This window comes from Sorex fumeus, unplaced genomic scaffold (genome assembly GCF_029834395.1).
Source record: "Sorex fumeus unplaced genomic scaffold, SorFum_2.1 ptg000101l, whole genome shotgun sequence".
Taxonomy (NCBI): Eukaryota; Metazoa; Chordata; class Mammalia; order Eulipotyphla; family Soricidae; genus Sorex; species Sorex fumeus.
This window is the reverse complement of record NW_026606158.1, coordinates 1132206-1203446: the sequence shown is the minus strand read 5'-3', so window position 1 is coordinate 1203446 and position 71241 is coordinate 1132206. Positions and strand designations below refer to the sequence as shown.

Here is a 71241-nt window from a genome sequence, read left to right as displayed (position 1 = left end):
GGCCGACACAGGTTCAATTCCCAGCATCCCATATGGTCCCCCGAGCACTGCGAGGAGCAATTCCTGAGTGCATGAGCCAGGAGTAATCCCTGAGCATCGCGGGGTGTGACCCAAAAAGTAAAAAAAAATTGTACACCATGGAGTAAATTGCAGTCCTGCTACTTATCTCGGCTATTCTTGGGTATTAATCTCCTATTTTGTTACTTTATGTTCCCCAGATAAATGCAATCTTTCTATGTTTAACTAACATTTTCTTCATGTCAGTTAAAATGCTTTTATTGTTGTCATTATTTATTTATTTTTGCATTTTGGGTCACGCCCAGCAATGCTCAGGGATTACTCCTGGTTTTGCATTTAGGAATTACTCCTGGTGTTGCTCAGGGGACAATATAGGATGTCAGAAATTACTCCTGGTGTTTCTCAGGGGACAATATGGGATGCCAGGAATTGAACCCAGGTCAGTGCGTGCAAGGCAAATGCCCTTCCTGTTGTCCTATTGCTCCAGCCCCTCCAGCCTGCCCTCTCCATGGGCACCTTTCTAAGTTCGGATGTTAAAGATTGGGTGTGTTTATTTTTTTATACCCTTTCCTCTTCCCCTTGTCTCCTGGCTGCTGTGGATATAGATGCAATACCTAGGGCCTTTACTTTACTTACCTAGGGCTCACACACTTGCCCAGCTATGGAACTCACAGGGACCACAACAGGCCATGCTTAGCGCCCATGACTGATGGGGGGTGTCACACTCTTCTCTAAGGTGGCAGCAGGGTTCACACAGCTGTTGGCCACGAGGCCCAAGTCCAATACGTTCTTCGTTGCTGAGGTGTTTGCTCCTGTGCTCACAGGTCATTCCTGGTGCGGTTCAGGGAACTATATAAGGCAAGCACCTTCTCTGCTGTACTCTCTGGCCCCCAAGAGCTGATACTCTGATTTTTTTCTTTCTTTTGCTTTTTGGGTCACACCCGGCAATGCACAGGGGTTACTCCTGGCTCTGCACTCAGGAATTACCCCTGACGGTGCTCAGGGGACAATATGGGATGTGGGGAATCGAACCCGGGTCGGCCGCATGCAAAGCAAACACCCTACCCACTGTGCTATTGCTTCAGCCCAGATAATCTGATGTTTAAAAAAAGTTTAGTTCACACCTGGCGATACTCCGGTCAGTTTGGAGGTTGGAATGATAGCACGGCAGGTAGGGTATTTGCCTTGCACACGGCCAACCCAGGTTCGATTCCCAGCATCCCATATGGTCCCCCGAGCACTGCCTGGAGTGATTCCTGAGTAACCCCTGTGCATCACGGGGTGTGACCCAAAAAGCAAAAAAATTAAAAAAATAAAACTCTGGTCAACTCCTGGCTCTGCACTCATCCTGGCAGTGCTCAGGGAGTGATATGGGATGATGGGGATTGAATTCGGGTCAAGCATGTGCAAGGCAAACACCTTCCCCACTATACTATCGCTCTAGCCCTGCATAAACTGATTTTTGCTCTCACTTCTCCAGCTCAATTATTGCCCCAGGACAAGCAGGTTTGAGGAGAGAAGGGAGAGCAGCTGAAGGGACCCACAGGGGCAGGCAGTTAACAGAGCAGTGAACGGGCTGATCCATCACACTCAACCAGACTCACCTGTGAGGCTGATGGGCGCCTCAAGTCCCAGGTTGGTGGGTGTTCCGGCCCAATAGATGCTTAAGGACTATGACAACTGGTCATTAGAATAGTGCTGGGACTTTGATTAATGTTTAGGGCTCTCTCTCTCTCTCTCTCTCTCTCTCTCTCTCTCTCTCTCTCTCTCCTGCTCGCTCGCTCGCTCCCTCTCCCTCTCCTCTCTCCTTTCTCTCTCTCTCTCTCTCTCTCTGCCTTTTTTGGGGTCACACCAGGCAATGCCCAAGGGCTACTTCTGGTTCTGCACTCAGGAATTACTCCTGGCAGTGCTTGGGGGGGACCCAAAGGGATGCTGAGGATCGAACCCGGGCTGATCATGTGCAAGGCAAACGCCCTGCCCCCAGTATCCCTCTCTCTTCTTCTGTTTTCTTTTTTAGTTTTCAGGTCACACTCAGCAATGCTCAGGGGTTACTCCTGGCTCTGGTGACCATATGGGATGCTGGTGATCAAACCAAGGTCAGCCACAAACAAGGAAAGGGCCCTATCAGCTCAGCTGGACAATCGCCCCACATGCTCTCCTCTGTCTAATGTTGATTATCCTTCAGATTTTATTTTCTGTTTATTAAAAACAAGATTGCCAGTGGGCTGGAGTGATAGTCCAGTGGGCAAAGGCTCTTGCCCAGCACAAGGCCAACTTAACTTAGACTGACCCCCCCCCCGCCCCAACCACCCACAGAAGTGATTCCTGAGTGCAGAACCAGGAGTAACCCCTAAGCCCTGAGCAGTGTGGTCTCCCCACCAAAAAATTAAAAAAAAAATTAGTTCTTGGTTACAAATCTCAAATGCAATTAAATAAATGGTCTATAACCAAACTAAGATGACAAGTGTTGAACATACTTATGCGAAATAACCTATGAAGCTTTTTTTTTCTTTTTCTTTTTTTTTCTATGAAGCTTTTTATAATGCTTTTTGCTTTCTTTGCTTCCGCTCTCTCTTCTTAGTTTTATTTATTTATCTATTTATTTATTTAGAGTCACACCTGGCGACACACAGGGGTTACTCCTGGCTATGCGCTCAGGAATTACTCCTGGCAGTGCTCAGGGGACCATATGGGATGCTGGGAATCGAACCCGGATTGGCCACGTGCAAGGCAAACGTCCTACCCACTGTACTAATGCTCCAGCCCCTCACTCTTTCTTTGTGATTGCTTTCTTCCCAACTTCCTCTCAAGTTGGCGGCAATGGTAGAAACAGAATCCTCTTCCATTATTCCTAGGGGACTTAACCCCAGCCCGCAAACCAGCAGCCAGGTCCAGAACTTGAAAACCGCAAACAAAATCTCATCCACTTACTTTTATGGCAACCTCTGGGGACTGGGGCCCGGGACAATGGATTGATCCAATACCTTTCACAGGAAACCCAGAACTTAGTGATTTTGTTTTTTTGTTTGTTTTATTTTTAAACTTTTTTTTTCTTTTTTGGGGTCACACCTGGCAATGCACAGGGGTTACTCCTGGCGGTGCTCAGGGGACCATATAGGATGCTGGGAATCGAACCCGGGTTGGCCCCGTGCAAGGCAAGTGCCCTACCCGCTGTGCTATCTCTCCACCCCGATTTTGTTTTGTTTTGAGGGGCCTTGACCCTCAGTGCTCAGGACTTATGGGATGCCCCCAGAACCCTATGGGATGCCCCCAGAACCTGGGTCCAGGCATGTTTTTTTTTTTCCCTTTGTTTTTTTGCTTGTTTTGTTTATTTTTTTTTTTCTTTTTGGGTCACACCCAGCGATGCTCAGGGGTTCCTCCGGGTTCCTCCAGGCTCTGTGCTTAGGAATAATTATTCCTGGCGGTGCTTGGGGGAAACATATGAGATTGGGGATGGGGTTAGTGGAATTGAACCCGGGTGGGCCGCGGGCAAGGCCAACACCCTTCTCCCCGGTACTATCGCTCCGCCCCGCCAGCCAGGCTTTCAAGGCAAGTGCCCTACCTGCTCACTATCTCTCTGCCCCAGGCCTGAAGGATTTTAATGCAGAGCAGGTGAAGTTAGATTCGGACGGGGACGGGGGCGGGCCCACCTGGGCCCCGTAATCTTCGCCTATTCACTCGTGTTGCGTATTTACATGAAAACAGACGGTGGGTTACAGAGGGTGCGTCTAAACCTCCTTTCCGGGTCTTTTTCTCGGAGCACGCAGGCTGGGTTTGTTCAGTCTGTTCGCTCCTTCTCCGCCACCGGCTTCTTCTGTAGCTGCTGGGGACCCTTTTCTGGTGCTGCACCCCATGGAGACCTCCACTCGGGGCCCGGCTGAGGGAAATTCCCGGACAAGTCCAGGTAAGACACCCCCACCCCCTTCTTAACTTCCAAGGGGCTCAGGAGGTGCAGGGGACACCTTCTTCCCAGGTTCACAAGCGTTTGGGGGCTTTCTGGGGCCCTGATTTACAGTCTGTTATTATTTTGCTGTAATCAGAGCGATAGCACAGCGGGTAGGGCGTTTGCCTTGCACGCGGCCGACCTGGTTTGGATGCAGGTTCGATTCCTCTGCCCCTCTCGGAGAGCCTGGCAAGCTACCCGTGCGGTATTCGATATGCCAAATACAGTAACTAACAAAGTCTCACAATGGAGACGTTACTGGGCCCACTCGAGCAAATCGATGAATAACGGGAGGACAGTGCTACAGTGCTATTATTTTGCTATCGTTTAGGGGCTTGGCCCGACTTCCAAAGCAGGTAGAGGGCACGGTGGGAGTAAGTGGGCAAAGAGAGAGATGAAAGAGAGAGAAGGGGCCCCGAGAAGCACGTTCTTGGTTCTTGGTTCAGGGATTCTTCTGGTTCAGTTTGGCAGGGGGGAGATGCAGAGCGGTACTCAGACACCAAATGTTCGGGCCAGAGCGATAGTCCAGCGGGTAAGGCGTTTGCCATATGGCAGTGCAGAGCCAGGAGGATCCCTTGAGCATTGCTGGGCGTGACCCAAAAAGAGAAAGAAAAGAAAGAAAGAAAAAGAGAAAGAGAGAGAGAGAGAGAAAGAGAGAAAAAGAGAAAGAAAGAAAGAAAGAAAGGAAAAGAGAAAGAAAGAGAAAGAAAGGAAGGGAGAGAGGAAGAAAGAAAGAGGGAAGGAAGGAAAGGGAAGGAAAGAAAGAAAAACCTTCGCTTCTGATTAAGAGTATTTATTGCTTAATCAGCACACCTGGGTAAGGCGTTTGCCTTACACAGGGCCGAACCCCAGCTTCCCATATGGTTCCCTGAGCACCACCAGGAGTAATTCCTGAGTGCAAAGCCAGGAGGAACCCCGTGAGCATCAACGGGTGTGATCCAAGAAGAAAAGAAAAATAAATAAATCTTCCCCCAGGTAGAATAGTCCTCTGGGTAGGGCAATGGTCGGGTCTTGCACACAGCCTGCCATAGTTCCATCCTTGGTTTTCTATATGGTCCCCTAAGCCCCATCAGTAGCCCAGGAGTAACCCCTGGGCATTGCCGAACCAAACCTACTCATAATGATGAGAATTTACTCTGCAAGTTTGGGTTTGCTGTTTTTGGGGTTTTTTTTTTGGGGGGGGGGTCACATCCTGCAATGCACAGGGGTTACTCCTGGCTCCGCACTCAGAAATCATTCCTGCTGGTGCTCAGGAATCATATGGGATGCTGGGAATCAAACCTGGGTCCGGCTGCGTGCAAGGCAAACGCTCTACCCGCTGTGCTATCTCTCCAGCCCTGGGTTTGCTGTTTGTTGGAGAGGGTTTGGGTCACACCCGGAGATGCTCTGGGGTTCCTTCTTCCTGCCTCTGCACTCAGGAATGAAGTTTGATGCTTGCTGCTCCGGGGACTGTATGGAACGCGAGGGATGGAACCCTGGCACCCTGGCAGGCAGGCAAGAGCATCCAAATTGCTGTTCTGTCTGTCTGCCTCCTGCCTTACCGGGAAAACTCTCCTGTAGAAATGTTAATAACCAGGGGCTGGAGTGATAGCAGAGAGGGTAGGGCGTTTGCCTGGCACATGGCCGACCCGGGTTCAATTCCCAGCATCCCATAGGGTCCCCTGAGCACCGCCAGGAGTCATTCCTGAGTGCAGAGCCAGGAGGAACCCCTGAGCATCGCTGGGTGTGACCCAAAAAGCAACAATAAAATAAATAATTTAAAAAGAAAAGAGAAATGTTAATAACCAAAGAAATGGCTATTTTGAGGAAATTGAAGAATAGGTCTGGGGAGTTCTGGGTGAATTTCTATACTATGAAAATCCTTGGCCCCCTTTGGAAACTTTGCTCTAGGAAAATTGCTAATTGCAAAGTCCCCACCTTTCTAAATTCTTCTCCTATCCTGGACCTTGCTACTTTGCAATCACACCCAGTCCCACCCAGCTCGGAGACCTTATCAGTTTAAAACCTTGTTGCCCTCAGGCCTCCTACTAGATTTTCTGACTAGCCCTAGAGGCATTGGTTTGATCCCTTTGGAAAATAATAATAATAAAGAACAAACTCAGGGGTGGAGAGATTTTTCAAAAGATAAAATACTCTCTTGGGAGTGTTGGGGGGGAAGGGACAAATTAAACACTTCAGGGTGGGGAGATAATATGAGCTCCTTCCTGGAATGATTCCTGGGCTGAGCCAGGCTTGAAAGAGAAGGGGCACCCCACGTTCTTGATTCTTGGTTCAGGGATTCTTCTGGTTCAGTTTGGAAGGGAGGAGACCCCAAATCAAAAATAACAAGAAGCTTGAATTGCTGACTTTGACTTCCACTGCAATAATTTAGCATGCTAATTTTATTTATTTATTTTTTGGGGGTCACACCCGGCGATGCACAGGGGTTACTCCTGGCTTTGCACTCAGTCACTCCTGGCAGTGCTCAGGGGACCATATGGGATGCTGGGAATCGAACCCGGGTTGGCCACGTGCAATTCAAACGTCCTACCTGCTTTGCTATCCATACTCCAGCCCCCACGCCAAATATTCTTACCATATCTTATCGACAGAATTTGGGGGTCATTTTTGAAAACAAATGGCTTGTCATCATAATGGATTCCTCTTTGTGTGATGCTGGAGATCAAAACCAAGTCCCAGGGGCTGGAGTGATGTCACAGTGGGTAGGGCATTTGCCTTGCACACAGCCCAGGTTCGATTCCCAGCATCCCATATGTCCCCTGAGTACCAGGGATAATCCTGAGTGCAGAGCCAGGAGTGACCCCTGTGCATTGCCGGGTGTGACCCAAAAAGCAAAAAAAAAAAAACCCCAAGTCCCAGACATGCCAGATCACTGAGCCACATGACCTAAGTGGATTCTTTGGTGGTTTGTTGGGTTTGGGGGGCATCCTCACCTGGCAGTGCTCACAGCTTACTCCTGGCTCTGCTCAGGGATCACAACTAGTGAAGCTCAGGGGACCATACTGGGTGTCGGGAATTGAACTCAGGTCAGCAGTGTGCAAGGCAAGAGCCCTACCCACTGTACTATAGCCTCGGCCCCCTGAGTGGATTCTTAACAGCACATTTCTAATAGGCTGCAGAGTGGATCATGTAAGTGAGATTTGTATCACCCCTGCACTCCCCTAAGGAACTGATATAATCAGGGTTCACAAGCTAGACAGCAGACCTAGTAGATGATTTGATTTTTATTTTGGGGGAAGGGTTACACCCGGCGATGCCCAGGGGTTCCTCCTGGCTCTGCACTCGGGAATCACTCATGGTGGTGCTCGGGGGACCCTATGGGATGCCAGAGATTGAACCCAGGTCTGTTGCATGTACTATCTCTCTGGAGATGATTTGGGATAACGGCATTCACACTCGTGATTCTTGATTTTTTTTTTTTTCACTTTTCAGATGCCTCTGCGGTTTTCGCAGAGAACTTGATCAGAAACCTTCGAAATTTGACTCTGGACTCTACCATCAAGCCCTCCTCACTTCCGTTGGATTATACTCCTCCACAGCAGCACCAAGACTGGAAAACGGGCGTGATCCGTAGGAAGAGGGGCATACGGACTTTGCTGAGTGTCCAGAAAAACCTGCAGGAACGGATGTTACGGTTCAGAAAACAATACATGCGCCAGTTTTACCTGGTACGTGTGTGCGGTGGGGTCAGCGGCCCTGGTGTAGGGACAGTGACCACAGAGCTCTGTGTTGGTCCATGGTTCCCAGGATTTCAATATTCTCAAGAGTTAGAAAATATCAATAGTTTAGGGGCCAGAAAGATGGTGTAGCGGGTAGGGCTCATACCTCGCACGGATCCTACCCCGATTGGATCCCTGCCATCCCATAAGGTCCCCTGAGCACCACCAGGAGTGATTCCCGGGTACAGAGCCAGGAGTAAGCTCTGAGCATCCCCTGGTGTGGTCCCGAAACAAAACTAAGAAGATATAAAAGTTAATTGGAAAGTAGCAGAGATAACTTCCTTATTGGGGAAGAACTTAGTTTAGAGACTGTTAAGGATGGCTCATTTTGGGGAGTTTATAGGAAAACTGGGTTCTTTGTGTTACTTGTTAAGTGACAAGGATGTAGAGAATGTGAGGGAATTTTTTTTTGCTTCTTTTTGGGTCACATCCAGCAATGCTCAGGAATTACTTCAGTGCTTGGGAGACCATATGGGATGCTGGGGATCAAACCTGGGTTGGCCACATACATGCAAGGCAAATGCTCTCACCGATGTACCATCACTCCGGCCCCCAAGAATGTGAGGATTTACAGAGTAGTCTAGGTAGTTAGAAGCTTTCAGGTTCTCTTTGGCCATTTCCCCAGGAATTTTTATCTTCTGGTTTCCTGTGAGCCTAAGATCTTCAGCAGAATCTATGATCTGGGGAAATCGTTAAATTCCCATTCTCAGAAACAGCCCAGGTGGGGCTGGAATAATAGTACAGTGGAGAGGGCATTTACCTTGCATGCAGTGTCCCATATGGTCCCCTGAGCACTACCAGGAGTAATTCCTGAGTGCAGAGCCAGGAGTAATCCCTGAGCATTGTCGGAGTGACCCAAAAAGCCAAAAAAAGAAGAAAAAGAAAGAGCCCAGGAATTTGCAGGGTTATTTAAAATGTGGAATGGAGGGGCTGGAGCAATAGCACAGTGGGTAGGGCGTTTGCCTTGCATGCGGCCGACCTGAGTTCGATTCCCAGCATCCCATATGGTCCCCTGAGCGCTGCCAGGAGTAATTCCCGAGTGCAGAGCCAGAAATAACCCCTGTGCATTGCCGGGTGTGACCCAAAAAGCAAAAGAAAAAAATGTGGAATGGAGACAGTGAAAATTGGAACTGCTAGCTGCAGCTGACCAGGCGAAATGCTTTCCCTTACTGCCTGCTCATGTGGGTTAAGAAGTAAACAGTGGACGGGGCTGGAGCAGCACAGCGGGTAGGGTGTTTGTTTGCCTTGCACGTGGTGGACCGGAGTTCGATTCCCAGCATCCCATATGGTCCCCCGAGCACTGCCAGGAGGAATTCCTGAGTGCAGAGCCTGGAGTAACCCCTGAGCATCGCTGGGTGTGACCCCAAAAGCACTGTAGCACTGTCCTCCCATTGTTCATCGATTAGCTCAAGCAGGCACCAGTAATATCTCCATTGTGAGACTTGTTACTGTTTTTGGCATATTGAATACGTCATGGGGAGCTTGCCAGGCTTTGCTGTGTGGACGTGACACTCTGAGTAGCTTGCCGGGCTCTCTGAGAGGGGTGGAAGAACCGAACCAGGGTTGGCCTGGGCTGGCTGTGTGCAAGGCAAGCCTCCCTATCGCTCCCGCCCCCAAAAGCAAAATAAATAAATGCTTCAATAATTTCTTTTTTTTTTTTTAAAGAAGCAAACAGTGATGAGTAGCTATCCCGAATAGCGAATGGGGGTGGGACTAATTCTCCAGTTTCTTAGGGGAGATGTGTGACCTTAAGTTACCTAACTTTGTTTTCAATATCTGTGTTTTTTTCCCCATGAAGCTTCAAGAAATGCGGAAGGAAGAAGCAGAGGTAAAAATATAATTTTTTTACGGTATTTGTGGGTTTGCATTTTGTGAAGATGATACTTGGGGGCCTGAACCTGCCAGGAGTGATCCCTGAGTATTGAGCCAGAGTATGCTCTGAGTACTGCCAGGTGTGTACCAGATGTCACATTCATCTGTGCTCAGAGTGTCAGGAGGTTCCTGGCTTTGAGTTCCTTGGGACTAAATGTGGTGCCAGGCAATGGGATTGACTTTTTTTTTATTAAAAAAATTTTTAATAGTGAGACATCATGAGGTACAGTTGCAGACTTAAACATTTTTGTGCTTGGGTTTCAATTATACAATGATCAAATACCCATCCCTTCACCAGTGCCCATTTCCCACCACCACGGGTCCCAGTATCCCTCCCACCCACCCCCATCCCCCCCATCCCACCCTGCCTCTGTGGCAGGACATTCCCTTTTGTTCTCTCTCTCCTATTGAGTGTTGTGGTTTGCAAAAGAGGCAATGGGTGACAATCATGTTTGGTCTATAGTCTACTTTCAGCATGCTTCTCCCATCCTGGGAGGATCCTCCCAACACCTTTATTTGGTGTTCCCTTCTTTATCTGAGCTCCCATTTCCCCTAGCATGTGTGGTTGGCCTCCAAGCCATGGAGTAAAATTCCTGGTACTAATCTCAGCCATTCTTGGGTGTTGGTCTCCTATTTTGTTACTTTATGTTCCCCAGATGAATGCAATCTTTCTATGTCTATCCCTTTCTTAGTCATTTTGCTTAACATGATACTTTCCATGTAGCACCACTTGTATGTAAATTTTTTGACTTCGTCAATGGGATTGATTTTTGCTGCATACAAGACAAACTCCTCACCTATTTCGCTATCTTTCCAGCCCTCGTTTTTTGTTTTTGTTTTGTTTGGGGCCCCTCCTGGCTGGACCAGAGGCTATGCCACTGCATGCAAGGCCAGTATCCAAACTCCTGTACTATGCTCCCGCCCCATCTTTTTTCCAGCTTTTTGGGTCACACCTGGTGATACACAGGGGTTACTTCTGGCTCATGCACTCAGGAATTCCTGTGTGCTCGGGGGACCATATGGGATGCTGGGAATTGAACCTGGGTTGGCCATGTGCAAGGTAAACGCCCTACCTGCTGTGCTATTACTCCAGCCCTCCATATTTCATTTTGTTGTCTTGGTCTTTGTTGTTTTGTAGGGAAGGAAAGAAATTGACTTCATTATTCTGAATGTAGGAGTTCTAGGGGGGAGAAAAAAACACCTTAGATTTGTACGATTTGTATGATTTGTTGTCTGTCTTGGTTTTTGGGGTACACTGCCAGCTGAGGTCAGGGCTTACTTTCTGATCTATGCCAGGAATTGAACGGGGCTTGGGCGTGCCCCCTTAACCCCATACTATCTCTGGATATATTTGTTCTATTTTTTTTTTCTGGGTCACACCCGTCAATGGCACAGGGGTTACTCCTGGCTCGATCCCCTGAACATAGTCACATGTGGCCCGCTACCACCAAAAAAGAAAATAACCCAACAGCCGAAAATAAGCCTCCCCCTCTCCAATCTATCTCTCACCCCAAATGCACTTTTTATTTTATTTTTTTTTTTTAGCAGCCTGCAACAAGAACAAGAGGCTTTCAGTGTACCTGTGATTACTGCAAGAACCGTGGGCAGCTTCCTGAGACATCCAGCATGGAAAATACTAATGACATGGAATCCAATTAGGCATAATCTGATTCCTGCTGTCCTTTCTTGATCGTTATTTTAGCATCATTAGACAAGAGCTGCGGAAATGACTCCACGAGACAGCTGATTGTGATTGACAATATTTGTGGTAAACCCCTAAGTTCTTCTATCATGTCTTTTGTTTGGTGACTCTTAAGTTCTCTGATGTCTTTTGTTTGGGGCCAAGTCCAGCATCGCTCAGGAGAAAGTGCTAGAATGTGCTAGGAAGAATGCCTGATGGGGCTCTGTGGACCATCCGCAGGTGGGGATGGAACCCTGGTCTCTCCCATATGGCCAGTGAGTTGTCTCCCTGGCCCCTTTTTCTTGTATCTCTTGCCTGTTTTTTGTTTGGGGCCGCATGTGCAGTGCTTAGGGCTCACTCCTGGCAGGGCTTAGAGTACCATATGAGGTGCTCTAGATAGTCACAGTTCTTTATTTCTATTTTTCTTTTTGGGTCACCAGCCGATGCTCCGGGGTCACTCCTGGCTCTGCACTCAGGAATTATTCCTGGCAGTGCTTAGGGGGACCCTATGGGATGCCAGGGATCAAACCCGGGTCAGCCACTTGCACGGTAGATGCCCTACCTGCTGTGCTATCACTCCATCCCCTTTGATTTTTTTTTTTTTTAAACAACGTGCTTTTATTATTAAGACTAGAGATGGTACTGACTGCACGGGAGCTGTTTGCACAGCATCACCTCCATGGTCTGGCATTGAAAGGCAAAACACAGCCCCTTAGCAGACAGACAGCGCCCTGGATGGGTGAGTGAAGCGGAGTGCTGCGTGTGCTGGTGTGAACTGCAGCGTGATCAGAGACAGCTCAGGAGAAGAGAGCGAGTTTATTATGCTCAGTGCTGAGGACCCCAAGTTGAACGAGAAAGAGGCTTGGAGCCCCTTTTGCTGAGAGGGTCTCTTTCATCCTCTAAGAGGGGGCTACAGTCTACAGAGATGGTTATCAGTGAAGCAGGGATGGGATACAGAGGTAATAAAGCAAAAGAAAAGCCATCACTGCATCCTGACCACATGATGCGGCCTTCCGAGGCCACAAGGAAAACCAGTATCCTGCCCGTTGCTGCCGCCTTCACGAGACCCCTCCCGGCCACTCCCATCAACCTGGCGGGTCCTTACTTACCTCAGTTGTTTGGAGTCCTAAAGGAGAGCTTCTTCCTCCCTTGTTTAACCGAGGGGTCAGTTTCAGTTTCCCAGTCCCCATGAACATTTTCTTGGTTCTCATTGCAGTTCCATAATTCTGTTTACATGCAGTTTCTTATTTGGAATTTCTTATTTGCCATTACCCAAGGGAGCATGACCTGGCAGAGTCCTTAGGCCTCCTTCCCCATCCTTCCGGGCAGCCCACCGTTACCCTGCCTGTCACTCTGGCCCCTTGAATTTCTTTTCTAACTTATAAATTAGAAAAAAAAATCTGTATAGCTTGAATAACTTCAATATACTTTAAAAATACTGCTTTTGTGAGTTTGGTTTTTGTGGCTATTTAAGGGACATGACTGGCAATGTTTGGGGGCTATGCTCAGCTTGGAGTTTAGGGGTTGCTTGTAGCAGCTCAGGATTTTTGTTTTTTTGGGGGGGGGGTCATACCCCGCGATGCTCAGGGGTTTCTCCTTGCTCTGCACTCAGGAATGATTACTGGCGGTGCTCAGGGGACCCTAGTGGATGCTGGGGGTTGAACCTGGATCAATTGAATGCCAGGTAGATGCACTGTACTAGAGTCCGGGCCCCAGCCTGTTAAGCTCACTTCCGCCCACACTATACTTCAGTTCCAGTTTTTGTTGTAATCCTCAGTAGCACACACCAGTCTGGAGAATGCCCTGGATGCTTGCAAAGGTGAAGTGAATGTAGATAGAACATGGGTGATTGGGTGAGCCATCAATAATCCATCAGAAGCAGCATGCATTTATGTGATGTTCTGGCTTCCAAAACTTTCAATGTTTGCATCTTCAGTAGCAGATGACTTGTGTAAAGGATGTTATTAAAGTTTGGATGCTTTGGAACCCCTCTAAGACTTGTTCTTTGTCATTCGTTCTTGTACGACAGCTTTTGCTAGCTTTGTGTTCAATGAACAGGAATTGGCCCCCTCAGACTCTGAGGGTACAAATTGTTGGCATTCTTGTCTTTATCTGCTTTTGGGGTGGGTTTGGGTCACACCTGGCAATACTCAGGGGTTACTCCTGGCTCTGCACTCAGAAATTATTCCTGGCAGTGCTTGTGGGACCATACGGGAGACCCAGGGCTAGAACTGGTGGCGTGCAAGGCGAGTGCCCTCCCCACTGTGCTTTCTCTAGCCTTGGTATTCTCTTCTGTGAGAAGTGACTTCCTATGTTTGGGTCAGATTTTAAAAAAAAAAAAGCACACGGGGTGGGGTGTTTGCCTTGCACGCAGCCAACCCGAGTTCGATTCCCAGCATCCCATCAGCATCCCATATGGTCCCCCGAGCACTGCCAGGAGTAATTCCTGAGTGCATGAGCCAGGAATAACCCCTGTGCATCGCCGGGTGTGACCCAGAAAGCAAAAAAGAAAAAAAAAACACAGTGGGCTGGAGCAATAGCACAGCGGGTGGGGTGTTTGCCTTGCACACGGTCAATCCCTGTTCCATCCCCAGCATGCCCATATGATCCCCTGAGCACCGCCAGGAATAATTCCTCAGTGCAATCACCAGCAGGAACCCCTGAGCATCGCCAGGTGTGACCCAAAAGACCAAAGAGAAAGAGAGAGAACATGGGCTTCTCGAGTGAAATGGGAGTCCCACAACACATCCTAACATTAGGTAATTAAGTATACACATCTGAAGAAGGGAGATGTGTATGATACACATGTTCAGGCACTGCATGTGCTAAGAATGATTTTTTTATCCCTCCTCACTCAGATAATGACAGGTTAGTCGACTAGTAAGCTGTTAACCAACTAATGAACTAACCAATTAGTAATAAAAAGAAAACCCTTGGGGCTGGAGCAATAGCACAGGGGGTAGGGCATTTGCCTTGCATGCGGCCAACCCGGGTTCGATTCCCAGCATCCCATATGGTCCCCTGAGCACTGCCGGGAGTGATTCCTGAATGCAGAGCCAGGAGTAACCCCCACCCCCCCACAGCATCGCTGGGTGTGACCCAAAAGGCAAAAAATAAATAATAAAAAAGATGTAACTTGAATATTATTTCCAGAGCTACATCTCAAGTTCAAGGATATTTGTTTTGGGGGCATCCCCGGCAACGCCCAGGAGCTTCTCCTGATGATACTTGGAGATGCTGGGATCGAACCCTGGTTGGCCACATGTAAGGCAAACACCTTCCCTGCTGTACTATCTCTGACCCCCAAAGCACTAGGATTTATTAAATATATAATTCAAACATAGCAACACTAATATAAGAGCCACCAACTTGGTGTTTGGCTTTTGTTTTGTTTTTTTGGGAGGGTCACACCTGGCAATGCTCACTCCTGGCTCTGCTTGGGAATTATTCCTGGCAGTGCTCTGGAGACCCAATAGAACCCAGCTTGGCTGTGTGCAAGGCAAATGTCCTACCTGCTGTACTATCATCCTGGATATAAACAAACCCTGTGTCACAGACTCTTAGTCATTGACCCTGGGGGCGGTTCTGGTTGGGCAGCAGTAAGGGGAGAAGACGGAGTGCCCAGTCACCCCAACTTGTGTCCATCTTTTAAAATTTATGGGAGGAAGTGATGTTCCTTTTCCAGGCAGCAGATGGAGCCACTGGGACACGTACAACTTGCTGGAGAATAAACTAAATGCTTTAGTGATTCCTCCAGTATGCTGATGGGAATCAGCAAAATTCCTAACAAGTAATGCCTCTTTTTTTTTTCTTTTGGGCCACACCCGGCAATGCACGGGGGTTACTCCTGGCTTTGCATTCAGGAATTACTCCTGGCGGTGCTTGGGGGACCATATGGGATGCTGGGAATCGAACCCGGGTCTGCCGCATGCAAGGCAGATGCCCTCCCCAGCTGTGCTATTGCTCCAGCCCCCAAATAATGACTCTTTCCTGGTCAGCTCTTGGGCATCCTAGAGTAAGTTGTTCCTGCTGAGAAGTAGCAAGGAATTTTTATTTGAGGGGCCACACCCAGCAGTGCTCAAAAGCTGCTCCTGGCTCTGTGCTCAGAGGTCACTCCTTGAGATGCTTGAAGGGACCATGTGCAGTGCTGAGAATTGGACCAGCGTCATCTGGACTGGAAACATGTTACAGCAGGTAGGATGTTTCCTTTGCATGTGACACACCTGGGTCCCCTCTGGGAGTGATCCTTAAACACAACTAGGTGTGGCCCCAAAACAATAAACAGGAGTCATGAGCATGCAAACTTACACCCCAAGTAAATATAAAATGACTCATTAAAATGTCCTCGCCTCAGGGCCAGAGCAATGGTACAGTGGGTAATGAACTTGCCTTGCATGCAGCTGACCCAGGTTCGATCCCCAGCATCCCAAAAGGTCATCCCACACTGCCAGGGGTGATTATTCCTGAGTGCAGAGCCAGGAGGAAACCCTGAACATCATCAGTGTGGCTTCAAAACAAAACATTCCCACCTCAGGGACCAGAATAATAGTTACCTGCAGTTGTCAGGTGCTCGCCTTCCACGTGGCAACTCCAGTTCATTCCCAACATCACTTCTGCACCCCTGACACCTGGCGTAAACCCTGAGCACTGCTGCATGAGGCAAAAAAAAAAATTGGGGAGGACTTAATCACTTCCCATTAGTCGTCGATTTGCTCGAGTGGGCGCCAGTAACGTCTCCATTTGTCCCTGTCGCGTGCTAGTGTAGCCCAATGGCATCTGTTCGCTCCGGGAACATGAAGGGCCTCAAACCGATCGTTCATGATCTTGACAAAGAAGTCTGACCATCTGGTAGGTGGGCGGCCACGCGGTCTCTTGACATCCCGTGGAATCCAGTCGGTAACAGCTCTAGTCCAGCCGTCGTCTTTAAATCTCATTACGTGACCAGCCCATCTGATTTTCGACACCTTGGCAAATGAGACAGCGTCCCTGATTCTTGATCGTCGACGGATGTCGGAACTCCGGATTTTTTCTCTCATTTGAGTGAAACGTGATATTCCAAGCATAGCTCTTTCTATTCTTCTTTGGGAGACCTGAATAGCATTATCATCCTGTTTGCGTAGGGCCCAGGTCTCTGAGGCATATGTTAATGCAGGAAGAACAGTGGGGAGGACATTTGCCTCAAATGTGGTTAACCTGGGTTTGATCTGCAGCATCCCATATGGTCCCCTGAGCACCCACCAGGAGTAACTCCTGAGTGCAGAGCCAGGAAAAAACCCTGAGCACCTCCAGGTGTGGCCCACAAAGCAAAATAAATAATTTCCTGGTGCCAAAGCAATAGTACACCAGCAGGGCATTTGCCTTGCACACAGTGAACTAGGTTCAATCTCCAGCATCCCAAATGGTCCTCTGAGAACTGTCAGGAATAACCGCTGAGCATCACAGGGTGTGGCCCGAACACATCCTCCCCCCCAAAAAATAAGGAAAAATGATTCTCTTTGGAGAGACACATTCATCACCTGAATACCGGAAACATTAAGAGGAGCCTGTTCACGTTCCCGGCAGCTGAGGTTGTCAGGGCAATAAGTAGACACTGGCCCTGTAATCTGATAAATAGACAAAGCCAATGTCCCAGGAAGTGCCCTGTGTCCATGGAAAAGCTAATTAACTCCCCAGCTGCTTACTGTGAGGGCCAAGCCTTTTAATTACTGTTACTTTCTGTCTTAGTGGAATTTTCTCAGCCTCCCTCTTTTCCTGCTGAGGAGCCGGTGGGCTGGGCCTGCTTGCAATGCGGTCTGGAAAGCCACTGTTGGTGGGGGGTGGGGGTGGGGGTTAGGCCAGGTCACACCTGGAGCTACTCCCAGCTTTGTGCTTGGGGGGTGTCACTTCTGGCCGTCCTTGGGAGCTCTATACAGTGCCTGTGATGGACCGTGTAAGGGAAGCGTCTTCATGGGGACTCTTATCTTTTTAAGATTTATTATTTAGTTATTATTTTTATTATTGGGCTGGAGCGATGGCACAGCGGGTAGGGTGTTTACCTTGCAAGCAGCCAACTTGGCTGACCTGAGTTCTATTCCTCCACCCTTCTCGAGAGCCCAGCAAGCTACCGAGGGTATCCCGCCCGCATGGCAGAGCCCGGCAAGCTCCCCATGGCGTATTTGATATGCCAAGCACAGTAACAACAAGTCTCACAGTGGAGATGTTACTGGGCCCGCTCGAGCAAATCGATGAACAGCGGGAGGACAGTGACAGTGATTATTATTATTATTATTATTATTTGCTTTTGGGGTCACACCTAGCGATGCACAGGGGTTACTCCTGGCTCTGCACTCAGGAATCACTCCTGACGGTGCTCAGGAGACCATATGGGATGCTGGGAATCAAACCCTGGTCAGCCGTGTGCAAGGCAAGCGCCCTACCTGCTGTGCTATCACTCCAGCCCCTTAAGATTTATTATTTTGCTTTCTTTCAGGAGGGCAGGGGGAGGAGGTGGTGAGGGTCACACCTGGCGATGCTCAGGGGTTACTCCTCTCTCTTGCAAGGCAAATGCCCTACCCATTGGATATTGCTCCAGCCCCTATTATTTTACTTTTTTGGGGGGGGGGGCGGGGATTCCACACCCAGCTGTGTTCTGGCTTACTCATGGCTCTAACCTCACGGATCACTCCTGGCCATCTGGGCAGTCAAGGGAGGGACTATATACAGTATCAGGGATCAATTGAGCCTGGTTAGCTGTGTGCCCGGGTTTAAGCGCTCTGCCTTCTGTACTATCCTTTCAGCCCCCTTTATTTTACTTATTTTTGTCTTTTGGACCACATCTTGCAGTGCTCAGGGCTTACTCCTGGTTCTGTGCTCAGGGATCACTCTTGACAGTGCTTTATTTGGCTTTTTGTGTCACACCCAGCGATGCTCAGGGGTTCCTCCTGGCTCTGCGCTCAGGAATCACTTCTGGTGGTGCTAGGAGGACCATATGGGATGCCGGGGATCGAACCTGGATCGGCCGTGTACAAGGCAAATGCACTCTACTCTCTCTGGCCCCTCCATTCCATATTTCAACACCAATCCCACCATCATTACACCTTCCCTCCACCATTATTTCAAAGTGTCCCACCTCCACTCAAGGCAGAAGCTAGATCATTTATTCTGTATTGTTTGTTATGAATAGTGTAAGATGTCTGTAAGTGTCTATCTCACAGCAATTCAACAAAAAAGAAAAAAAAATAAGATATCCCGCGACCGCAAAAGCAGCCGTACAATCCTGGTATTCTAAAAATTAATAGGAGTACCAGGAGTGATCCCTGAGCATCACCGGGTGTGACCCAAAAAGCAAAAATCAAATAAATAAATAAAAATTAATATAATTGGGGTCCAGAGTCATCTCTGCAGTCAGCTGCTTGGATCATTTGTAAGTCTTTGGATCATGGTCATCATTGCTCTTAAATGGCACCCAGAGGGAGTTCATGGGTGTGACAGCCAGGACCCTGGAGGGGCGGGGAGATGGGAAGATACAGCCCAGTCCCGACCCCTTAAAGCCCGGCATTTTCAGTCACTAGTTCCCTTTATTTTATTTTTTAAATGTTTTTCGGGCCACATCTGGCACTGTGCTCAGGGATCACTCCTGGAAGGATTCGGCTGTCATATGGAGTGCCAAGGATTGAACCTGTGTCGGCCACATGCAGGACAAGCACCTTATTGCCTGTAGTATCTCTCCCCGCACCCCTGCTTTTTTTCTTCTTTTAACCTTCTCTACTTCTTCCTCATCAGCCTCTGTTCAACTCACCTGGGCCTCTTTCCCATCAGCCTTGAGAGAGCCCCCTCTTTTCAGGATGAAAGATCTGAACAGAAAGATCTGATTCTGGAAGAGAAGATTCCCATAGAAGTGTTTTTTTTTTTTTTACTACTCTCACATTTTTGGGGATGCACAGGGGTTCCTCCAGGCTCTGCACTCAAGAAATACTCCTGGTGGTGCTCAGGGAACCATATGGGATGCTGGGAATCGAACCCGGGTCGGCCGCATGCAAGGCAAATCCCCTACCCGCTGTGCTATTACTCCAGCCCTCCCTGGAAGTCTTAGATCAGTGTCTTGTCCAGAAATAACAGTCAGACTTTGGATTCTAAGGTTTCTCTCTCTGGCCCAGCAAAGCTAGCTTTCTCTTTAGGCCTTCATCAGAGCCAGGAGAAACCCCTGAGCATCGCCAGGTCACCACCCATCCTCACGCCAAAAAAATAGGAGACCTCCCAGGGATAAATTCTGCTCCTTGGGGCCACATAGCCAGCATCACTGGGTATGACCCCCCAACTCCCACCCTCCCCCCAAAAAAATCATAGTAAGGAGGGGAAAACAGGAGCAGAACTTTTGTTTGTTTGAGGGTCATACCCAGCGATGCTCAGGACTTACTCCTGGCTCTGCACTCAGGTATTTTTCTTTTTGGTACTCAAAGGGCTGGAGCGATAGCACAGTGGTAGGGCATTCGCCTTACAAGCAGCCGACATGGCTGACCCGAGTTCGATTCCTCCGCCCCTCTTGGAGAGCCCGGCAAGCTACTGAGAGTATTCGATATGCCAAACACAGTAACAACAAAGTCTCCAATGGAGACGTTACTGGGCCCGCTCGAGCAAAGGACCCTATAGGAAGCTGGGGATCGAACCCAGGTCAGCTGAGTGCAAGGCAAGTACCCTTCCCATTGTATTGTGTCTCTAGCCCCTACTTCCAGTCCTGAGAATACACAGGAAGCCGGGAGCCGTGAAGGGACATAGATTGAACCCTGGCATCCCATAGGGTGTCCCAAGCTCCGCCAGGAGTACTTTCTGAGTGCAGAGCCTGATGCTGGGGTGAGCCCAAAACAAGAGGAATGAGCTCCCAGTGCATAGAGAGGCATTGGGGCAGCTCCGATGCCTGGTGGCTCTGGGCCCTTGCTGGGGACAGTGGTCCGGGGCTGCCGAGCCTGGCAGGGTGAGGGACAGTGGGCTGAGGATGGCATCTGGGCATCTAGCTCCTCAGTCTCTGTCTCCTTCCGCCCCAGCCTCCCAAAGAGGCCCCAGAGGAAACATAGTCTTAGATCCAATATTGAAATTCATCAAACGGGGACAGGAGACAATGGGTGGACCCAGGTTTGCTTCCCAGCCCCCCAGATCCCCACACCCACTCACCCCTGCACAATCAGAAATAATCTCTGGCAGGGGCCAGGGATGGATGGGGGTATGGGGGAGTGGGGAGTGGTGGGGGGGTGGCATGGTCCAACCCCCCACCCCCAGTAAATAAGTAGCACTGTAGCACTGTCCTCCCGTTTTTCATCGATTTCCTCGAGCGGACCCAGTAATGTCTCCTTTGTGAGACTTGTTGTTACTGTGTTTGGCATATCGAGTTCATCACGGGGAGCTTGCCAGGCTTTGCCGTGCAGGCGAGATACTCTCGGTAGCTTGCCGGGCTCTCCGAGAGGGGTGGAGGAATCGAACTCAGGTCGGCCAAGTTGGCCACGTGCAAGGCAAACGCCCTACCACTGTGCTATTAAGTAAATTTATCAAAATCAAAGAGTGTATTTGGGGCTGGAGCGATAGTACAGCGAGTAGGGTGTTTGCCTTGCACGCGGCCAACCTGGGTTCGATCCCCAGCGTCCCATAGAGTCCCCTGAGCATTGCCAGGAGTAATTCCTGAGTGTAGAGCCAGGAGTAACCCCTGAACATCGGTGGGTGTGACCCAAAAACAAAGAGAGTATTTGTTTATGTTTGGGGGTTGGTTTTGGTTTTTTGGTCATTTGGGTCACACCCAGGGCTTACTCATGGCTCTGCGCCCAGGGATCACTTTTGGGATCAGGGGATCCTAAGGGGTCTCTGGGATGGAAGCCGGGTGCACCCTCTAAAGCTGTAAGTTACAGCTGGAATGGGGCATGTCCTGATCACTGAAGTGGTGCTGTGTGGAGCATGGAAATGTTCACACCACACAGAACCCCAAAGAGGAGGAAGAGTGCAGACGGGCGTGGAGGTGGGGGAGGGGGCAACAGGACCCTGAGTCCTTGTTTAGCAGCTGCAGAAAGATGGGGGAGGGGTCAGTCTGAGCCTCCTGCCTATCACTCCCTTCTCCACTGAGCGGGGTTGGGGGGTGCTCTCTAGACTATTTCAGGTCCCCAAGGAGAGGGGACTCTAGGGGTTGGTTGGGGCGGGGAGTGGAGGGCCACACTTCTCACTAATACAGTCCAGTTATAGGAGGGAAGGATGGACTGAATTCAGGAGCCATGAGCACAGAGAAAGGAGCACGCAGGGGGCAGGAGCGATAGCACAGCGAGTAGGGTGTTTGCCTTGCACACAGCCAAACCCGATGCTGGGTTAAATTCCCAGCATCCCATATGGTCCCCCCGAGCACTGCCAGGAATAATTCCTGAGTGCAGAACCAAGAGGAACCCCTGAGCATCGTGGGTGTGACCCAAAAAGCAAAAAAAAAAAAAAAAAAAAATCACGCAGGTGGTGATAGTGCAGAGGCGGAGGGGCACCGAAGTTGGGGGAGTCTGGGCAGGAAAGGATGGTGGGGTGTGACCGTTCCCCTGCAGGGCACGTGAACCCCAGAGGCTGGACACCAGCGGAGGCGCAGGTCCTGTCCAGGGTGCTGAACCGGAGCCCTAAGGCTGAGCGCGGAGCTGGGGCAGGGCCCCTGATGGGGCCAGGGTGCGGGAAGGGCACCCCCTAGCAAGATCCGAACCAAGTGCACCCCCACTTCCCACCCCCCAGCCCAGGCTTCTTTTTTTTAAATATTTTTTTCATTTTGGGTCACACCTGGCGGTGCACAGGGGTTACTCCTGGCTCTGCACTCAGGAGTTACTCCTGGCGGTGCTCAGGGGACCATATGGGATGCTGGGAATCGAACCCGGGTCGTCGGCGTGCAAGGCAAACGCCCTACCCGCTGTGCTATCTCTCCATCCCAGCCCGGGCTTCTTAGGATTTGTTGGGCGCCAGGAGAAATTGTCCGCCCGCCCGCCCCGCCCCCCACCCTCCGTCTCCCCCAGCCCATCACTGGCCCATCTGCCCGGCAGAGTTCTCATCTGCTCTGGGTGGCTCTGCGGAGCTGTGGCTGGTCACCAGCGGGTGTGCAGCTTCCGCAGAGTCTCAGAGACCTCCGTGCAGCAGAGGCCACAGCCTAGTGGCTCGAAGGGCGAGAATAGCGGGGCAGAGGGGTCTGAGGGCGGAAAGATGCTGCCCTCCTTAAGCCTTAACCCTCGCCTGCCAGCCCCCTGAGGAAGGTACTCACACAAGGCTCGTCTTTGTCCTGCCTTCCCCAGGCAGGGGAAGGGGCGCGCAGATGAGAGTCCTGGGCATGGGGGAGGCGGTGGTTCAAGGGCAGAACAGTGGAGGGGTTAAGAGGTGGTCTCTTGGGCTGGAACAATAGTACAGCAGGTAGGGTGTTTGCGTTGCACACAACCAACCAGGGTTCAATCCCCAGCATCCCTTGTAGTCCCCCAAGCACCGTCAGGAGTAATTCCTGAGTACAAAGCCAGGAGTAACCCCTGAGCATCACTGAGTGTGACCCAAAAAGCAAAAAAAAAAAAAAAAGGTGGTCTCTGGAAGTGGAGAGTACAGTGGGTAGGGCATTTGTCTTGCACACAGTCCTCCCAGGTTCGGTCTCCGTCATCCTAAATTACACAACCCCCTTTCCCCAAGCACCTCCAGGAGTGATTCCTGAGCCCAGAAACAGAAGTAAACCCTGAGTACAGCCAGGTATGGCCAAAACAATAAGTAATTTTTTAAAAAAGAATTGAAATAGTGCCAGAGTGATGGTACAGCAGGCAGGATGTTTGCCTTGCACGTGGCCGACCCGGGTTTGATCCCTGGCATCCCAAATGGTCCCGCAAGCACTGCCAGGAGTAACCCCTGAGCATCGCTGAGTGTGATGCAAAAAGAAAAAAAAATAGGACTCATAGAATCGCACGATGACCTGACACTCAAGGGGAAACTGAGGGCCAGAGGAAAAAATATACATTAAAGGGCTTTGAAACACGGTCCAGGAGTATAAAACCTGGTGGGAGTTGAAGAGATGGTACAGAACGGCAGGTGCTAGCCTGGCATGCAGCTGGCCTCAGTTTGAGGTTTTGTTTTTTTGTTTTTGGTTTTTTTTTTTTTTTTTTTTTTTTTTTTTGCATCCGGTGATGCTCGGCTCTACACTCAGGATTTACCCCTGGCGGTAAATCCTGTGTAGAGCTGAGGGGGACCATATGGGATCCTGGGAATCGAACCCAGGTTGGCCATGCGCAAGGCAAACGTCCTACCTGCTGTGCTATCACTCCAGCCCCCCTCAGTTTGAGTTTTGATCCCAGCACTGAGAAGGGTCCCTCGAGTCTGGCCGGGAGTGATCCCTGAGCCCAGAGCCAGGAGCAGTCCCTGAGCATCTCTGGGTATGGCCAAAACCAACCAAACCAACCTCTAATTTTTGTGTTTGGGTTTTTTTGGGGGGTTTTTTGTTTGTTTTTGAGCGGGCAGTCAGACCTCCTCAAGCTGTCTGGGGTTTCCAGAATTATATCCAATGGTGCTCCAGAGACCACTTAATGCCAGGGCCCTGGGTATGTCGCACGTGTGCCCCAGCCCTTTGGTCTGTTTTCCTAGCCTGAAACAATAATTGGCAGCCCTGGGGCTGGAGTGATAGCACAGCGGGGAGGGCATTTGCCTTGCATGCGGCCGACCCAGGTTCGATTCCCAGCATTCCATATGGTCCCCTGAGCACCACCAGGAGGAATTCCTGAGTACAGAGCCAGGAGTAACCCCTGTGCATCACCAGGTGTGACCCCCCAAAATTAAAAAAAAATAATTGGCAGCCCTGGGGGTTGGGGGTAGAGGGGAGCAGGGTGAATGGAGGGTGTTTGTACCATTCCCTCCATTCTCAGGGCTTACTCCTGTTTCTGTTCTCAGGAATCATTCCTGACAGGGTTCGGGGATGAAACCCAGATCAGCCATGTGCAGTTAAAGCACCTTTCTCTCCAACCCCTATCCCCCCACCTCTCTTTTTTTCTTTTCTTTTTGGATCACATCCAGCAATGCTCTGGGGTTCCTCTTGGCTCTACACTCAGGAATTACTCCTGGTAGTGCTTGGGGGACCTGATGGGATGTGGGGGTTTGAACCCAGGTCGGTCACATGCAAGGCAAACACCCTACCCGCTGTACTATCATTCTGGCCCCACTTTTTATTTTCTTTTTGGGTCACACTCGGTGATGGTCAGGGGTTAGTCCTGGCTCTGCACTCAGGAATTACTCCTGGCAATGCTTGGGAGACCATATGGGATACTGGGAATCGAACCCATATTGGCTGCGTGCAAGGCAAACGCCCTACCCACTGTGTTATCGCTCCAACCCCCTCTCCCACATATTTTTAAGTATGTGTTTATGAGGCCAGAGAGATAGTTTTAACAGGTAGGGCGCATGCCTTGCACACATCTGACCTGAGTTTTATCCCTGGCACCCAGTATTATCCCAGGGACCCCAACAGGAGTGATCCCTGAGTACAGAAGTACAGAAATGGGAGTAAGTCCTGAACACAGAGGGAATAGCCCACGAACAAAAGGAAAAATGAAGTGTTTATTACCCAGCACAAACTCTTCTTATGTGGAATAATAAGTATCTAATTAGAGGTCTTTGCCCTCATCCCTTATGCTTATTGAAAAGCTTTTAGTGATCAGTTGAGACCATCTCTGTTATGGTACATGGTGGCTATTTCCCAGAAGTGGGGAGGGGATGGCCGGGCTATTATGATCCCCAACTGGGCCGGGATATGGCAGAGTGAGAAAGCACAAGCCTTTGCCTTCCATCCCAGGGATGCAAACAAGATCAAATAGACCCTAAAATTAAAAATATATATATATATCACTGACTGACTATTAGAAAAAAAATTTTTTTAATGTTTTTTGGGTGGCCACATCTCACAGTGCTCCAGAGTATCTCTGGCTCTGAGCTCCAGGGGCGACACCTGGTGGTGCTTGGATGTGGATTAGGGGAGCAACAGCATGTTCAACTGGGGTTCTAGGGGCCAGAGTGATGGGACAGCAGGAAGGGTGTTTGCTTTGCACATGGCGGACCCAGGTTCAATCCCTGGCATCTCATAGGGTCTCCCGAGCATCACCAGGAGTAATACCCGAGTGCAGAGCCAGGAGGAACCCCTGAGCATCGCCAGGTGTGACCCGAAAAAGAAAAACAAAACCAAGAAACCCCCAAGTGCCTTAACCTTTGCACTGTTTCTTCAGTCATGGGGTTATTCAAGTCCTTGGTTGAGGATTTCCTGAGTGTCTGTTGCTGGCCATGAGTGAGCTCAGTGGGCTTCTAAACTTTTTTTTTTTTCTTTTTGGGTCACACCTGGCAGATGCTCAGGGGTTCCTCCTGGTTCTACACTCAGGAATTACTGCTGGCGGTGCTCGGGGGACCATATGGGATGCAGGGAATTGCACCCAGTTCAGCCGCGTGCAAGGCAAATGCCCTATCTGCTCTGCTATCACTCCAGTTCCACTTCTAAACTTTCATGACTAATTTGCTGTGCTCCTACGGGGCTGTGGGTAGTGCGGAATTTGGAGGAAGCACACAGCTGCATTATGTGTGTGTAGAACTGGGGCTGTTCTCAACCCACCGCCATCCTGGGTAGGTCCCAGAGTATTCAACCCGAAGATGTATTTCTGTAATTCAGTAGTATGGCATCTCTTCTGAGATTAGTCCTGGACAGTGAGGCTGGGTCCTTGGTATAGCAGTGGGTGTGGGAAAGTGGGTGTGACCAGCAGGGTTTAGACTTGGCCCACGCCCCACCTCCTAAGGGTGCCCAGAACTTTCAGCCCCCAAGGCTGGTGCACCCGTAAATTTCATCATCTTGGCATCTTTTCCAGGATTAGTCATAGGGCTGTGAAGCTTGACTGTTTATATGGTGGGGGTTCAGGATGTGGATGTGGATCCCAGGGGTCACTCTTTTTTTTTTTTTAGCACCAGTTTCTCTCTCTCTTTCTCTCTCTCTCTCTCTCTCTTTCTCTCTTTCTTTCTTTCTTTCTTTCTTTCTTTCTTTCTTTCTTTTTTGCTTTTGGGTCACACCTGACAATGCACAAGGTTACTCCTGGCTTTGCACTCAGGAATTACTCCTGGCGGTGCTCAGGGGACCCTATGGGATGCTGGGAATCGAACCTGGGTCAGCCGCGTGCAAGGCAAATGCCCTACCCGCTGTACTATCACTCCAGCCCCGGTCACTCTTTTTTGGGCAGGGGGAGGCTACATCCTGGCTCTGTGCTCAGGAATCACTCCTGGCAGGGCTCAGGGAGCCATACGCGATGCGGGGATCGAACCTGGGTTGACCACATGCAAAGCAAGTGCCCTACCTGCTGTTCTTTTTCTTCAGCCCACGTTCTATTTTGATTTTGGTTTTTGGGGGACCACACCTGGCAGTGCTCAGGGCCTACTCCTGGCTCTGTGCTCAGGGATCAGTCCTGCCTGGTGGACTTGTGGGACCTTATGGGATGCTGGGGATCGAACCCAGGTTAGTGGCATGCAAAGCAAATGCTCTGCCTACATAGTATTTCTCTGGGCCCATCAGGGTCACTGTTGAGCACAAAACTAAGAATAGCCCCTAAGCACTGCCAGGTGGGGTCCAAAACCTCCCCCTAAAAAAATAATTTCCCCCCAAATAAACACAGTGAACACTGAGGGCATAGGGCCAGTAGTATGCCCTTTGGGTCACAATGCTGGTTTTTTGTTGTTTGTTTGTTTTGTTTTGTTTTTTGGGTCATACCGGGCGATGCTCAGGGGTTATTTCTGGCTCTGCACTCAGAAATTACTCCTGGCGGTGCTCAGGGGACCATATGAGATGCTGGGAATCGAACCCGGGTCGGCCGCGTGCAAGGCAAACGCCCTACCCACTGTGCTATCTCTCCAGCTCCGACACAATGCTGTTTGTGGTCCAAATGTCCCTACCCCCACCTGCCATGCAGCACAAAAGAATTTTATTTCTGGGGACAAGAGAGAGAGTTAAGAAGTTAAGTCACATCCTTGCTTGTGACCAACCCTACTTTGATCTCAAGCACCATATGATCCCCTAAGAACTGCTGGGTAACGGGGGCAATCATAAAAAGAGAATGTGGAGGGGGGAGTCACAGAGATAGTAAAGCAGTTAAGGTGCTTGCCTTTCATGTAGTCAACCTTGGTTTGATTCCCCAGTATTGTGTATGATTGGTCCCCCGAGCACCCAGAACCAGGAATAAGCCCTAAGCACAGGTATCTGCAAACCAACTGCCTCTCTCAAAAGAACTAAACAAAATCAAAAGAATTTCAATTCTTGGGGGGCTGGAGCAATAGTACAACAGGTAGGGCATTTGCCTTACACTCGGTCGATCCAGGTTCAATTCCCAGCATCCCATATGGTCTCCCGCAGTCCACCAGGAGTAATTCCTGAGTGCAAAGCCAGGAGGAACCACTGTGTATTGTCAGGTGTGACCCCAAAAAAAGAATTTCAGTTCTTCAGGTAAGGATGCAGGATGTGACTCAGGGAAAACGCTTTCCCTACAGACACAGATCCTATTCCTGCATCAAAAAAAAGAAAAAGGAAAAAAGAAAAAAAAAATCTTAATTTCTAAAATCAACAGGGGCAGAACTTGTTTTTTCAATTGGATTAAGGAGTTTTAATGGCTCCTATCAGATTTCTCCAAATGGCTGGAGAATTCTGCCTTAAAAGCATGTTTATGGGCTGACGGGAAAGGCCAAGACAGGGTGATGAGGGAAATACAAGTGCCAGGGGAGCAGGAGACAGCCCCGAGGCCCGGCTGCGGGGGACAGAGCTAGTGCCAAACTAGGCTGAGTAAGGCTGTGGGCATCCATGCCAGGGTGCCAGGGTTGTCTAAAGGGCTTGTGGTTCAACGTGACCTGGGAGCAGAGATCCTCTGCCCCTTTCCCCCGGTCTCCAGTGACCCAGGGGTCACGCCCATAGGCCACCTCCTGCCTGCCCCAGATAATCTCCTCACCAGACACCCTCCAGATCCCACGGCTGCTTCTCCCGGAAGGGAGCATAAAATGAGGCCCCCATAGCCATGTGACCGGACTCCACATTAGGCTGTTTTCATTGGGGGCGCCCCAGAGTGGGGGTGGGTGAGAGCCCTCCCTGCCCCAAGGGGCCCAGCCCCGGTAGCCGACCTCCACTACCCAACTGCCACCACTATCAAGGCCACTTTCCCATATATGAGTGAACATGTTCCTGGCTGCGTGACACATGACACATCATAAGACACTCCCTGCCCACTCTCCATAATTACCACACCATATCTGATGGGGTTCAGATCACTTGATCACTTGACTTCCTGTTAATCGTCGATTTGCTCGAGCGGGCACCAGTAACGTCTCCATTTGTCCCTGTCGCATGCTAGTGTCGCGTCTGTTCGCTCTAGGAACATGAAGCGCCTCAAACCGATCGTTCATGATCTTGATGAAGAAGTCTGACCATCTGGTAGGTGGGCGGCCACGCAGTCTTTTGACATCCCATGGAATCTAGTCGGTAACAGCTCTAGTCCAGCGGTCGTCTCTAAATCTCATTACGTGACCAGCCCATCTGATTTTTGACACCTTGGCAAACGAGACAGCGTCCCTGATTCTTGATCGTCGACGGAGGTCGGAACTCCGGATTCTTTCTCTCATTTGAGTGAAACGTGATATTCCAAGCATAGTAGGGGTTCAGATAGTAGGCAACAAATCATAGAGGGAAATATATATATGTATATATATACATATTTTCAGACATATATACCAAAGCTCACATCATCCAAACTTTAACAGTATGTTAGTGATATCCTATAGAATGTCTTAATGGCTCCTGCCAAAATATAACAATCTTCATACTGTTTCCTATATGAACACTTTTTTTGTAAGCAGGTTCAGCAGTTTTTCATAACAGACAACACAAAATCTATTTTGTTTGTGTTTTGGGACAGGGCTTGGGGCTTGGGATGGAAATATCCCGAATTTGGTGGAGGGAAGCTGTCATGATGGTGGGATTGGTGTTTGAATATTAAATGTAATCAAATATTGTGAAGTATAGGGCTGGAGCGATAGCACAGTGATAGGGCGTTTGCCTTGCAGGTAGCCAGCCCGGCTGAGCCGGTTCGATATACCTCCGCCCCTCTCGGAGAGCCCGACAAGCTACCGAGAATATCTTGCCCACACGGCAGAGCCTGGCAAGTTACCCGTGTTGTATTCAATATGCCAAACACAGTAACAACAAGTCTCAAAAAAAATGGAGACGTTACTGGGCCCACTCGAGCAAATCAATGAAAAACGGGAGGACAGTGGACAGTGGAACTTATATAAATAAGTAAATAAATAAATAAATAAAGGGCTTGGGGTTCTTTGTGTCTTATCTGTAGCATTGTAGCACTGTCCTCCCGTTGTTCATCAATTTTGCTCGAGCGGGCCCAGTAACGTCTCCATTGTAAGACTTGTTACTGTTTTTGGCATCTCGAATATGTCACGGGTAGCTTGCCAGGCTTTGCCATGCAGGCGAGATACTCTCGATAGCTTGCCAGGTTCTCCGAGAGGGGCAGAGGAATCGAACCTGGGTCGGCCGTGTGCAAGGCAAACGCCCTACCCACTGTGCTATCGCTTCAGCCCTGTGTCTTACCAAGAAACAAAAAACACCTTCCTCACCCCCCCCCCTTCTAATTTTATGTTAGGGTCACACCGGTGACATTCAAGATTTATTCCTGGATCTGTGCTCAGAGATCCCTCCTGGTGGTGCTTTGGGGAACACATGGGATGCCAGGGATGGCACTGGGGTCCATCATGTGCAAGGCAAGCATCTTAAGCCAGGTCATCTATAGTCAAGAATATCTTTTTCAGGGCTGGAGCAATAGGACAGCAGGTAAAGCATTTGCCTTGCATGTGGCCAACCTGGGTTTGATCCCCGGCATCCCACTTGGTCCCCAGGCCAATCAATCACTGGCAAGGAGATGCACAGGGCAGGTCCGGCCTTCACCCTTTGCCAGGGCTCTGCTCCCGACAGCCGTGCAGGCCGCCCGAGGAGATGCAGCAGAAGCTGAGATCAATATGCTGGCAGGGCTCACACGCGTCACTCGGCTTCTTGGTGACGCTGTTGCTGGGAAGCGGGTCCAAACCGCTGTGTCCTAAAATTAGTCCATGTGGATTAATCAAAGCCTGACAGTTTTACAACTCGAAAAAAGAAAACAGGAACTGAGAGTTACAGTGTTTAAGGCTGGAGAACTTATTTGTCTGTTGGTTTTTTGTTTCTGGTTTTTTTTTTTCCTTTTTGGGTCACACCCAGTGATGCTCAGGGGTTACTTCTGGCTCTGTACTCAGAAACACTTCTGGGTGCTCAGGGTAACCCCAGGTCAGCTGTGTGCAAGGCAAGTGTTCTACCCTCTATATTATCTCCCCGCCCCCTGGATCCCATGTATTTTTGTGCTGGAGGCCTGGATTTTGGTCTCTGGTGCCTCATGGTAATATACCCACATATTGCCAGGAAATAAAAGCTCAATTTAGTTCAGTTTGGTTTTTTTTTTTGGGGGGGGGGGCTCACCCAGCTGTGACCAGAGCTTACTCCTGGCTCTGTGCTCAGGGATCATTCCTGGCAGGCTCAAGAGACCACATGGGGTGCCAGGGATTGAACCCAGGTCGGTCACATGCCAGGCAAGCATCCTATCTGCTGCACGATCTCTCCAGCTCCAAGCACACAGTTAAATCAAATGTCTTTGTGGTCAACTTTAAGGATTTTCAGACTTTGGGGCCAGATCAGAAGAGTTTGGAGCTGGAGAGATAGTACAGTGGGTAGGGCGCTTGTCTTGCATGCTGCCAACCAGGGTTCAGCCCTGTCATCCCATATGGCCCCCCCAAGCCTGTCAGGAGTAACCCCTGAAAAGCATGAGATGTGGCCCCAAACAAAACAAAGTTTAAAGATGCTTACTTGTATTTCCCCCAAAACACTTTTTCCCAGAAAACAAAATATAAGCCAGCGTATATATTGTTTTTCATGATCTTGTACATGATTGCATTTGTATGCATAATATATGTGTGTGTATGTGTGTGTTAATGTGTTAATCACCAATTGTAACAATCATTATGTATTGTGTTAGATAAGAAAATTGTTCCCACGGAATCAATTTATCCTGCATCTAATCTAGATGAACTTATCTAACCTAACACAGAGACGCACGCACACACATTCACATGTACATGCATATATAAAATAATGTGTTATTTTAGAGCAGGAAGCTCGAGGAAGCTCGAGGTGGGAGCTCTGAGTGCCCCATCCTGGGAGCTGGGCAAAGATGAAGAGGCCGTAAATCATAAAGTCCTGGAGACCGGATTGATCTGGCTGCTTGAGCAGGAATGGAACAGGGTCACAGAAGCAATTAGTAAACGTCTTTGTGGAGTCTGAAAGAGGAGGTGTCCAGGCTGGACTGTCCCAGCATTTGTATGTTAGTACCCACTGTGTATGCTAGATGTGAAAATCGTTCCCATAGAATCCGTGAATCCTACATGTAATCTACAAAAGCGTTTGTGAACGGCATTCAGGGCTTGACCCATTTTGGCACCAGCCAGGGCGAGTTGGCATGTGTGAATAAACTTGGCTCTCCTCTCCTAAATGCCCGTCACTGAGATTTCTGTAACAGCAAACCTGGAGGCACCAGATACGTAGACGTGAGGCTGGAGCCATAGCACAGTGGGTAGGGCGTCTGCCTTGCACACGGACGACCCAGGTTTGATTCCCAGCATCCCATATGGTCCCCCAAGCACCGCCAGGAGTGATTCCTGAGTGCATGAACCAGGAGTAACTCCTGTGCATCGTCGGGTGTGACCTCTCACCCCCCCCAAAAAAAGCAAATATGTAGATGTGCACAGTCCCCCATATTTATTTTTTTCTCTTGCTCTATGGGTCACCTGGTAGTGCTTGTGGGATTATATGGGATGCATGGGATTGAACCCGGGACACCCGCATGCAAGTCAAACGCCCTCTCCACTGTACTATCGCTCCAGCCCCATAATCTCCCATTTCTTGATGGTAGAATATTTCTATTTGCTCCACAGTAGACTATTCCTATTTGCTGTTATTCAGTAGGTTTTTTTCAGGGTTTAGGGATGTTCAATGTGTGTTTGTGTGTGTGTGTGTGTGTGTGTGTGTGTGTGCGTGTGTGTGCGTGTCTGTGTTGGGCCTGGGGGTGCTCAGGATCTACTCCTGGTTCTGTTCTCATGACCGTTGTTGGGGGAGGAGGTCAGACTAAGTTCTGCTAAAGAGGCCTCATGCAATGTGGTCTCCTATTTCTCTGCCCACCTCAACATTTTTTCCCATTGTAAATTAATGGCAATAGCAAAATTAATTCACCTGCCAATCCAAATGCAAATTACCAAATCAGAATGTTCTAGTCTTAGAGAACAAGGAAGCCTCCAGCTGGAATGGGAGAGTAGTTTGGGCCACAGATTATGTGGATGTTTGGAACATCACCAGCAGGGCTGGAGCGATAGCACGGCAGATAGAGCAGTTGCCTTGGACATTGCCTACCAGGACTGGACCCCCCGGCATCCCATATAATCCCCCAAGTCCCACCAGGACTAATTTCTGAGTGCAGAGCCAGGAGGAACCCTTGAGTATCACCGATGTGGCCCCAAACCAAACCAAAACAAGATCATCACCTGCAGCCCTTATAATACAGCCCTTATAATATAAGCCAACTGGAACATTCCTGTTCGTCCCTCATGCTTCGGAGCCAGCCCACAGGATTTCATGGACCAGAGTGATAGCACAGTGGTAGGGCGTTTGCCTTGTGTGCAGCAAGCTTGACTGAGCCAGGTTCGATTCCTCCGCCCCTCTCAGAGAGTCTGGCAAGCTACCGAGAGTATTCAGTATGCCAAACACAGTAACAAGAAGTCTCACAATGGAGACTTACTCGGCCCGCTCGAGCAAATAGATGAACAACGGGAGGACAGGACAGGACATGACTCTCAGACCACACATTCCCACCCCTGCAAGGAATGGAAAAGCCACAACTGAAAAATAAAACAAGGGCTGGAGTGATATCACAGTGGATAGGACGTTTGCCTTGCACGTGGCTGACCCAGGTTCGATTCCCAGCATCCCATATGGTCCCCTGAGCACCGCCAGGAGTAATTTCTGAGTGCAGAGCCAGGAGTACCCTCTGTGCATCGTCGGGTGTGACCCAAAAATTTAAAAAAAGGGGGGCAGAGCAATAGTACATAAGGTAGGCATTTGCCTGTCACAGGGCCACCGGCCCAGATTCAGCCCCCAGCATCCCACATAGTCTCCCAGCCCTCACCAGAAGTGATCTCTGAGTGCAGAGCTAGGAGTAAACCCTGAGCATGTTGGATGTGGCCCAAGCACTAATAAATAAGTAGTTCTTTGGAAAATAAATAAAATGAAGGAATGTGGAGGTGTTGGGTTTTTCTCATGGGCTGAGTGGGAGTACTTCTTCTTTAAAGCACAATGATAAAAGTGAGTGAACGTTTTTAATTGGGGCAGGTCAGTGATTATCTCTAAAAGCATGAGCAGAAAGTTTGTTCTGCTCCAGTTATGTCCAGCCTAAGTATTTCACTGTGTCAGTGAAAGTATCACCTAGCCGGAATAGTTTTAAAAAAGGTGGGGGGAGGTGGATAGACAGGGAGGAGACGCATGGGAGAGATGAGAGCCTTAGAGGTGACATAAAAACAGGTAGAAGGTGGGGCTGGAGTGACAGTGATAGCACAGCGGTAGGGCCTTGGCCTTGCATGTGGCCGACCTGGGTTCGATTCCCAGCAATCCCATAGGGTTCCTTGAGCACCACCAGGATTAATTCCTGTGGTTCAGTTCCCAGCATTCCATAGGTCCCCTAAGCACCACCAGGATTAATTCCTGAGTGCAGAGCCAGGAATAATCCCTGAACGTTGCTGGCTGACACCCAAAAAGCATCATCATCATAATGATAATAATATTAATTTTAAAAACACCCTTTTGGTGTTTGCCAGAGAGACAGTACAGGGGAAAGGCACATTGTGATCCCCTGAGCACCCCCAAGGAGTGATCCTTGAGCACAGAACCAGGAGTACAGTCTTATGTGGATCCCATGTGACACCCCCCCCCCAAAAAAAAAAGCCATAGTACAGCGGGTAGGGTGCTTGCCTTGCACATAGCCGACCTGAGTTCAATTCCCAGCATTCCATCCGGTCCCCCGAGTGCCACCAGGAGTAATTCTTGAGTGCAGAGTCAGGAGTAAGCCCTGAGCACCGCCTGTGTACCCCCCAAAACCAAAAATAAGTTAAAACACACACACACACACACACACACACACACACACACACACACACACACACTTAGGGCCAGAGAGAGCTAGCACAATACTTGCCCTGCATTCCTCTGACCCCGGGTTCAAATCCCCATGTCCCGCCAGGATCACCCCTTGAACATCAAAAGAAGAGCAAACTCTGAGCACTGCTGAGTGTGACCCAAGAAAACCAAACTAACATCTAACAGGTGAACAACGGGGAAAAAATCAGTTTAATGACTCTCTTATGGAGAATGTGCAGGGCGGTGAATTAATTCTAAGGCGGAAATGAGGTGGAACGGGGATGTTTCTCCCTGCCAAGGGACCCAGGACACCCCAGAGAGGTCAGTTAACCAGGAGGGGGTGGTTCGACTCGACTCTGCGAGTCTAAGAGAGTCAAGGAGCTTCTCAGAGCTGCACATAGTTTACTTGCAAACTTCCACCTGGATGGCACCCCCCAAACCACATTCTTCTCTTAGGTCATTCAAAGGGGAACAGTGGTTGTTTCCCAGATAAGGAAAAGGGCAAAGGGCCTAGACAAAGAGGAAGTTCCTTCTACCCTTCCTCGGTCCTCACTAAAGATCAGCTGCATTCCTAAATCCTGGGAACAGTTTATTCAGAAGCCTCAGGGGACAGGCATGACTCAGCTGAGGTTCCCCAGAACCCACTGACATTCTCGCTGGCAGAGGTTTGCTTCGGGGATATTGAAATAAGCCTCTGTGACCCTTGGGGGGGGGGGGGGTGACTGACCTTACGGGGTCAACCATTTGGTTTTGTACTGGCTTCTCTAGTTTTTCCTCTAGATGAACAAGAATTCAAAGCAATCATGGCAGTAATCTTTACCAGCTATCGTGTGTGTGTGTGTGTGTGTGTGTGTGTGTGTGTTTGAGAGAAGATTTTAAAAATGAAGTGTAGGGACTAGAGCAAGAGCACAGCGGGTAAGGCGTTTGTCTTGCACACAGCCAACCCAGGTTCGATTCCTAGTATCCCATATGGTCCCCCAAGCACCGCCAGGAGTGACTCCTGAGTGCAGAGTCAGGAGTAACCCTTGTTGTGTGTGTGTGTGTGTGTGTGTTTAATTTGTTTTTGGTTTTGGGGGGTACACAGGTGGTGCTCAGGGCCGGGTGTGACCCAAAAGCAAAAAAAAAAAAAGGCAAGGGGGTTTGGGGGTTGGATAAAACCCAAACCCAAAGCCACATGATGGGAAATTGTCCTTTCACTTGCTTCCTCCACTGCCCAATGCAGGGACTGTCAATCAAGAGACACGTGACTCCATCCACTGCTGGTGGGAATGCCGACTGGTTCAGACTTTTTGGAAAATAATACGAACATTCCTCAAAAAAAAAAAACTAGGAATTAAACAAACTTTGGACAACCTGGCAGGCTACCGAATGTAACCTGCCCACACGGCAGAGTCTGGCAAACTCCCCGTGGCGTACCCAATATGCCAAATACCAGTAACAATGATGGGTCTCATTCTCCTAACTCTGAAAGGGCCTTGAATATGACACTTTTTTTAAAAAATCTCAGGGCTAGGACGAAGGAGACGTTACTGGGGCCTGCTCGAGGTAATCGATGAATAACAGGATGGTCGTGATCATTGTGAAACAAACAAACAAACAAACAAAAAACTAGAAATTGAGTTTCCATATGACCATGCAATTCCACTCCTGGGAATATTCCCCACAGGCCCAAAAAACATAATGCAGAAAAGACATCTGCTCTCCAATGTTCCTTACAGCACAATAGGGGGCTGGAGCGATAGCACAGTGGGTAGGGCGTTTGCCTTGCATGCGGCTGACGCAGGTTTGATTCCCAGTCCCCCGAGCACCACCAGGAGTAATTCCTGAGTGCAGAGCCAGGAGGAAGAACCCCTGTGCATCACTGGGTGTGACCAAAAAAGAAAAAAAAAAGTTGATCAGGCTGGAGTGATAGCACAGCGGTAGGGCGTTTGCCTTGCACGCAGCCAACATGGCCGACCCGAGTTCGATTCCTCCGTCCCTCTCGGAGAGCCCGGCAAGCTACCGAGAGTATCTCGCCCGCACGGCAGAGCCTGGCAAGCTACCCGTGATGTATTCGATATGCCAAACACAGTAACAACAAAGTCTCCAATGGGAGACGTTACTGGGCCCGCTCGAGCAAATCGATGAACAACGGGAGGACAGTGACAGTGACAGTGATAGTACCTGTGTAACCTCAGCGACCCAGTATGCATGTGCCATCCCATACATCTAAACAACAACCCCCACGACAAAATCTGCCTTCCCGTTGTTCATCGATTTGCTCGAGCGGGCCCAGTAACATCTCCATTTTGAGACTTGTTGTTACCGTGTTTGGCATATTGAATATGTACTCTCGGTAGCTTGCTGGGCGGGAATTATTAATATAAGAGTAACTTTTTATTGCATGTTGTAACAAGCAATAAAAACTAAACAATCTTGTGCCTGTGAGGGGGCAGGCCTAGGGACAGGTGGGATGGGTGTTGGAACATTGAATGCCTGAAACAGCTGTATTATGTTTTGTTTTGTTTTTGGCTTTTTGGGTCACACCCGGCGATGCACAGGGATTACTCCTGGCGGTGCTCAGGGAACCATATGGGATGCTGGGAATCGAACCCAGGTTGGCCGTGTGCAAGGCAAACGCCCTACCCGCTGTGCTATCTCTCTAGCCCTGAAACAGCTGTATTATGAACAACTGTGTACATCAGCATGTTTAAATAAAGTTTAAAAAAATAAAGCAAAGAAACTGATCAATACTATCAGCTGTAAGAAACGATAAAGTCATGCAATTTGCTGCAATATGGATGGATCTGCAGCATATGATGTTGAGTGACATCAGTCAGAGGGAGGGGAACAGAGTCAGAATGATCTCTCTCACAGGTGGGATACAGGAGCCAGGGTGATAGTACAGTGGACAGGGCATTTGCATTGCACGCGGCCAACTGGGTTCGTTTCCCAGCATCCCATGTGGTCCCCCAAGCACCACCACGAGTGATTCCTGAGTGCAAAGCCAGGAGTGACTCCTGAGCATCGCTGGGTGTGGCCCAAAGACTAAACAAACAAACAAACAAAATACAAGGAATAATCCCTGAGCACAGAGCCAGGAGTAAGCTCTGAGCACCTCTGGGTGTGGCCAAAAACAAAAAAAACAGGGCAAGTAATCACCACTTGGATGGTATTAACTCCCTTGAGATTGGATTCTGCTGCAGGGTGGGGCTTAGGGAGACCACTGATTCAATGTGGGGCACAGAAAATGAGAAAGACAAGATTAATTTCCCAAGACCAAGGCTGTGTATATAGGAGCTTAGAGACCAAGGAGCCTAGTCTGCCCTCGACGCTCTCTCTCGGTGCCAGGCTTGGGTACAAGAGGAGGAACGAGCCACTTTCTGGAAGGAAACTTGGGGAAGGAACCCTGAGCAGGAAGTTCTCCGAGGGGCAGTTTTCTGCGCACTCCAGGTGAGATGGGAACCGGGAGCTCAACCCTAACTAAGGGGGTCGTTTTCATCTCTGACTTGACAAAAGATACCTCCATGGAGGCTGGATGTGGAAACAGATTTATGTATGTGTGTGTGAATGTATGCATGTATGTATTGCTTTTTGGGTTATACCTGGCGATGCACAGGGGTTCCTCCTGTCTCTGCCCTCAGGACTTACTCCTGGTGGTGCTCAGGGGACCATATGGGATGCTGGGAATTGGCAAGGCAAATGCCCTACCCACTATGCTATTGCTCCAGCCCCTGGAAACAGATTTTTTTTTTTTAAGTGAGAGCAGGAAATTCAGCAAGAAGAAACGCCAACATACAAACTGCAAATATAGATGCTCTTTTACAGGGGGGCAGGGGAGAGGTATTTAGGTCATATCCGGAGGTGATCAGTGGCTACTCCTGGGATTGCTGGGGGACCATATGTGTTGCTGTTCAAATCCTTAAGCAAGTGGCTTAAGCCTTGTACTGTCTCTTAGGCCCCTAGAGAATTTTTTACAAAAGTTTTACTACTAAAAAAAAAAGGGCTGAAGCAATAGTACAGCGGGGAGGGTGCTTGCCTTGCACTCTGTCTCTGTCTCTGTCTCTCTTTCTCTGTCTCTCTCTCTCTGTCTCTCTCTCTGTGTCTGTCTCTCTTTTCTGTCTCTCTTTCTCTGTCTCTCGTTCTCTTTCTCTGTGTCTCTGTCTCTCTCTCTGTGTCTGTCTCTCTTTCTCTGTCTCTTGTTCTCTTTCTCTGTGTCTCTGTCTCTCTCTCTGTGTCTGTCTCTCTTTTCTGTCTCTCTTTCTCTGTCTCTCGTTCTCTTTCTCTGTGTCTCTGTCTCTCTCTCTGTGTCTGTCTCTCTTTTCTGTCTCTCTTTCTCTGTCTCTCGTTCTCTTTCTCTGTGTCTCTGTCTCTCTCTCTGTGTCTGTCTCTCTTTTCTGTCTCTCTTTCTCTGTCTCTTGTTCTCTTTCTCTGTGTCTCTGTCTCTCTCTCTCTGTGTCTGTCTCTCTTTTCTGTCTCTCTTTCTCTGTCTCTCGTTCTCTTTCTCTGTGTCTCTGTCTCTCTCTCTGTGTCTGTCTCTCTTTTCTGTCTCTCTTTCTCTGTCTCTCGTTCTCTTTCTCTGTGTCTCTGTCTCTCTCTCTGTCTCATCTCTCTCTCTCTCTCTCTCTCTCTCTCTCTCCAGCCCCTTTTCTCCATTCTTAAGCACTTTTCTCTAGTCAAGTCATGGAAAGTCACTTCTACTTGGTCCTTTGGGCTTCTAGGAGCCGCAGGGCCAAGCTGCAGAGGTGATCTATCTCTCTGTACAGACCCAGGGACCATCCGGGGTCAGGACACACGGTCATTCTAGTGCACAGAACGGCTGGAGTGGCCCAACAGGAAGTGCCAACCCCCTCTCGGAGGACGAAGTCATTGGCACGAGCTGGGAAGAAACCATGAGTTCGGAGCTACCAGTTACTGCCCTCCATGAGTTATCCCTCGACGGCGCCCAGAGGCAGCAGGGCACCGAGACACAGCGCAAAGAATCCTGGCTAGACTCAGCTGCCGCTGGGTCCTCAGGTACTCCAGGGCATGAGTCTTTATTTTCTTTTTGGGGGTGGCACACCTGGCTCTCCAGAGATTCTAGGGCAGGAATGGTAAGTAAGGGGACTTTTTTTTTCTTTTTCTGGGTCACACCTGGTGATGCACAGGAGTTACTCCTGGTTCATGCACTCAGGAATGACTCCTGGCGGTGCTCGGGGAACCATATGGGATGCTGGGACTCAAACCTGGGTCAGCTGCATGCAAGGCAGACCCCCTACCTGCTGTGCTATTTTTTTTTTCTTTTCGGGTCACACCCAGCAATGCACAGGACTTACTCCTGGTTGATGCACTCAGGAATTACTCCTGGCGGTGCTCGGGGGACCATATGGGATGCTGGGAATTGAACCTAGGTTGGCTGGCTGCAAGACAAACGCCCTGCCCCCTGTGCTATTACTCCAGGCCCAAAAGGAACTTTTTTTTTTTTTTTTTGCTTTTTGGGTCACACCCGGCGATGCACAGGGGTTCCTCCTGGCTCTGTACTCAGAAATTACCCCTGGTGATGCTCAGGGGACTATATGGGGTGCTGGGAATCGAACCCGGGTCTGCCGCGTGCAAGGCAAATGCCCTACCCGCTGTGCTATCACTCCAGCCCTCGCAAAGGGGACTCTTTAGTGCTGGTGGTCAAACCTAAACCTCTGGGCATGCAAAGCACACACTTAGCCCAGTGTAATTATCTGGCCTCCACGTAATTATTAACATACTCATTTTCAGCAATAAATTGAGGGACCAGAGAGCAAGAACAATCGGGAGGGCTCTTGCCTTGCACACAGCTGATCTGGATTTGATTCCCCGCACCCCATATGGTCCCACGAGCAGCGCCAGGAGTGATCCCTGAACACAGAGCCATGAGTAAGCCCTGAGCACCATTGGGTATGACCCAAAAACAAAAAAGAAAGAAAACAATAGGGATCAGAGAGATAGTTCTGGAATAAGGTGTTTGTCTTGCATTTGGCCAACCTGGAGTTGAAGCCCAAAACCACAGATGTGGTTTGAGCCCCACCAGAAGTGATTCCTGAGCACTGAGTCAAGAGTAAGTCCTGAGCACTGCAGGGTATGAGCCAAAAACAAAACATCAAAATTAAATGAACCATGTCGACAAATGTAGCTTTAACTCACTAACTTCACTTTTTAATTATTTATTTATTTATTCTTGTTGGGGCTGGAGCGATAGCACAGCGGGTAGGGCGTTCGCCTTACAAGCGGCCAACATGGCCGACCCGAGTTCGATTCCTCCGCCCCTCTCGGAGAGCCCGGCAAGCTACCGAGAGTATTCGATATGCCAGACACAGTAACAACAAAGTCTCCAATGGAGACGTTACTGGGCCCGCTCGAGCAAATCGACGATCAACGGGAGGGCCTTTACCTTTACCTTTTACCTTGTTGGGGAGGGAGATCCTTTTGGGTCACACCCAGCGATGCTCAGGGGTTCCTCCTGGCTCTGCACTCAGGAATGACTCCTGGTGGTGCTCGGGAAACCTCATGAGATGCCAGGGATCAAACCCAGGTTGGCTGTGTGCAAGGTAAACGCCCTCCCCGCTGACTCTGGCACCAACTTTTTTTATTTTTTTGCAGGGCCACACCTGCAGGTGCTCAGGGCATACTCTGTCTCTGACTCAAGGGTCACTTTTAGTGGGACTCAGGGGACTATATGTGATGTCAGGGGTTGTACCCAGATTCACCACATACATGACAAGTCCTCTACCCTGGTACTATTTCTTGGACCACCCCTTACTTAAAAAAAATGTTGGGGGCTGGAGCGATAGCACAGTGGGTAGGGCATTTGCCTTGCACGCGGCCGACCCAGGTTCGATTCCCAGCATCCCGTATGGTCCCCCGAGCAATGCCAGGAGTAATTCCTGAGTGAAGAGCCAGGTAGTAACCCCTGGACATCGCCGGGTGTGACCCAAAAAGCAAAAAAAAAAAAATTGTTTTTAAATTTTATTCTACTAAGTGTACTCAGAACTGTTTATATGGGTGGGGAGAAGGGGGTATCAATTGTCCCCTGACCCCAAGAGATGGCTCAGTGCTATAGGGCCCAAGGATTCTATGTAGCTAGAGCCTCTAGTGCTATATCTGGTGCCATGAGGAAAATCTGGGTCAGCCAAGGGCAAGGCAAGCACCTTAGCTGCTCTCCTAGCTTTCTGGTCCTCCAATAGATGATCCCACTGAAAACTGTCAGCTGTGATCTTAAAAGCAAACTTAGCTACGGTTTGAATTTTATTCTATAGATCTTTTTTCATTTATTTATTTAAAAAAAATTTTTTAGGGGGGCTGGAGCGATAGCACAGCGGGTAGAACATTTGCCTTGCACGCAGCCAACATGGCTGACCCAGGTTCGATTCCCAGCATCCCATATGGTCCCCCGAGCACCGCCAGAAGCAATTCCTGAGTGCATGAGCTAGGAGTAACCCCTCAGCATCGCCGGGTGTGACCCAAAAAGAAAAAAAAATAATAATAATTCTTTTTTTTTTGCTTTTGGGTCACACCTGGCAAAGCACAGGAATTATTCCTGGCAGTGCTCAGAAAACCCTATGGGATGCTGGGAATCGAACCTGGGTCAGCTGCACGCAAGGCAAACACCCTACTGTACTATCGCTCCAGCCCCACTATAAATCTTTTTTAAAAAGTGATTTATTTTGGCCTTCTGGGCCACACCCGGTGATGTTCAGCGGTTACTCCTGGCAGTGCTCGAGGTGGGAAATTGTCTGGATGCTGGGGATCGAACCCAGGTCAGCGGCACACTGGGCATGTGCCTTACCTGTTGTACTAACGGCTCTTATTCTATATAGATCTTGCTGTTCAGAAGCTACAAACTACACCTGGTGATAATGCTCCAGAGCGAGTGAACGGGAATTACAGCGAAGATGGAAGGAGGAAAGGGGAGGAAGAGGAGGAGGAGGAGGAGGAAGAGGCGGCGGCGACAAGCCTGGCCTGGCGTCTGGCCGGGCGCTTCGCAGGCTGGGGGCGATGCTTTGCATGCAGTAGTTTCTCATTCAATCCCTCGAAAGGCTCCGGACCCAGACGACCTCCAGGATGGGCCCCAAAGCCCCAAGCTGCTGTGGCCAAAAAACGCCAAAGGCGAAGGGAAATGGCAGGGGAACAGGAGGATGAGGAGAGGAAAGGGAAAAAGATCGAGGAACCACCTCCCCAGAAAAAATTAGTGAGCAAACCCCTCATGGACACTCTCTGGACCAAGTTTAAGATCCAGCAATATGTCACGATCCGAGAGAGTCATGCGCTGGCATTTGAATTCGGCTTGACGGAAAAACAGGTATCGCGACATTTCCACTTTCTTTGAGGGGGAAAGGGTAGGGCCACACCCAGTGGTGCTCAGGAACTTTTTTTTGTGCTCAGAAGTGACCTCTGGGGATACTGGGGTCGGGGAGGACCATCTGTGATGCTGGGAAAGTAAGGCTAGTGCCTTAACCCATGGGCTGTCTCTCTGGCCCAACATCATTTTTCCCTTTTTCTGGGCTTTTTTTTTTTTTTTTTTTTTTTGCTTTTTCTGGGTCACACCCGGTGATGCACAGGAGTTACTCCTGGTTTATGCACTCAAGAATCACTCCTGGCGGTGCTTGGGGGACCATATGGGATGCTGGGGATCGAACCCGGGTTGGCCGCGTGCAAGGCAAACGCCCTCCCTGCTGTGCTATTGCTCCAGCCCCCTGTTAAGGCCTTCGTAAGGCTGATCCTGATTTGATCCTGGCACCACATCTGGTCCCATGAGCACTGCCAAAAGTGACTTCTCGGGACTGGAGTGATAGCACAACTGGTAGGGCGTTTGCCTTGCAAGGGGCCAACCCGGGTTCGATTCCCAGCATCCCATATGTTCTCCAAGCACCGCCAGGGGTAATTCCTGAGTGCATGAGCCAGGAGTAACCCCTGTGCATTGCTGGTGTTACCCAAAGAGCCAAAAAAAAAAAAGTGACTCTTCTTAGTTTAAATAAAAAACAACCAAGAAGTCACAACGCAAAACACAGAACAAATACACTTTCTTGGGGGTTGGGGGGAGAGTAAGGGAAATTTGGGCCATACCCAGAGGTGCTCAGGCTTATCCCTGGCTCTGTGCTCAGGAATCAATCCTGGCAGTGTTCAGGGGACCATATGGGGTGCCGGGGATCGAACCCAGGTTGGCCATGTGCAAGGCAAACGCCTTACTCTCTGTACTATCACTCTGGCCCTATTTTTTTTTCTGTTTTTTTTTTTTTGAGCCACACCCTGAGGTGCTCAGGGTTTACTCCTGGCTCAGTCCTCATGCATCGCTCCTGACAGGGCTCAAGGACCACAGGTGGGGTGCAGGGCATCGAACCCAAGTAGTTCACATGCCAGGCAAGCTCCTTGCCCGCTATTCTATCTCTCACTCTGCTTCTGAACACGTGTTTTCTTTGAGGTCTGGTTTCCCACATCTTTGTTCCTGGGGTCATCACTGCCCACCACACTTTTTGTTGTTTTGCAGATAGAGCTGTGGTTTTGTAAAAAGAGGAAGAACTACAATAAAGAAATATGCAAGTGGAAATGCAAGAAAAGATATATTAGAAAAAAAAAAAGGTAAGGCTGTTTTCTATATCACTTCACTTGTTTCACTTGATGTCCCGTAGTTCATCGATTTGCTTGAGTGGGCGCCAAAGGCATACTGGGGCTCTTTCAGGGTCAGGGATATAAGAACTATTATTATTATTACTGTTTTCAGCATATCGAATATGTCACGGGGAGCTTACCAGGCTCTGCCATGCGGGTGGGATACTCTCGGTATCTTGCCAGGCTCTCCGACAGGGAGAAACTGCATCGCTCTCTTCTGGGAGCTTTGTTTTACAGTTTTCTACATAAAATGTTAAATCGTAAGCAAAAAGAACACCTTCCGTTTGGCTTTTATTTTATTTCATTTTTTGCTTTTTGGGTCACCCCCGGCGATGCACAGGGGTTATTACTCCTGGCTCATGCACTCAGGAATTACTCCTGGCAGTGCTCAGGGGATCATAAGGGAGGCTGGGAATCGAACCCAGGTGGGCCGCATGCAAGGCAAATGCCCTACCTGCTGCGCTATGACTCCAGCCCTGGTTTTTAATTTTTGTGGGGGTTTCTTTGCTTGTTTGTTTGGTTTGGAGCCATACCCAGCTGTGCTCCTGCTAACTCCGTCCTCTGCACTCAGAAATCACTACTAATTTTTTTTTTTTTGGATGGGGGTTGGAGGGGTGGGGGGGTATAACCTGATGATGCTCAGGGATCACTCCTGGCTCTGCACTCAGGAATTCCTCCTGGTGTTTGCTCAGAGGACTACATGGGATGCCGGGGTCTCGAACCTGGGTTGGCTGCATGCAAGCGCCTTACTAGGTATTCTATCGCTCCTGGCCCTCAGGAATCACTCCTGGTAGGACACAGGGGACCATGTGGGGTGCCAGGGGTCAAATCCATATTGACCACATGCAAGGCAAGCTCCTTTTTTTTTCTTTTTTTCTTTTTTTTTTTTTTTTTGCCTTTTGTGTTACACCTGGTGATGCACAGGGGTTACTCCTGGCTCTGCACTCAGAAATCTCTCCTGGCGGTGCTCGGGGGACCCTATGGTATGCTGGAAATCGAACCCAGGTGGGCCGCGTGGAAACCCACTGTGCTATTGCTCTAGTCCCATTGTTTCTCTTTTAAATTTCTTTGATTTTTTTTTTCTTTTTGGGTCACACCCAGCGATGCACCGGGGTTACTTCTGGCTCTGCATTCAGGAATTACTCCTGGTGGTGCTCGGGGACCCTATGGGATGCTGGGAATCGAACCCAGGTCGGCAGCCGTGTGCAAGGCAAAGGCCCTACCTGCTGTGTTATCGCTCCAGTCCCAGAAAGCTCCTTCCTGCTATCCAGTTGCTCCAATCCCTCCCCCACCCCACCACTACATTTTTATTGATTGCAGTATAGATAATTAATAGCTTTGTCTTTCCAGCTTGCTTAGATGCAGAATAAATTTAATGTTTGTCTTTTTTCTCTATTGGCAGAACCTCAAGTAATCAGAAGCAATTAAGATAAGAGCAATATCGGCATTTTTAATAGCACTGGACGGTACACATAGAATTCTATGCATTTTTTATGTCTATTTGTATATAAATTCCTATGTATTTCCTCACTCAATCATCACTCCAAATCATAATTGAGGGATGGAATTTCTGGGAAAGAACGTGACTTCATCTATAAGCACTAGTTGCTAAAAACGTTTAAGCCTGAATTGGTATTTTTAGCTCAGTTGCTAATGTCACGTGCCTTTAGCTAGAATCTGGAAAATATGTTAGCCTGTATCACTCTGGACTTTGTATATAGTGTTTATATACTTACTTGAATGCCGCCTATTAAAATTTTCCTATGAGAGTGTTTCAAATCTTGTCTCTGGACCTCTTTTCCTCTTTGAAATTTTGGTTTGTTTGTTTTACTGTTTGGAGTCACACCAGCAGTGCCCAGTGGCTGGCCCTGGTGAGATTCAGTGCTCAGGAGTCCTTCCCTGCAGTATTCTGAGGAAACGTGATGTTGGGTCCTGAACCCAGGATGTTGGCTGTACTGCCAGCATTCCAGCCTCTTCAACTCTCTCCCCAGCCTACCTCTTTTTTTATTTGTTTTTTTTATCTTTTTGGCTTTTTCAATCACACCCGGCGATACACAGGGGTTACTCCTGGATCTGTAGTCAGGAATTACTCCTGGCACTGCTGGGAGACCGTATGGAATGCTGGGAATCGAACCCGGGTCGGCCACATGCAAGGCAAACACCCTACCCACTGTACTATCGATCCAGCCCCAGCCTACCAATTTTTTTTTTCTTTTTGGGTCACACCCAGTGATACTCAGGGATTACTCCTGGCTCTGCACTCAGAAATTACTCCTGGTGGTGCTTGGGGGACCATATGGGATGCTGGGAATCGAACCCAGGTTGGCCGCGTGCAAAGCATATGCCCTACCTGCTGTGCTATCACTCCAGCCCCGCCTCTCCCCAGCCTACCTCTTTGAAAGTTTTTTTCAACACACCCAGTGGTGTTCAGGACTTACTCCTTGTTCTGTGCTCAGGGATCAGTGCTGGTGATAATGGAGGGTCATACATTGTTCTGAAGATCAATCCACTATTGCAAGATTGCAAGGCAGGCGCTCTACCTGCTATACTATCTCTGCGACCCTTAGAAAATTTTGAATGTGCTTTAGAAAGCTCCTTCTTGTTCAGAGCCAGAATGATAGTCCAGCAGGTAGGGCATTTGCCTTACACACAGCCGACCCAGGTTCGATCCCCAGCATCCCATAGGGTCCCCTGATCACCACCAGGTGTAATTCCTGAGTGCAGAGCCAGTATTAACCCCTGAGCATCGCCGGATGTGACCCAAAAAGCCAATTGTAATAATACCAAAAATATTTTTGTTGTTGTTTTTGGGTCTGCCAGGTCACTCCTGGCATTGTTCGGGGGACCATATGGGATGCTGGGATTTGAACCCGGGTCGGCCGCATGCAAGACAAATGCCCTCCCCGCTGTGTTATCGCTCCAGCCCCCACCAAAAATAAGTTTTAAATCCTTGGAGCCAGAGAGTTAGTGCAGTAGACAGAGAACTTTCCTTGCACATAGTGCATGGCAGGGGTGTTGCGGGGGAGTTGGCCTTACCCACTGTACTATCACTTCGGCCCCTAAACATACTTTCATTTCTGGGACGCAGGGACCTTTATTTCCTCTACTTTATGTGTGTGTGTGTGTGTGTGTGTGTGTGTGTGTGTATGTGTTTTTGGGGAGGGGTTTATTCACACCTGGCTGTAAGCAGGGTTTACTCTTCCTCCGTGATCAGGGATTATTCCTGGCAGTGTTGCTGGGGTGAGGACCAGCATACGCAGTGCTGAGCTTCAGATCTAAATGGTTCCGGGGCTGGAGCAAGAGCACAGTAGGTAGGGCGTTCGCCTTGCACGAGGCTGACCTGGGTTCGATTCCCAGCATTCCATAGGGTCTCCTGAGCACCGCCAGGGGTAATTCCTGAGCGCAGAGCCAGGAGTAGTAACCCATGTGCATCACCGGGTATGACCCAAAAAGCAAAAAAAAACAAAACAAAACAAAAGAAAAAAAACCAAGCAAACAAACAAAAAAATCTAATTGGTTTCGTGCTAGGCCAATAATGTGTGTCTCCCAACGAGGAATTGAAAGAGCTATGCTTGGAATATCACGTTTCACTGAAATGAGAGAAAGAATCCGGAGTTCCGACCTGCGTCGATGATCAAGAATCAGGGACGCTGTCTCGTTTGCCAAGGTGTCAAAAATCAGATGGGCTGGTCACGTAATGAGATTTAGAGACGACCGCTGGACTAGAGCTGTTATCGACTGGATTCCACGGGATGTCAAAAGACCGCGTGGCCGCCCACCTACCAGATGGTCAGACTTCTTCGTCAAGATCATGAACGATCAGTTTGAGGCGCTTCGTCTTCCTAGAGCGAACAGACGCCATTGGGCTACACTAGCACGCGACAGGGACAAATGGAGAAGTTACTGGTGCCCGCTCAAGCAAATCGACGATTAACGGGAAGTCAAGTGATCAAGTGCTAGGCCAAGCCTTTCTCCCTGTAACATCTCTCCAGCCTTCACTTCCTCTTCTTCAAAGCCCTTTGGGATGCTTTGCCTTTGGAAATAATCTTTGAATTTAATTTATCTATTTATTGTCCTTTTGGGTTACACCTGGCAATGCTCAGGGGTTACTCCTAGTTCTGTGCTCAGGAATCACCCCTGGCAATACTTGGAGGACCATGGGTGATGCCGGAGATCGAACCCAGGTCGGCCATGTGCAAGGCAAATGCCCTCCCCACTGTGCTATCGCTCTGGCCCTAGTTTTTATTCCACTGTCTGCCTATAAGAGCTGAATTTCTCCCTTTTTTCCCCCAGGATCACCTGCCCTTTTGAATCTTCCTTCCTCATTCACCAGTTGCTACAGAGAACTAGACCGGCTAATTCTCTTCCAATCTAATCAGATCACTTTGTTCCCTTCAAGTGCTTGGTTTTGGCCCACACAGAGGGGGCTCAGGGCTTCCTCCTGGCTCTGTGCTCAGGGAACCAAACAGGGTGGTGCCAGGGATTGAACGATTGTGCAGGCGCCAGCTGCCTCCAAGTTTTGTTAAGAACTTCCCACCCTCCCTTGGGGCCACACCTATGAAGGGTTCTTAGACTTTTGGGGCCAAGAAACCCTGTAGGAAGGGAGGGGCAGAGAGAGAGACAAACTGATACCTTAGAGTCGACCCTGAGTCAAGGAGGACTTGGGCCAATTGAGCTGGTAGCTTTACCTTTCTGAGCTTTCCTGAAGACTTTAGAATGCAGTGTCTGGGGACAGAGAGATGGGACAGCAGGTAGGGCATTTGCCTTGGAAACAGCCAACTCGGGTTCGATTCCCAGCATCCCATATGGTCCCCCAGCACTGCCAGGAGTAACCCCTGAGCATCACTGGGTGTGACCCAAAAAGAAAAAAAAGAATGCGGTGTCTGAACCTGAGCCATCCTATAGCAGGTAAGGGTGCATACCTTGCACACAACTGACCCAGGATTAATCCCCATATGGGTCCTGAACACAGAGCTTGGAGTAAGTCCTGAGCACCGCTGAGTGTAAGACCCAAAAATAACAACAAGAAAACATGGGGTCGGAGCAACAGTACATGCAGCAGATCCAGGTTCGATCCCTGGCACCCTCTATGGTCCCCGGAGCACTGCCAGAAATGGTTCCTGAGTTCAGAGCCAGAAGTAACTCCTGAGTATCACTGGGTGTGACCCCCCCTCGAAAAAAAAAAAAGCCCAAAAAAGAAAAGAATGTGGTGCTGGCTATGATACAATCTTTATCAAAAGGCTCTATCTAGTGCAAGATCTGAAAAATCCAGAACTGAAGCCCAAGTACATAATTTGCTTGGATTTTAGTTTATTTATTAATTAGTCCTTCCTTCCCTCCTTCCTTCCTTCCTTCCTTCCTTCCTTCCTTCCTTCCTTCCTTCCTTCCTTCCTTCCTTCCCCATACCTAGTGGTGCTCAGAGCTTGTGCAGTGCTAGAGATTGACGCTAACCCACTTTGTTCAGTGCAATAGCTGTACTATTGCTGTACTATTGTTGTGTCCCCAAGAGAAGGTTCTTTGACCCAGAAGATGCGGCTGGGGGACCTTGGGGGGTGAGGGGGAGTGTGTCTGGGTATTTACAGCTCTTACAGGCTAATTACATGAAAGACAGGTGGAGTCATTTCTGCTAGTGATTTTTTGAGGGTTTGTTTTTGTTCCTTTTTTTTTTTTTTTCGTTTTGGGTCACACCTGGCATTGCACAGGGGTTACTCCTGGCTCATGCACTCAGGGATTACTCCTGGCGGTGCTCAGGGGACCATATAGGATGCTGGGAATCGAACCTAGTTCGGCTGTGTGCAAGGCAAACGCCCTACCCGCTGTGCTATTGCTCCAGCCCCTGTTTTTGTTCTTTTGGGTTTTGGGGCCACACTCGGTGTTGCTCAGTGGTTCCTCCTGGCTCTGCGCCCAAGGATCACTCCTGACTGTGTACTGGGAATCATATGGGATGCTGAGGATCGAACCAGGGTCTGCTGCATATAAGGCAAACTCTATTCCATAGTGAAAAAGAATCACTAAGATTCTTTCGGGGTTTTTTTTTGTTTGTTTTTTTGCTTCTCATGGGGGGGTCACACCCAGAGATGCACAGGGATTATTCCTGGCTCTGCACTCAGGAATCACCCCTGGCGGTGCTCAGGGGACCATATGGGATGCTGGGAATCGAACCTGGGTTGGCCATGTGCAAGGCAAAAGCCCTACCCGCTGTGCTATTGATCCAACCCCAGATTCTTTCTTTTTTTTTTTTCTTATCTTTTATTTTTCTTTTTGGGTCACACCCAGTGATGCTCAGGGGTTACTCCAGTCTCTGCACTTAAGGAATTACTCCTGGTGGTGCTTGGGGTCCCTTATGGGATGCCGAGGATTGAACCTGGGTGAGCTTCATGCAAGGCAAATAAACACCCTTCCTGCTGTCCTACGTCTCTGGCCCTGCTAGTGATTCTTAACCCAGCCATTGAGTGGGTCCTGTGTTTCTCAGTTAGAACACAGGTAGCTGGGAGTTCGTGTCATCTTTCTTTGGTTGGTGTTTGGTTTGGGGGCACAGACAGTGTTTCTCGGGATCTACTCTTACTACTCTGTGGTGGGTGAGATCTGGAGGTTCCTGTGCACTGCAGGGAGGAAACAGCTTCCTGTCCGCCAAGGGAGGGCTGTGCCCCCTGGCTGGCTTCAGTCCTGCTGGCAGACACCCGATTATTTGAGTTTAGGGGACCCAAGGCAAAGAGCTTTATCGTTTTTTTCAGGGTAACTAGTTACAACAGCCTCAAGGGCGATTTCATATTTAAATGAGAGGAACTGGCTTTTACCATTACTTTCCTTGAAGCCTTGGATCTCAGTTTAACTCACTCCTTCCATCAACACATAATAATCTAGCATTTTCTATTTGCCCAATACTGGCCTATAGTGACAGTTCTCAAATAATAGCAGCAAAAAAAAAAATGTAGAGGGTTTTTTTTTGGGGGGGGGCTTTTTGGGTCATACCCAGAGATGCTCAGGGATTCCTCCTGGCTCTGCACTCAGGAATTACTCCTGGCGGTGCTCAGGGGACCCTACGGGATGCTGGGAATCAAACCCGGGTCAGCTGCGTGCAAGGCAAATGCCCTACCCACTGTGCTATTGCTCCAGCCTCTGGGTTTCGTTGGTTTTTTTTTTTTTTAATTGCTTTTTGGGTCACACCCGGCAATGCTCAGGGGTTACTCCTGGATCTGCACTCAGGAATTACTCCTGGCGGTGCTTGGGGGGCCATATGGGATGCCCGGGATTAAACCCAGGCAGTATGGGCAAGGAAGAATTTTGAGGTGGGGCTGAAGTAAAAGTACAGCAAACACCTTGCACGCGGCCAACACTGGTCCACATCCCATATGGTCCCCCAAGCACTGCCAGGAGTAATGCCTGAGTGCAGAGAAAAAAAAAGAAGAGTTTTGAGGGCTCAGGGAGATAGTACAGCAGGTAAGGCCCTTGTCTTGCAAGCAGCTAATCCCAATTTCATCCCTGGTATTGAAGAGTGTCCTCATGCATTGCCACCAGTAAACCCTGAGCACCGCTGGTGTGCCCTCAAATACCCACATCAAATAAAATTCTTGACATGAGGAGTTCCTGCTCAGGCTATCAGCTGCGACAAGAATACTCTCTAAGCCAGTTGTCACTCATTTCGGTCACTCAGTCCCTCGAGCTGCCCCAGTAACTTCAACTTCCCTTCCTGAAGTTAGCTTAGCAGAAGACAGACCATGAATCTTGGCATAACTCCAGTGTAGAACTGGTCTCAGCTTCTGTCTCAAGATGGGCTCAAAAACTTTTTTTTCTTTTACTTCTTCTTTTTTTTTTTTTTTTGCTTTTTGGGTCACACCCGGCGATGCACAGGGGTTACTCCTGGCTCATGCACTCAGGAATTACTCCTGATGGTGCTCAGGGGACCATATGGGATGCTGGGAATTGAACCCGGGTTGGCCACGTGCAAGGCAAATGCCCTACCCTCTGTGCTATCACTCCAGGCCCTCCTTCAAAATTTTTATTGAATATCTGTGAGCTAGACCATTACAAAGCTGTTCACCATTGGATTTCAGTCATAAGATGATCCAACACCCGTCCCTTTTGTACACCCAGTGTACATTTCTCACCACCAAGGTCCCCCGATTTCCTCCCACCAATCCACCAACCCTCATACATACCCACCCCCTCTCAGCCTGCCTCTATGACAGGCGCTTTTCTTCTTTTTCTCTCTCCTTCGAGTTCAATATCTTTTTAGACTTTTCACTTCCTCCCCAGAAATAACTCAGTGTATTAGCTCTGTTTCCGGAGCCTCTATTTCCCAGAATTGGTTAATCTAGAGAGAGCAGAAACTTCCTGCCCAGTTAGCCTGATGTGGGCAGCCAGGCAGATAGGGAAGGCCCCCTCCTCCGTCCTTAGCAACGGACTTTGACCTAGGGAGAAGCCCCACAAGGGGACAACAGGTTGGAGAAACCCTACAAAGGCCACCTTGAACAAAGGAAATGCACAGATGCTGCCCGAGCCCATGTGCTGCTTGTGCCCACGTGGACCAGCACACGTGGTGCCTGAGCACATGTGTCGCACGCATCTCCCCTCTGTTTTTTTTTTTGTTTTGTTTTGTTTCCTTTTTGGGTCACACCCAGCGATGCTCAGGGGTTACTCCTGGCTTTGCACTCAGGAATCACTCCTGGCGGTGTTCGGTGGACCATATGGGATGCTGGGAATTGAACCCAGGTCGGCCGCATGCAAGGCAAACGCCCTACCCGATGCGCTATTGCTCCAGCCCACATCTCCCCTCTTGAGATGTGGACTTTCGTGCTTTCCTGTCTAATGCAGGGATGTGTGTAGGGGCTCTCTCTGCCCTTGGAGAAGCCCGGAGACTCTCTTGAGCACGTTACTCTCCATTCTCTCACACTTTCTCTTCCTCCTTCCCTTCAAAACAACCAAATAAAATCTGTTTTACTTTACTGAATGTCTGCTCCTGAAATTCTTTTCTGTGAGGCAAGGCAAGAACCCAGTAACCCTGGGTTCTGGGTGGCAGAGGCGGATGGGGAGAAAGTGACCATCCTTCTCATCTCTGCTTCACGCAAGCCACCCATGGGGCCCATTGACACCAAGCCCAGAGACATACAATAAAAACTTGGCCCACGCTAAGGGCATCACTAGCCAGTAAGTACCTCAGTGCCAGATGTAACACAGGAGTCCACTAGTTGCTACAACTTTTTGTTTCTTTCTTTTTTTTTTTTTTTTTTTTTTGCTTTTTGGGTCACACCCGGCGATCCACAGGGGTTACTCCTGGTTCATGCAGCAGGAATGACTCCTGGCGGTGCTCAGGGGACCATATGGGATGCTGGGAATCGAACCTAGGTCGGCTGCATGCAAGGCAAACGCCCTAACCACTGTGCTATTGCTCCAGCCACTGCTGCAGCTTTTTGATTTGGTTTTTGGGGTCACACCTGGCAGTGCTCAGGACTTACTCCTGCTGGGGTTGGGGCTACCTTTGCATGCAGCTGGCCTGAGTTCAATTCCTGCACCCCATATGGTCCCCCAAGCCCATCAGGAGTGATCCCTGAGCTTGGAGCCGGGAGTAAACCCTGAGTACTGCTGTGTGGCCTAAGAATTTTTTAATAAAAAAGATAGGAGCTGGAGTGATAGCACAGCGGGTAGGGCATTTGCCTTGCACGTGGCCCACCTGGGTTCGATTCCCAGCATCCCATATGGTCCTTCAAGCACCGCCAGGACCAGGAGTAACCCTTGAGCATCATTGGGTGTGACTCAAAAAGAAAAAAAAATTAAAAAATAGAGCGATCTTTGATTTTTTTTCCCCTTTCAGGCACGTGATAAGCTCTTACCAATTATGAGTAGAAGAAGTGATAACTAGTTGCTGATGATAAATGTTTATTTAATCACTAAATGTATATATGTGAAAGTTCCAATAGAATGGGCCTACGGGGTCCAGGGTCATAAATAAATGCTTATTTAATCACTAAATGTATATTTATATATGTGAGAGTTCCAATAGAATGGGTCTATGGGGTCCAAGGTCATAAATAAATGCTTATTTAATCATTAAATGTATATGAATATATGCGAAAGTTCCAATAGAATGGGCCTACGGGGTACAGGGTCATAATTTAGGGGTAAAGCACATATCTGGTATGTGTAAGATCCGGGGTTTGATCCCAGTATCACAAGCAATTGATAAAGTGGATGAGAATTTTTTTTTTTTTTTGGCTTTTTGGGTCACACCTGGCGATGCACAGGAGTTACTCCTGGTTCATGCACTCAGGAATTACTCCTGGTGGTGCTCGGGGGACCATATGGGATGCCGGGAATCGAACCTAGGTCAGCTGTGTGCAAGGCAAACGCCCTACCCGCTGTGCTATTGCTCCAGCCCTCGATGAGAAATTAAAAAAAAAAAATTTTTTTTTTATTGAATCACCATGAGATACAGTTACAAAACTTTCATGTTTGAGTTTCAGTCATACAATGATCCAACACCCATCCCTCCACCAATGCACGTTCTCCACCACCAAGGTCCCCAATATTACCATCCCCCACTTTCCAACCCTCCCCCTGCCTCTATGGCAGACAATTTTCCCCATACTCTCTCTACTTTGGGACATTATGGTTTGCAATACAGATACTGAGAGGCCATCACATTTGGTCCTTTGTCTACTTTCAGCACATGTCTCCCAACCCGAGCGATCCCTCCAACCATCACTGACTTAGTGGTCCCTTCTCTATCCCAGCTGCCTTCTCCCCCGGCTCATGAGGCAGGCTTAGGATCAGTAGTCTTATTGATCGTTGATTTGCTCGAGCGGGCCCAGTAACGTCTCCATTGGAGACTTTGTTGTTACTGTGTCTGGCATATCGAATACTCTCGGTAGCTTGCCGGGCTCTCCGAGAGGGGCGGAGGAATCGAACTCGGGTCGGCCATGTTGGCCGCTTGTAAGGCGAACGCCCTACCCGCTGTGCTATCGCTCCGGCCCTAGTAGTCTTATTAGGAAGAGTGAAACAATGAGCAGGAGAGAAGTCCAAGCAGAAACTCACACATTCAGTAAAAAGACAAAAGAGGGGCCTGGAGAGATAGTCCAGCGGGTAGGACTCAGTGCTCAGTGCTCACTCCTCCCAGCTCTGTGCTCAGGAGTCATCCCTGTGGGGCTGCGGAGCCGTCTGGGGTGCCCAGGTTATACCCCAGTGTGCACGGCTAGCCCCCTACTCTACCTGCGGGGCTGGTTTTTGCTTCTGCTTTATCTCATTATAATTATTTATAAACACTTTTCATGATTCCTTTAATGTTCAGATCTCACATATTTGGGGGGTTCTCTTGTCCCCTTGGGTTTGGTTTCTTCCCCACGCCCCCCTCTTTCCCCTGATGATGTTTTTGGGAAAATAAAATTAAAAAACCAGGATTTTCCTCGGGTTCGATCTCCAGCATCCCATATGATCCCCTGAGCTCCGCCAGGATTAATTCCCGAGTGCACCGTAGAACTGCACTGTCCTTCCATGGTTCATCGGTTTGCTTGAGCGGGCCCAGTAACGTCTCCATTGTGAAGCTTGTTGTTACTGTGTTTGGCATATTGAATACGTCACAGGGAGCTTGCCAGGCTTTGCCATGCCGGTAAGATACTCTCGGTAGCTTGCGGAGCTCTCTGAGAGGGGCGGAGGAATCGAACCCGGCTCAGCCGGGCCAGTCGCGCGCAAGGCAAACGCCCTACCACACTGCACTTTCCCATATGTTCATTCCTTAAACTGTCACAAAATTATATGTACAGGGACAATTCTTGCAAAGCTTTACTTGAGACTTTTTTTGGGGGGGACGAGGGGATTAGGGGTCCTCCCAGTGCTCAGAGACCACTCCCGGTGACAATCTGCCAACTAGGTGGGTTGCTGAATGCAAGGCTGTGGATGCCACGGTGCTTGGGCTCTGTGGTGTCAGAGGCCACTGGAGGGACGGCTGGGAGAGTCAGGAGCAGTGCAGTATAGGGCCTTGAACTTGGGTCTGAAAGTGTGTGCCTGGCCCCAGGAATCACCGCGGTGCATAGCCGGGTGTGACCCAAAAAGCAACAAAAAACAAACAAACAAGAAAACCCAAACCAGGATTTTTACCCTAGACTGAACTTCATTACAACACACCTCTCAGTGCACCCCCCAACCCCCAGCCCCCCTGAAGCCCTACACACCCCAAATCTCCTGCAGCTTCCGCTGCATTCTTCCAGTTCATTTAAATTGCTTTCCAGGACCAGGAAGGCGGCTAGGTTTTCCACCCTCTGGCTACCAGCCCCCTACCCTACGGGGTTTGCTTCTAAGGAGGCTGGAACCCCGGAGACAATGGAATGTGGGTGGGGGGGGTGGGGGTATTCATCCGGGGCTTTCATGCAAAGACCTTAGGCGGCGGCTCAGAACAAAGCTTCTCTTCCAGCCTTTGGGAGAGCTGCAGGCAAGCTCTGACTGGCTTTGACTGACCAAACGCTGCCCTTGAGAGCTGGGGAGTTGAACCTTTCCCGTTCTTTTCTCCTTAGTCACTGTGATCTACCGGTTCACAGACCGGCCAGTGGTGAGATTCCCTGAGTACATTTACAACAGCACATCTCCACCATCAAATTTTCCTTAGTTTTTTTTTTTTAAGCTATCCCTAAGGTAAAACGTGTCAATTTTGAGTACTCAACATAATGACTTAATACATGTGTGTCAATAATTACTACAATAAGTTTTGTTACTCCTCCTTCCTTTCTTTTTTCCTTCCTTCATTCCTTCCTTCCATCCTTCTTTCCTTCAATCCTTCCTCCATCCCTTCCTTTCTTATTTCTTATTTATTTATTTATTTTTGCTTTTTTGGTCACACCCAGCGATACACAGGGGTGACTCCTGGCTCTTCATTCAGGAATTACTCCTGGTGGTGCTGGTGGTGTGGGCGGGGGGGGAGGGGGGACGAATCATATGGGATACGAACCCGGGTCGACTGCATGCAAGACAAACCCCCTTTTTGCTGTACTATCATTCCAACACCCCCCTTTCTGAACCAGATCAAATCATGTTTTGGTTATGAAGAGACAGAGACAGTCCTTTGGAATCACAGAATATTTCCATTTGCCCTTGGGAGGGGGGGTTGTTCGTTTTGTTTGGGGGCCACATCCCACTGTGCTCAGGGGTACTCTTGTCTTGGCACTGAGAGATCATTCCTGGTCCTTGGGGGACCACCCAGAGTGCCAGAATGAAACCCAGATTGGCCATGTGCAATGCAGACGCCCTACTGTTGTACCATCTATCCAGCCCTCAAAGACAGAAGAATACTTCATTCAAGTTTTCTAAGGATTTGCTTTTAGCATAAGAGACAGCAAAAGATGGGGCTGGAGCAATAGCACAGTGTGTAGGGAGTTTGCCTTGCAAGTGACCAACCAGGGTTCGATTCCCAGCATTCCACATCGTCCCCCGAGCACCGTCAGGAGTAATTCCTGAGTGCAGAGCCAGGAGGAACCCCTGGACATCACCGGGTGTGACCCAAAAAGCAAATTAAAAAAAAAAAGACACTGCAAAAGAGAAAGAACTTAGGTTCCTTGGTTCAGGGGTTATTCCTTAGCTCTGAACTCAGGAACTGTTCCTGGCGGTGCTCAGGAGATCAAACGGGAAACTGAAGCTTGAACATACCAAGGATCATGGGCAGTATAAGACTGTGTACAAGACCAGCTCCCTTATTCCTGTGCTCTCTCTCCAGCCCCACGTGTCAGGTTTCTTGAAGGCTGAATTTCAGACAGGGGAGAGCGGTAAAGTGAAAACTCTAGGCTGTTATCTTCGTGCATCCAAGTGCTAGGATTTATTCCTTGAAACCTGGCTCTAAGATTTATTCCTTTTGAACCAGACCAGATGGTACAGCCAGTAAGGTGCTTCCCTTACTCCAGAGTCCTGCCAGGAGTGATTGACCCCTGAGCACAGAGCCAGGAGTAAGTCTTGAGCACCACTGGGTGTGGTCTTCAAACCAAAAAAAATGAAAAATTAAGCTTTTTTTCTTTTTTTTTTTTTCATTTTGGGTCACATCCGGCAATGCACAGGGGTTACTCCTGGTTCATGCACTCAGGAATGACTCCTGGTGGTGCTTGGGGGACCATATCGGATGCTGGGAATTGAACCCAGGTCATCTGAGTGCAAGGCAAACGTTCTACCCGCTGTGCTATCGCTCCAGCCCACATATTTTATTTTTAATTTTTGATTTGGGGCCACAACTGGAGGTGCTTAGGGCTTACTCCTGGCTCTGCACTCAGAAATTACTCCTGGTGGTGCTCAGGGGACCATATGGGATGCTGGGAATTGAACCCGGGTCAGCCACGTGCAAGGCGAACGCCCTACCTGCTGTGCTATCGCTCCAGCCTAATTAAGCTTTTTTTAACCGTTGAAAAACGTTCACCAAAAAAAAAAAAAAAAGAGGACACAGTTAAAAATGAAATGGGGCTGAAGGATGCGTGAGGAAATTACCAAGTCTGAGAAGGAAAAAGAATTAAAGGAAAAGCTAGTCAGGCCGAAACGATAGTACAGCAGGCAGGGTGCCTGCCTTGCACACCGCCAATCTGATCTAGGGTTTGATTCCTGGTACCCCATATCATCCACCAAGCCTGCCAGGAGTAATTCCTGAGCATAGAGTCAGGAGTAACTCTTGAGCACTGCTGGGTGAGGACAAGCATTCCCCTCCCCACCAAAAAAAAGGGTTAGAGGGACCAGAGAGATAATACAGCAGGTCAAGCACTTACATGCAGAGGACCCGGGTTTTATCACAGGGTCCCTCAAGTTCACCAGGAATGCTCCCTGCACCCAAGCCAGGAATACGGGAGTAACACCTGAGCACTGCTGGATGTGGCTCCTCCCCACCCCGAAGCCCCACAAAACCCAAAAATCCAAAATCAGAGACAGAAGGGAAAAAAGTCAGAAGAAGCTGACGGTTAGCCAGTGACAGGTCAGAAGCAAACGCGGACTCTAAGCCTTTCATCATTGCCCATAATCATTTGACTTTCGGGGCCATAACTGGTTATGCTCAAGGGTTACTCCTAGCTCTGTGCTCAGGGATCATTGTGGGTGGTGCTGAAAGACCTTAGGAGGTGTGGGGAGACAGAACTTGGGCGTGGGGGTGGGATCTGCCTGGAAGTCAAGAACTTGATTTCATTTATTTCTTCTTGGTTTGGGGGCTGCAGGAGTCTGTCATTCCTAGTGATGCTCCCGGGAGCATCTGGGGTGCCCGGGATCAAACCTGGGTCGGTCGTGAGCAAGGCAAGTGCCCTACCTGTTACAAAATTTCTCTGACTCCAGGTCTGGGCCCGCAGTGTCAAAACTTGTTGGGCCTCACAGGATGGGGGTGGAGCCGGTCCTGGTCTCTCCATCCCAACAAGACCCCATGTCATGGCCCACGAACGGCCTCTCTGGTTCCTGATCAAGCTGCTCAACGGCCATGATCCCAGAGACTCAGGAGCAAATCTCGAAACCCAGTGGCTTTTGGCATAAATCCCTTCAGATTTAAGTGTTAAAATTTCGGAATTTCAAAATCACATGGCCCTACTGCAGCCACGCGACATCAAATGTAATTCATAACCCGCAATAGAACACAAATTGTCTGTCTACTGTTGCCTTTTCAGCAGATCTGAGTGTTGGGGTAAAATCTCAAATAATAATGGTGGGTCTGGTGTCGAAATATTGAATGTGATCAAAATAGAGAGAGAGAGTAATGTGGAAATCATCTGCCCCACAGGTGTGGGGGGGGTGTGGGATGGGGGTATACTGGGGTTTTTGGGGGTGGAGAATGGGCACTGGTGAAGGTACGGGTGTTTCATTGTATGACCGAGACTTAGACCCGAAAGCTTTGTAACTGCTTTTACAGTGATTTAATAAATAAAATTATAAAAAAATGAAAGAAACATTTCTCTGACTCCAAAGCAAACACTTCAACTCCGGTTTTAGGTCTCTGGCCCCTAGGGGAGATTCTTAACTACCCTCTTTTCAGGTGCATTTCTTTAGAGGTCAAGAAATTTGACTTTTGGGGCCGGAGGGGTAGCACAGTGGAGAAGGCGTTTGCCTTGCACACAGCCAACCTGGGTTTGATCGCTGGCATCCCATATGGCATATGGTCCCCTGAACACTGCCAGGAGTGATTCCTGAGTGCAGAGCCAGGAGTAACCTCTGAGCATCACCAGGGGTGACCCAAAAAGCCAAAAAAAAAAAAATTTTTTTTTTAACTCTTAACCAGGTCTCAGAGGAACTGCAAAGGTAGTGTTTCCACTCCTGAGTCAGGCACCATCCACACCAGGAATGACAGTTCCATGTGAAGTTCCACTGCCTAGCAGGTGTCCTGGGTTCAATTCCCCAGCACAACAACAACAAAAGGTAATAAAATCAAAACAAAAAGGTACTTTCAGTCCCAGGAGGTGTGGGGCCCGAGAGAGAGAGAGAGAGAGAGAGAGAGAGAGAGAGAGAGAGAGAGAGAGAGAGAGAGAGAGAGAGAGAGAGAGAGAGAGAATCCTGCTAGAATTTTTATCTGCCTCCAAAGTAGTTATCTGGACTATTAGAAGTCACTTATCGCTCTATCTTCTTTAGCACTTAACGGGGCAAAGCCTGGCAAGCTACCCGTGACTTACTCGATATGCCAAACACAGTAAAAAGTCTCACAATGTTACTGCGCCTGCTCCAGCAAATCGATGAACAACGGGAGGACAGTGACAGTGACAGTGACAGCCCTTAGCGCTTGTTTTTTGATTCTTACAACATGGAGACTCTTTCCCTGTTTTCCAGATGACAAAAGGGAAACTTATTGGTGGAGTTAAGCCAAAAACTACTGCAAAATAGAAAACCTACTGTAAAATTTCCTGCAGGAAGAATACCTGCGTGCGTTGTAATGAATAGGGCACCCAACTGTCTTCCAGAAGTTCATCCTTCCCCCTTTCTTCTTTGGCTTTTGTTCCTAGCCAGACAAACTCTTTGGGGGCATCTTGTCTGAAAACAAACAAAAAAAGCAACTACAGAGGGAGTTGGGGGTGGAAGGTGGGGGGGGGGGGCGGGGGAGAAGCTTTGGCCACTTAGACAATGTTTGAGTGAGGTGTTAGGGTGGATGGCAGGGAAGTAGAGAAAGCTGGGTGTTTTCCCCCAGAAAACTAGAGACTCTAAAAAGATCTCCCATCCAGAAATGAATTGTCCTGGTGGGATGATCACTTGGAGGGGCCCCAGGGAATTGGAGGTGCATCTAATTTTCAAAGGTGGAAACCTTGCTCTCTCTCTGTGTGTGTGTGTGTGTGTGTGTGTGTGTGTGTGTGTGTGTGTGTGTGTTTCCCAGTGTGTGGGTTTGGGGGCCTCAGTTTTTCCAGTTCCCCTTTCGATTGGGTCTCCCTCCTCCCCACCCCCTCCCAGGTACCTTTCTGCATTATAATGGCCCGGGTAAGACTGGTAGACGGGATTAATTGTGAATTCCAAAGGGCGTGTGTGGGCGTGGGGGTCGGCCTGCAAGGGGTGGGTCCAAGGATGTGGAACCTTCCTTATAAATCAAGAGATTCCAAAACTTCTCACCTTTCGCTCTACCTGACGTGGTGGTTCTCCTGAGCCTTCGGCCTTTTGTTAAATTAGGAAAAAAAAAAAATCCTTTGACCCTCTGGAGGTCTGGATTTTTCTTCAAATTCAGCTCTTGGAGTTTTTATTAGTAGGGTTTTTGCCTCCCCTTGATTCCTTTTCTTGATAACATGAGCGCAAATCTGGAATGTTCCCCAGATCAGCCTTGCTCAGAGGAATCTTCACCAAAGCTCCACACTCAGGAGGTGGAAGAAAAGGATGGAGCGTTGCCGACACCCTCTGCCGAAGAAAAGAACGAAGCGTTGCCAACACTCTCTGCCGAGATCCCCCCCTTGGTGACGGGTAAGGAAGAGTGGAGCCCTGGGGAGAATGAGGGGTGGTCGCAGTGAGGGTCTTTCATCTGCTCCCCTTTGGAGCAATCAAATTAGAGCCTGTTTATAGAGCAGGTGTTAGCGGTTAATCTCTACACCTTTGGCAAACGCCCTTGTACCTCTGGGCTTCCTAGTACCAGGAGTTGCAGACTAGAGAGATGGGGTTTGGAGATTCGATGGGGACTCCCTGGATGGTCCCCCGAATCCCACCAGGAGTTATTCCTGAGCAGAGCTAAGAGTAGACCCTGAGCACTGCTTGGTATGGCCCACTCAGCTAATAGTAAAAGATTAGATGACTATTGCGGTGAGGGGCTGGAGCAATAGTACAGCGGGGAGGGTGTTTGCCTTGCACACGGCCGACCTGGGTTCGATTCCCAGCATCCCATATGGTCCCCTGAGCACCGCCAGGAGTAATTCCTGAGTGCAGAGCCAGGAGGAAGCCCTGTGCATCGCCGGGTGTGACCCGAAAATAAAAAAGGAAAAAAAAAAGAAGCATGGGGTTCCTCAAAAGGCTGAAGTATCCTGCTATAGGTACAGGGCTCCAGGTTCGATACCTCGTGCTGCCTAGCTTCCCTGAGCCCCACTGGATGTAGCCCAAATGCTTTCAGCACTGTTGGGGAGTAAATCCCACCCCCCCGAAGTAAACCAAAGGTAAGGGAGGCAACGGTACTGTGTTGCATATCTGAAAATTGCTCAAAAGTTGGCTGCATGCAAGGTAAGCGCCCTCCCCACTGTACTTCGGGCCCCGAGAGTAAATCTTTGCAGTTAGCACAAGAAGGAGGTTTCTCTGATCTTAATCATAACCCGACTCCATGGGTCAAACATTTAACTGTTCCAAATGTCAGATCATTATGTTGATCATTTGCAACGAATGTTGTTAGGTTAAAAGTTAAATTTAAAATAATCGCTTAAAAATATATATATATTGCGAAGTTAAAAAAATAGTGAAAGCTAAACTAACTTTATTTTTTTACCCAATAATAACACTTTTAAGTTTGTTTGGTTTTTTTTTTTTTTTTGCTTTTTGGGTCACACCCGGCAATGCACAGGGGTTAGTCCTGGCTCTGCGCTCAGGAATTACCCCTTGGCGGTGCTCAGGGGACCATATGGGATGCTGGGAATTGAACCCGGATCGGCCGCGTGCAAGGCAAACACCCTACCCGCTGTGCTACTGCTCCAGCCCCAGTTTTATGGTATTATGATGCCAACTAAAATTAACCCGTGGAGGAAGAACAAATAAGCAAAACATCGCTGTATTGGAATAGTGCTAAATTTTGGCTTGGTTTTGGTTTCAGGGTCACCCCTGGCATTGCTTGGCGGGGCGGGGTGGGGGGAACCTTGGATTTGTGTTGACCCCTTCAAGCTCATCCTCCAGTTCCTTGAAGAGTCGGGTTTTAATGTTATTCTCAACTTTTTTTTTGTGGGGGAGTCACACCCGGCAATGCTCAGTGGTTTATCCTGGCTCTGCACTCAGGAATTACCCCTGGCGGTGCTCAGGGGACCCTATGGGATGCTGGGAATCGAACCCCGGTCGGCTGCGCTCAAGGCAAACGCCCTACCCGCTGTACTATTGCTCCAGCCCCTCTGCTCAACTTTTCTTGTCGATGTCCTTTTAGTCTGTCAAACATTGAATTCTAGATTGTGAGAGGTAGGGCTGAGGGCCTAGCGGGTGAATTTAGCAAAGAGGGAGTAAATTCAGGAAACCTCGAGCACCATAGTTGATTCTCTCCGGTAATCCCTAATTGTGATTGGCTGATTTTTTTCCCCCCTTAGATTTACTTGCAAGCACTGGAGTGGGGTGGGGAGGTGGGGATTGAGAACCGATCCCTTTCCCCTGTTCCCCTGTTCCCACAGACCCTCCCTTCCAGCAATGAATACTGGATGTACCTTCGCAAAAGCCTGTTTATTTATTTATTTCATTTTTTAATAATTTTATTTATTGAATCACCGTGAGAGCAGTTACAAAGCTTTCGGGTCTAAGTCTCGGTCATATAATGAAACACCCGTACCTTCACCAGTGCCCATTCTCCACCACCAAAACCTGTTTATTGAGTCTTAGGATTTTGGGGAGAAATTGGAGATGAGTCCGAGCTAGGCAAAGGCTACAGAGGAAGAGAAGTCTTATCTGAATGCAAGTTTCTTCTAATATCCGTGCAGAAAACTGTAGAATCTGATTTCCTCAACGGGTGATGATTAAGATTACAAAAAGGAAGTTCTGGGGGTTGGAGACATAGTAGAGCGAGTAAAGAGCTAGCCTTTCTTCTTTTTCCTTTTTTATTTGGTCTTTGGGCCATATTCTAAGATGCTCAAGGGTTATTTCTGGCTCTGCGCTCAGGAATTACTCCTGGTGATGCTCAGGGAACCATATTGAGATGCCGGGAATCGAACCCAGGTTGGCCACATGCAAGGCAAGCACCCTCCCCACTGTACTATCACTCCGGCCCCTTGTAAACATCAATCTGCAGTAAAGAGCCATCAATACAAGGAAACTCCAGGGGCTGGAGCAATAGCACAGCGGGTAGGGCGTTTGCCTTGCACACAGTCCTACCTGGGTTTGATTCCCAGCATCCCATAGGGTCCCCCGAGCACCGTCAGGAGCAATTTCTGAGTGCATGAGCTAGGCGTACCCCCTGTACATCGCTGGATGTGACCCAAAAAGCAACAAACAAAAAAACAGCAATGCAACTCCAGGGGGTTGTAGGTGATATCCTCTATTTGGAATCAGGGCTTTGCCAAAGGATGCCAGAGAGTTGCTTTCGGCGAGCGCTGAGGATTGGCAGGGCGGGGATTGGAAAGTGCTTTGAAAAGAACCCGTGTCCTTTTATCCCCACAGTCTCTCCTCTCCCTTCCTCCGAGGATCTGCCCGTGCAGGACAGTCCTGATTCTTCCACCAGCCCCAAAGGAGAAGTCCTCCCCATTCCAGAAGAGAGTCCAGTCAAGAAGGAAGACCCCAGGGGCCCCGGCAAAAAGCCGAAGAGCAGAACCGTGTTCTCGCAGAGCCAGCTCTGTGTCCTTAATGACCGCTTCCAGAGGCAGAAATACCTGAGCCTCCAGCAGATGCAAGAACTCTCCCGCATCCTCAACCTGAGTTACAAGCAGGTAACGCTGACAGCATCCCCCGGAGCCAAAACTAAACGCTTTAGGACTGGGATGCACTGAGTGACAGTGCTTTTTTGGGTCACACCCCCCCATGCACTGGGGTTACTTCTGGCTCTGCACTCAGGAATTACTTCTGGCAATGCTCAGGGGACCATATGAGATGCTGGAAATTGAACCTGGGTCGGTCGTGTGCAAGGAAAACGCCCTACCTGCTGTACTATCTCCAACCTAACAGTGCATTTTTTTTCCTTCTTTTTTTTTTTTTTTTTGGTGGGTTACTGGGTCACACCCAGTAATGCTCATGAGTTCCTCCTGACTCTGCACTCAGGAATAACTCCTGGTGGTCCTCAGGGACCATATGGGATGCCGGGATACCGGGGATTGAACCTGGTCGGCCACACGCAAGGCAAAGATGCTCTCCCCACTGTATATTATCACTCCGGCCCTAACAGGGCATTTTTTTTTTTTTTTTTAGTGAATCACTGTGAGGTATAGTTACAGACTTACACACTTGTGCTTGTGTTTCAGTCATACAATGCTCAAGTACCCATCCCTCCACCAGTGCCCATTCTCCACCATCGATGATCACAGTATCCCTCCCACCCCCCCACCCCACTAATAGGGCTTTTTTTTTTTTTTGCTTTTTGGGTCACACCCAGCAATGCACAGGGGTTACTTCTGGCTCATGCACTCAGGAATTACCCCTGGCGGTGCCCGGGGGGACCATATGGGATGCTGGAAATCGATCCCCGGTCGCCTTTGTGCAAGGCAAACGCCCTGCCCACTGTGCAATCACTCCAGCCCCTAATAGGGCATTTCTAACTGCAGTGAGTCCCATGCCTGGAAAAAAAATCACAGTAAAGCTAATTTTCAAGTTAGCATCGATCACTGTATGTGTGTATCCTTGCCAATCATGTCAATGGAATATTTTTGTGATTTTCCATCTACTTTAATTATTCAATTGGGAGGGTCTCAGTTTCCTTAGCCACTTGCCTATCTTTGTGTGCAAATGAAAGTTTGTGAAAGCGTTTCAAACTTAGAGCAATATTATAGTGGGTAGGGTGTTTGCTTAGCATACAGCCATGGAGTGATCCCTGAGCACTGAACCTGGAGTAAGTCCCAGAGCATTGCTGGGTATGGCTCCCCATATCCCCCAAAAAGTTTCAAACTTTTTCTTCGTTAAAGGAGACACATACGTTCTCATCTTCTGAATTACGAGGGTCCCTAACACTGGTTCCCCTTTAAAAATGTTAGCCAGAGAGGGGCCAGAGACATACAAGAGCAGCGGTCGACCTGGGTTCTATCCCCAGCATCCCAAAAGGTCTCCTGAGCACTGCCAGGAGTGTGATCTGTGAGCACAAAGCCAGGGAGGAAAAAAAAACAATAAATTTTTTTTTGCCTTTTTGGGTCACACCCAGCGATGCACAGGGGTTACTCCTGGGTCATGCACTCAGGAATTACTCCTGGCCGTGCTTGGGGTCCATATGATCCCATTGAACCCGGGTCAGCCGCGTGCAAAGCAAATGCCCTACCCGTTGTGCTATCACTCCAGCCCCAATAAATATAATTTTTTAGCCAGAGTGACAGAACAGTGAGTAGGGTGCATGTAGCCAACCCGACTTTGATCCCCAGCATCTATGTGGTCCCCCTGAGACCCACCAGGAGTGACTCTTGAGAATGGTCCAGGAAGCAACCTCTGTGCACCGTGCCCACCCACCCCCTTTTTTTTTTTTTTCTTTTTGGGTCACATCCGGTGATGCTCGGGGGCTACTCATGACTTTGCACTCAGGAATTATTTCCTGGTGGTGCTTGGACACCTATGGGATGCCGGAAAAATGCAGGAAAAGAGATAGCTCAGGGCTGGAAGGAGAAGCACGTGACTTGACTGTTCAGCATCCCAAATCTGGATCCCTCCCAGGATCCTGAATCCCACTAAACTGTTAGGCTGGCCCTGGCCAAGGAGCTTCCTACTGGAAAGTAATGGAAATAGGCTCAAGGGTTTGATCTTGGCTCTGCCTGGTCCCTCCTCCCTGAGTAGGCAAGAGCTGGATATGGTCCCAGAATGAACATAAAAACGGTCTCTTAGGGGCTGTAAAGATAATACAGCAGGTAAGGGGGTCCTGGCCTAGCACGTGATTGTGGATGGATCCTCGGCATCCCATATGGTCCCTGAGCTGCCGTGCCCCAAAGAGAACAATTGTATCTGCTGTGCTTTATCTGTGCTTTCATTATTTTTGTTTTTTTGGTTTTTCTTTTTTTTTTTCCTTTTGGGGTCATACCCAGCGATGCCTTGGCTCTGCACTCAGGAATTACTCCTGGCAGTGCTTGGGGGACCGTATGGTATGTCAGGGATTGAACCTGGGTCGACTTCGTGCAAGGCAAATGCCCTCCCGGCTGTACTATCCCTCCTTGAATTTATTTTTGGCTTTTGTATCCCACCCAGTGGTGCTCAGGGATCACTCCTGGTGGGGCTCTGGGGACCATATGTGTATGTGGTGCCGAGGATTGAACCTGGGTCCCAGTGTGCAAGGGAAGTGTCTTACCTGCTGTTCTCTCCCACTTAGAATTCCTCTCTTTTCTATGATTTTAGTATATATATTATTGATACATAAAAATTCGAAGGGCTGGGGCTGGAGCGATAGCACAGCGGGTAGGGCATTTGCCTTGCACGCGGCCGACCTGGGTTCGATTTCCAGCATCCCATATGGTCTCCTAAGCACCGCCAGGAGTAATTCCTGAGTGCATGAGCCAGGAATAACCCCTGTGCATCGCCGGGTGTGACCCAAAAAGAAAAAAAAAAATCTAAGGGCTGGAGAGATAGTACAATGGGTGGGGCGATTGCCTTGCTTGCAGCTGACCTGGGTTCGATCCCGGCATCCTATATGGTCTCCCCTACACCTCCAGGAGTGATACCTGAGTGCAGACAGGAGTAAGCCCTGAGCATCAGTGGGTGTGCCTCAAAAACAAAAACCTTTTTTTCCTACGTATTAGCACACTTAAACATCTAGTAGCTACATATACTTCCTGTCCCTGCTATGTTCTTTGTTTCATTTTGGGAGGGTTGCAGTTTAGGGGTCACACCTAGCTCAGCTCACACCTAGCTTACTCCTAGGGGTGTTCAGGTACCGCAGTGCCAGGGAATAAACCAAGGCGGGGTGCAGGTGAGGTGTGCTCCCTTCCCCACCCCTACGATCTGACCTCCGCATGGCTAGTGGGTTTTTTTTGTTGTTGGTGGTGTTTTTTTTTTTTTTTTTTTTGCTTTTTGGGTCACACCCAGCGATGCTCAAGGGGTTACTCCTGACTGCACTCAGGAATCACTCCTGATGGTGCTTGGGGGACCTGGAGGGGATGTCGGGGATCGAACCCTGGTTGGCCATGTGCAAGCTAACACTCTCTGGCCCCATGGCTAGTGTTTTATGTTCTCTGGCCATCTGTTTCTTGCCCTGCAGGTGAAGACCTGGTTCCAGAACCAGAGGATGAAATACAAGAGGTGGCAGAAGAACAGCTGGCCCAAGAACAGTGACGGCCTCTCTCAGGTGAGAGACACCAGCGGGACACGGTTCAGCTGCTCTCTGACGCCCATGACTTCAGTTGGCGCGTTCAAGCCTTGTTGCGCTCACAGACTTGTCTGGTCTGTGTATTGTTACATAGCACTGTCCTCCCATTGTTCATCGATTTGCTCGAGCAGGCACCAGTAACGTCTCCATTGTGAGACTGGTTACTGTTTTTGGCGTACCGAATACGCCATGGGGAGCTTGCCAGGCTCTGCCGTGGGGGCAGGATACTCCCAGAAGCTTGCCAGTTTCTCTGAGAGGGACAGAGGAATTGAACCCGGGTTGGCCGCGTACAAGGCAAACGCCCTACCTGCTCAGACTGTGTATTATTATTATTTTTGCTTTTTGGGTCACACCTGGCGATGCACAGGGCTTACTCCTGGCTCTGCACTCAGGAGTTACTCCTGGCAGTGCTCAGGGGACCATATGGGATGCTGGGAATTGAACCCGGGTTTGCCGCATGCAAGGCAAATACCCTACCCGCTGTGCTATCTCTCCAGCCCTATTATTATTATTATTATTATTATTATTATTATTATTATTATTTGCTTTTTGGGTCACACCCGGCAATGCATAGGGGTTACTCCTGGCTTTGCACTCAGGAATTACTCCTGGCAGTGTTCAGGGGACCCTAGGGGAGACTGGGAATCGAACCCGGGTTCGCCGCATGCAAGGCCAACGCCCTAATCCGCTGTACTATCGCTCCAGTCCCCTGGTTCTGGGTATTACTAATCTGGGGTCACATGAAATGGGCTCGGGTTCAAAACCAGGCACTAGTCCCAAGTCTGCTCTTGGTACGCCGGACTGCCAACAGTCGCCTTCTCTTTCAGATGACCACAGAGTACCCCACCGGCCTTTGCTGCCACCAGGGGTGCCTGATGAACACCCCCGAAAGCCTCCCGGCGTGGGGCGGCCAGCCCTGGAACAGCAGCCAGGCGTGGGGCGGCCAGGCAGCATCGTGGAGCGTGCAGAGCATGCAGAGTTGGAGCGGGCAGTTCACCAGCTACCCCGAGGAACCCCAGCAGCAGGCCCTGGTGCCGTTCCCGCAGAATTCCCCTGCCGGGGATTTGGAGAGCATCCTGGAAACTAGCGGGGAAGCCCAGAGCCTCCTCCAGCAGACCCTGAAGTATTTCAGTACTCAGCAAATGGTGGATTTGTTCCCCAATTTCTCCACGAACATGCCATTGGGAGATGCCTAAAGACGGGTGGGTGGTGAGGGTGGTGGCTGTGTTATTTAATGCGTGTGGGTGTTGTCATTTCGACTTTGGGGGTCTCTGCCTTGATGTCCTGTATATTTGTAGAGGGTGGTGACGGGGGATTTGGGAACCTTTGCTGATGCCCAAAATCTCTCCAACATAGTTAATCTGAGATTTTTTTTTTCTTTTTCGGTCATACCTGGTGATGCACAGGGGTTTCTCCTGGCTCTGCACTCAGGAATTACTCCTGGCGGTGCTCAGGGAACCCTATGGGATGCTGGGAATCGAACCCGGGTCCGCCACGTACAACGCAAACGCCCTACCCACTGTGCTATTGCACCAGCCCCTAGGTTTTAAATTTCTTTTTTCCTTTTTGGGTCAGACCCAGCGATGCACAAGGGTTACTCCTGGCTCTGCACTCAGAAATTACTCCTGGCAGTGCTCAGGGAACCCTATGGGATGCTGGGAATCGAACCCGGGTGAACCCTATGGAATGCTGGGAATCGAACCCGGGTCTGCCGCGTGCAAGCCCTACCCGCTGTGTTATCGCTCCAGCCCGAATCCGAGGAAATTCTTGCTTGGTCTGTATTCTAGGCTCTCACCTCGGGATGTGATAGAGGCTGGCCCAAGTGTTCTCACACTGTGAATTACCTCTGCCACTTTTGTTCTAATTAAGACTCCTTGTTTTCCTCTTTACTCCCATACTTTTAGAAAGATCCTTATTTTCCATTCCCTTGTAAGACTCACAGCAGTTGTCAGCCAGTTGGTTTATAAGTTTCCGTAGAAATAAAATCTACATGTTTGCCTTAGTTGTTGCCATCTGATTTCTCAATGAGGGACAAAAATATTGATCAAAGGGCCCAGAGGCCGGAATGATAGTATCACAGGTAGGGTGCTTGCTTGCACACTGCCAACCTAGGTTTGAGCCCTGGCGCCCCAGGTGGTCCCCTGAGTCCTGCCAGGAATAAGTCCTAAGCACCACCCGAAAAGCAAAGGAAATAAAAAGTTGGGTGGGGGGTGGGGGGGTGATGTGGCTAGAGCTTGCATGTGTGAAGTCTTGGCTTTAATCCCTGCTCTCTCTCTCTCTCTCTCTCTCTCTCTCTCTCTCACTGCTCAGGGATCAAATCCCTGTCGGCCCCTTATAAGTCAAGCCCTATGCTGAGTAATTAAATCAAACCTTTTTACCTCATGTATATGCAATATTACCAACATAATTCTCAGTTACAGAAGAGAGCCACAGCTGGAAATTCTGGCACAGTGATAACGGTTTCTGGAGGGGCCTAAGGATGGGGTTGGGAGGGAGGGGGTGGCAGGGGGGGAGGGGGAGAGAGACATTAGGAAAAATAAAAGCTCGCTCACTCGCTCATTGGAACCTCATCCAGAATTCCAAGTCCAGAGGGGT

General features: G+C 49.2%; 1 protein-coding gene across 1 annotated transcript; it reads left to right on the top strand.

Moving 5' to 3' along the window:
* The first annotated feature begins 42612 nt into the window (after nucleotides 1-42612).
* On the top strand, nucleotides 42613-69842 carry LOC130042532 (putative homeobox protein NANOG2). The gene is made up of 5 exons (XM_056134714.1): nucleotides 42613-42795; nucleotides 61862-61961; nucleotides 64824-65089; nucleotides 68539-68625; nucleotides 69513-69842. Exons 1-5 carry the CDS (start codon nucleotides 42613-42615, stop codon nucleotides 69840-69842), a joined length of 966 nt encoding a protein of 321 aa, XP_055990689.1.
* The last annotated feature ends 1399 nt before the right edge of the window (nucleotides 69843-71241 follow it).

Excerpts from the sequence above, each read along its gene's own strand:
- LOC130042532 (XM_056134714.1), top strand. The coding sequence starts at position 42,613 with ATGGCAGGGGAACAGGAGGATGAGGAGAGGAAAGGGAAAAAGATCGAG. Across the intron at positions 65,090-68,538 it reads TCAACCTGAGTTACAAGCAG|GTGAAGACCTGGTTCCAGAA; the intron begins GTAACGCTGACA and ends CTTGCCCTGCAG. Across the intron at positions 68,626-69,512 it reads ACAGTGACGGCCTCTCTCAG|GGGTGCCTGATGAACACCCC; the intron begins GTGAGAGACACC and ends TGCTGCCACCAG.